The 70,863-nt window shown below is 45.6% G+C and overlaps 2 protein-coding genes across 2 annotated transcripts; both read left to right on the forward strand.

Moving 5' to 3' along the window:
* Window positions 1-1,160: 1,160 nt before the first annotated feature.
* Htr3b (5-hydroxytryptamine receptor 3B) lies at window positions 1,161-28,416 on the forward strand. The gene is made up of 9 exons (XM_070038108.1): window positions 1,161-1,291; window positions 7,638-7,798; window positions 13,588-13,632; window positions 13,929-14,038; window positions 14,851-15,020; window positions 16,066-16,223; window positions 26,405-26,615; window positions 26,746-26,928; window positions 28,144-28,416. The coding sequence occupies exons 1-9, from the start codon at window positions 1,252-1,254 to the stop codon at window positions 28,377-28,379; spliced, it is 1,314 nt and encodes a 437-aa protein (XP_069894209.1). The 5' UTR covers window positions 1,161-1,251; the 3' UTR covers window positions 28,380-28,416.
* Window positions 28,417-43,724: 15,308 nt separating this feature from the next.
* Htr3a (5-hydroxytryptamine receptor 3A) lies at window positions 43,725-56,608 on the forward strand. The gene is made up of 9 exons (XM_070038109.1): window positions 43,725-43,842; window positions 46,245-46,411; window positions 46,504-46,548; window positions 48,799-48,908; window positions 50,738-50,907; window positions 53,179-53,339; window positions 53,673-53,883; window positions 53,994-54,215; window positions 55,838-56,608. Exons 1-9 carry the CDS (start codon window positions 43,776-43,778, stop codon window positions 56,134-56,136), a joined length of 1,452 nt encoding a protein of 483 aa, XP_069894210.1. The 5' UTR covers window positions 43,725-43,775; the 3' UTR covers window positions 56,137-56,608.
* Window positions 56,609-70,863: the final 14,255 nt, after the last annotated feature.

Below are 70,863 nucleotides of genomic sequence, written 5' to 3' on the forward strand. Positions count from 1 at the left end.
AAGGAACTGAGTAATTAGGAGAATAAGAATCCAATACGCGCTTCTCCCAACCCTCATTTTGCTCTGTAAAAGTTTTAGCTCAAATCTGTGCCTCCACAATTCCACTTACAATAAAAAGCAGGCAGATGTTGGAAATGGAATGAAATTCGGGTTTTGTTTCTAGAGGACCTATAGAATCGCCTATGGAAGGTAGAATTATTACACAGAATTATGCATATTTAGCCTTAGTAATAAAGATAGTACCAGTACCTACTCAGAAAACAATAAAACCCTTTTTGTTTTGTATTTGCTGGTACTGGGGCTTGATCTCAGGGCTAGCTCTGTCCTTTAGCTTTTTCACTCCAGGCTGAAACTCTACCATTTGAACCACAAGTCTACTCCTGTGTGTGGAGGGGGGGGAGGCGTTAAATTGGAGATAAGAGTCTTACAGATTTTCCTGCTTGGTCTGAATTTGAATCACAATCCTCAGATTCACAGCCTCCCAAATAGCTAGGATTACAGGCATGAATCCCTGGTGCCTGGTCCAAAAAAATGTTTCTTGAATGATGTTAAACTTCAGTAGTTCTATGTTCAATCATTGGAAGGGGGGGGTGGGTCAGTAAAATTTGAAGAAACACTCCTATTTATAAAAAAAAAATCAATGTTTCTGTTAATTAAAAGTGCTTGGGAATAAACCAAAGGCACCTTTTCCATTGTATTGTTTGTGCTTGCTCTTTATTAGACGATACCAAGTTCCCATTAGCTTTCTGTAATTTGAGAGTCCTAATGACCATTCCCAAATGCTGAAGATGTTACTGCCTGAGCCTGGTTTAAGACGGCTATTTAGATCTCAATTATTAATGAAATTAGTGTCCTGAATGTCAGCAAGAGCATTGCCTTAGGTAAAAGCTGTAAAGGAAATCATATTAGTGTGAAATTTCCTCTCCTTAGGGGCTCCACTTGTATTACATTATTTACTTAGCTATCTCCTGTCAGGGAGATGGAATTGTTGGCCAGCATCTAATCCCAGGGCAGAACCAAGTTAGAGACATTTAAGGAGTTTTGCAATGACATTAATTCCACAACCTTTGTGCGGTGCTGGCCTAATTGCGATGGTTTTTAAGGCCGCACTGGTAAGTAAGGCTAGAACAAACGGACAGACAAACAGAGTGGAGAGGAACTCTGGCATGAAGAGTTGAGCGGCATCGCATCTGGTAGAAGAGCGGTCACTTTTCTTCTTTGGTAGCTGCCGAAGAACAATTGGCAAGTGCGATGTCTCCTCTGTGGCCCTGTGTCCTGGTGTCTGCCACAGGTGAGTTCTTTCAATGATTTTACGAAGCATTGAGTTTTAACACTCAGACGCTAGAGACAGTATACACAATTGTGCTCCGAACGCCTCATGATTGGACGTTTTTACTCTGCATCTATAAAATGCCAGCCTACCAAGCTACACAGAGACCAGCAGCCTAACTGTTCCTCCAACTGCACACAGATGTATACATATATGTATACACACATATATCACAGTGTGAAACTTTTTCAACGTAGCTGAAAATAGGTGTCAGCACATTATAATGGTTTGTTTAAGCTCTGCTTCTCTAGAAACCAAACATTCTGTAGCAACTTATATTATGTTTAGGGTACTTCTTTTCAGATCTTCCTTTAAGTACAGCTAATGTATATTTATTATTTGACATAGACTTGGCTTTATTACAAGCTTTATTAAGAACAGCCCAGAGAAAGAATCATACAGACTTGTCATGACTACAGATAACTGTATGTTATTTTGGTATTATAGACTTTACATCTAATCTGACTTTGTAAGATGGATGTATTTTAATGGCAGGTACTAAAGCCTTGAGAATTTGGAATGTTATCTTAAACAACACTTTACAACTGGGCATGGTGATACATACCTGTAACCCCAGCATTAAGGAGGCTACAGTAGAATTACAGCTTCAAGACCAGACTGTGCTAAATAGCAAAAAAGAAAAATGGGCTTAAATAAAAGGCAAACCAAACCAAATGAAAAGTAAACAAAAATGAAACAACAACACAAAGTAATAAAACATACTTCAGAAAAGTATTTTTTAAAATACTTTATGGTGCTATTAGTGCTACTGATTTGAACCATGTTAGGATATAATTGATGCTTTATAAATCAAGCATTTATGTTTATTCTGGGGTTTTCCAATACTCTACTCTCTCGTGGTTTCTTGGAGCTTATATCTGAATTCTCAAGTTTTAAAATGTAACTGACAGCTGAACAAGTCAGTTGCACACATGAGTAAGGAATCTGGCAGCCAAGAAACTAAAAATTAAAAAGAAAAGAAAAGAAAAATGTTAGAAATGCTTTTGATTGGGTCAAGAAAAAAAATATCCACTTATAATTAATGATAAAAATCTTGTATATTTAAAGGATAAAAGCATACCTTAAAAAATAAAATAGAGGGGCTGGGAAGGTGGCTCAGTGGTAGAGTGCTTGCCTTGCATGCATGAGGCCCTGGGTTCGATTCCTCAGCACCACATAAGCAAAAAGAAAAAAATAAAATAGAGGAAATTCTCTTAAATGCCAGATGGATTCCTTTGCAGAAAATAATTTGCCAATATGAAACTGAGATAAAATAGAATAAATAAATGTAAAGAAGATGAAATTCAGCGGGGCTCCAGAGGCTCACTCCTGTAATCCTAGCTACTCAGGAGGCTGAGATCTGAGGATTATGGTTCAAGGCCAGCCTGGGTAGGAAAGGCCAGGAGACTCTGATCTCCAATTAACCACCAGCAAACTAGAAGTGGCTCAAGTTGTAGAGTGCTCACCTTGAGCGGAAGAGCTCAAGGATAGTGCCTGAGACTACCTTTCTGAGACTACCACTTGACTTTTGCCAGCTCCAGTGATAAATCCTGGCTAACAAATGATGCTGGGCAGGGAAGGTGGCTCAGTGGTAGAGTGCTTGCCTTGCATGCATGCATGAGGTCCTGGGTTCGATTCCTCAGCACCACATAAGCTGAAAAAGCCGGAAATGGCACTGTGGCTCAAGTGGTAGAGCGCTGGCCTTGAGCTGAAGAGCTGAGGAGCAGTGCCCAGGCCCAGATTTCAAGCCCCACGACCGACAAAAAAAAAAAGAAGATGGAATTCTTTCTAGTGTTTTGTGTTTACGGTTTAGTTTTGTTGTTATAGGAGAACAAGTTTTAGTTGTGTCTTTTAACTAGTGCTTTGCCATCACTTATACTAAGGATACTTTATGTGTGTATGTGCATGCACATGCATGCCAGTACTGAATCTTGAACTCAGGGCCTTGCAGTCTCTCTTGGCTTTATCACTCAAGGCTGGTGCTCTACCACTTGAGCCACACCTCCACTTCTAGCTTTTTTTGGGTCAGTTGGGGGACTTGAACTCAAGATCTGAGCAATTTTTGCTCAAGGCTAGCGCTCTACCACTGTGAACCACAGTTCCACTCGGGTATTCTGATAGCTAATTGGAGATAAAAGTCTCACAGATGTTCCTGCTCAGGCTGGCTTTGAACCAATATCCTCATATCTCAGCCTCCTGAGTAGCTAGGATTGTAGTTGTGAGCCACCAGTGCCTGGCCACTGCTGGCTTTTTGCTGGTTAACTGGAAAGTAGAGTCTCATGGATATTTCCATCCTGGCTGGCTTCAAATGCAATCCTCAGATCTCAGCCTACTGCGTAGGTAGGTTCATAGACTGAGGACACTTGTGACAAAGAAATTTACCCTTGGGAACTTTACTGGTTTAATATCCAGATGATCTGGAAATAAAATGCCAAGTTGATCACAGATCCCTGGCTGTTCCTGGTGTGGTGTGGTGTGGTGTGTGTGTGTGTGTGTGTGTGTGTGTGTGTGTGTGTGTGTGTGTGTGTGTGTGTGTGTGTGTGTGTGTGTGCTGGAGTGGAAGGCATCTGCATGAGGGAGAATGGTATCACTGACTACAGTACCCATTAGTCACATGGCCTGGGCAAGCTTAGGTGTTCAGTCTCTATAAATTCACTTTTATTTGGGATAATCATGAAGATCAAAATAGGATTGTAAAATTGTAAGGTGTAACACATGTATAAGACACTAGTAATCTGGAAGCAAACCACAGAAAACAGCCCTGGGAGTGTGGGCTCAAGAATGTACACCTTGACTTGTCACTGTTCCTAATAGTCTCGGAGTCATGCTGAAGAGCTTGGGCTTGGGTCACAAACCAACTGTGTTTGAATTCCACCTCCTTTGTTTGCAAACTAAGCCTTCAGAGAGTACTAACCTCTTAGAGCTCCTGGTTCCCCATCTGCAGTAATCACCCAAAATCGCACACGAAAGGTTGACTTAGCCCTGTGCCTGGCCTATATAGTAAGTATTTAATGGCACCACAAGTAACCAATGGAACATATATCATCTAAATCTCTATGTCCTGTATCCGCTCAGATATATGAACCCATATGTAAAGATGTGTACTAAAAAATCTTTTCATCAAAAAGTACCCCAAGCATTGTGAGATAGAGAGATGGTATATGAAAGAATGATTCATAAAACAAGGAAAATAAAGCCAGGTACCTGTAGCTCACTCCTGTAATCCTAGCTACTCAGGAGGCTGAGATCTAAGAATCATGGTTCAAGTGAGACTCATCTGCAATTAACCAGCAAAGATCCAGAAGTGGTTCAAGTGGTCGAGTACCAGCCTTGAGCAAATAAGCTAGGCAATAGTATTCAAGTCCTAAGTTCAGGCCCCAAGGCCAGCACAAATAAAAGAGCAAAAAAAAAAAAAAAAAAAGTGAACAAAACAAGGGAGGTAAAGTAATATTTCTATAATATTCTCTCTCTCTCTCAAGTGCATGATAGCTCAGTCCCTAATACGATCTATGTCTCAGAAACCACACAAGTGAATTATATGAAGCTGATTATTAGCTTCAGAGAGGTTAGAATTAGAAAGGATTCTTTCCTGGTCTGTTGATAGCTCCCATCAGTGTTGAAACATCACTGAACTCAGAGTCATTTACTGCTCGTGTGAATGTCACATTAGCTTTCAAAGGGCATCGCTTACTGTTAATTAATGGTCACTTAAATCCTTAATCTCTTTCCTGTCATTGATCTTTCTCCTCCGGCAAATTTGCATTTATAGTAGAAATGTAATTTATTATTTCTGCCTATCTTAAACAAGGGACTCTTTTTTCCCTTTTGGTTTATTTAAGTGCACTTCCATTTCTTGATAAATTTTCTCTTTCTAGGACTTGTTTCTCTGTTGTTCCTAAGCCCTCATTTCCAGAACTTCCTCTTCTGACTTAGAAACACTTGGGCACTTTCTAGAAAGTTTGTGTTTATCTACAGGACACCCTATGGATGGTTTCCTAGGAAAGAGAACAGAAAAGAATGTGCAGAAGGGACAGGGAGCACACAACTTACTCCCCAGGCTTATGTTTTTAACTCTGTCTCAGATAGTTGCCTGTATTGCATCACTTACATTTCAGCATTTTCCCAACTGAGACTTGAATTGGGGGCCCCCAAGAGTGGTAAAAACAAAGCTGCCCCAAGCTAAAGTTTCTGGGAAGAACACCAGGACCAGCTTTGCTTCATGCTCTTGACTTCCCTTCTCTGGGGTAGGCAAGTGAGAAATGTTCTCAGGTAGAAAGATTCCCAGCATACTTTCTGGCAATAACAGTTCAGAAAAGCCCTAAAAATGCTGCCTCCCCCTCTGCCCCCAGCTCCCCACCTCAGTCCTGCATGCCTGAATAGCTCTTACCATTTTCAGCATCTTCTTGGGTGAATAATTAGGAAATTAAAATGCTCATTAGATTCCCAGTTCCCGTGGTTATTGAAAGGGAATATTACACTGCCCCGCAATGAAGCAGACATCACACCCTCCTGCCTCATTGTGAGCATTTTGGTCATGCTCACACGGACACGTACTAGAAATTGCTGCCCGTGGTGGCAAGTGACATGACATCATTCATAAAGGAATGGGTATCAACAGGATTGTCTCACGGGGAGAAGCGATCTCATTTACAGTTTCCTGCTGGAGCCTACCAACTTTCCGCAGCTCATCAAAATAGCCATCAAAACCAGCGAGAGCCCAGGCGAATTCAAACGCAGGACACTACAGATAGATTTCATCACATAACCGTGTCAGGTGGTATGCAATTTGCTTCAGTCCAATGCCTTAGCGAGGCTTTGAATTCCCTCAGGGGCCGGTGAAGCTTGTGAACAAAATATCTTTTTGCAATTCAGAGAGAGCCCTGACAAATTTGTCACTTCCAATTGTCGGTGCTCATTTCTCTTGCTTGCTTTTGCTCAGCTTCTTCTGCTTTGGCACCAATCAAAGGCTCCTCTACAAATCAAGATTCCTAGGTCAAGAGGAAATGGTTATTTCTTGGACCCAGACAGAATTTTCCCAAAACAAAGATCTCATTTTCTGACAAGTGCGTTTTATTCAAAGACAGACGATGTGAGAAAAGAGAGTTTTGAGCAGAAAAGCATGAATTGAAATCTTATTAATTCCACCATATAGGAATCCACACAGAGAACTTATTTGGGGGTCCATGCTTTGTCTATGAAAAATGAGAAATTGAGGGGATGGGTAGGGTTGAGAGAGAATAATGGAAAGGGTCACATGGATCAAGATGCATTGTGTTCATAAACTGTTGAAGCCTGTTTGTCTGTTTATACTACTTAAAGATAATTGGAAAAGAAATATTTTTGTATAACTACTTAGAGATAATAATTAAAAAAAGAAATGAGCCGGGCACCAGTGGCTCACGTGTGTAATCCTAGCTACTCAAGAGGCTGAGATCTGAGGATCAAGGTTCAAAGCCAGCCCAGGCAGGAAAGCCTGTGAGACTCTTATCACCAATTAACCACCAGAAAACTGGAAGTGACACTGTGGCTCAAGTGGTAGAGCACTTGCCTTGAGCTGAACTGCTAAGGGACAGTGCCCAGGCCCAGAGGTCAAGCCTCATGACGGACACAAAAAATAAAAAGAGAAAGAAATGAGGTCAATTAAAAAAGTAAAAATAAAAATGAAAAATCAGAACTAAAAATAAAACAAGGAGGGTAGGGCAGGCACTAATGACTATGCCTGTAATCTTAGCACTTCAGGAGGCTGAGCTCTGAGGATCAGGGTTCAAAACTAGCCCTGGCAGGAAAGTCCTTGAGACTCATCTCCAGTTAACTACCTACCAGAACAAGCCAGAAATGGAGCTCTGGCTCAAGTGGTAAGGCACTACCCTTGAACATTTTCAAAAGCTCAGGAACAGTGCCCTGGTCCTGAGTTCAAGCCCAAGACCGGAACAAAACAAAACAAAAAAGCAAGGAGGGAATTAAGTGTGGAAGTGGGCATCTTCCAGAGGGACTGATATAGGAGTGTAAAAATGGATTGTCTCCCAGATGACCAATGTCTGTAAAATGCAATTGCACCTGATTTTGCCTTCTTGGAGATGGAGTTGATTTATCTTTACAATGCAATTTCTCTATTAGTCACTTAAGGCTATCAGTTTCCTTTAAAGAGGCATCGGCATGAGAGCCTACCAGCTAGCTGTGAATTTATGCAGATTGGGGTGAACTGAAGACCATACTCTACTAAGAGCCACAGGAGTCTCCAATAGTCTGAAGTCTCCTAACAGGTGCTTCTTGTTTTCATCTTCACAGTGAGAGCTTTCTTTTTCAGGAATTCTAGCCGCAGCCATACCCGGTTCTAGGGGTTCTGTCCTGTATAATCTCACCACGCAGTTACTACAGCAGTATCACAAGGAAGTGAGACCTGTTCACAACTGGGCGGAGGCCACTACCGTCTACCTGGATCTGTTGGTCCACACTGTATTGGATGTGGTAAGGGCCATGCTGAGCTTTCTCTTTCTGCTGATCTTCTTTTAAATCATCCATGCTTTTCTGTGGGAGCTTTTATTTCTGAACTGAGAGGGAAGTTGTGTGATATTCACTTCAGCAGTTAGCCCGAGGTAAAATATTTATTTGGAAAATTGTAATTTTCAGCCCCCCTACTTATATTGTAAAAAGCAAATAGCAGAGCAATGCAAGTTTCATAGGATGAAGATATTGTATGGATTAAACCATAGATTAAGGTACATATTTTATGTATGTTGCTGAAACCAGAGATGGCAACAGGTATCTTTTTCTATAGTTTACTTTTTTTTTTGGTTAGTCCTGGGGCTAGAACTCAGAGCCTTGGCACTATCCCTGAGCTCTTTTGCTCATGGCTAGTTCTACTACTTTGAGCTGCAGCTCCACTTCCAGCGTGGTAGTTAACTGGGGATAAGAATCTCAGGAACTTTCCTGCCTGGGGTTGGTTTCCAACCATGATCCTCATATCTCAGCCTCCTGAGTAGCTAGGATTACAGGTGTGAGACACCAGAACCTGGCTTACTTTTTTTTTTTTTTTTTTTTTTTTTTTACTTTAACATGATAATAGTACATTTAAGAAGAGATCCAGGTCTGGGAATGTAGCTCAGTGATAGAGTGTTTGTCTAACATTTTGGTTCAATCCCTAGCACTATAAGAGGAAATGGGGAGTGAGAGAGAGACAGAGAGACAGAGACAGAGACAGAGAGACAGAGACAGAGACAGAAAGAGACAGAGACAGAGAGAGAGACGGAGAGAGAGAGACAGACAGACAGAGACAGAGGCAGAGAGACAGGGAGACAGGGAGATGAGAAAGACAGGCTCTATCTGTTTTTTTTTTTGGTCCGGTTATGGGGCCTGAACTCTGGGCCTGGGCGCTGTCCCTCAGCTCTTCAGCTCAAGACTAGCGCTCTACCACTTGAGCCACAGCGCCACTTCCAGCTTTTTTCTTTTTGCTTATGTGGTGCTGAGGAATTGAACCCAGGGTCTCAGGCATGCAAGGCAAGCGCTCTACCACTGAGCCACCTTCCCAGCCCATGACAGGCTCCATCTTAAAAAAAAAAAAAAAAAAAGCATAAAATTCGCTGGGAAGGTGGCTCAGTGATAGAGCGCTTGCCTTGCATGCATGAGGCCCTGGGTTGGGTTCGGTTCCTCAGCACCACATAAGCAGAAAAAGCCAGAAGTGGTGCTGTGGCTTAAGTGGTAGAGCGCTAGCCTTGAGCTGAAGAGCTGAGGGACAGCGCCCAGGCCCAGAGTTCAGGCCCCACGACTGGACCAACAAAAACCCAAAACATAAAAAAAACTGGACATGATGGCTCAAGCTTGTAATCCTAGCTACTTGGGAGACAGAGATTAAGGCATCACGGTTTAAGGCCAGTTCAGGTAAAAAGTTCTCAAGACTCCATTTCACCCTGTTATTATGGGTATGAAAAAGGCACAATAACAAGGTACAATGGTGTACAACTATCATGCCTAGCAAAAAGGGAAGCGCAAGTAGAAAGATCCAAGCCCAGGCCAGCCTCAGCATGAAGAAATGAGTACTCAACCTCCTAAATAAACAAAGCAAAAAGGGACTGGGGACCATGGCTCAAGTGGTAAAGCACCTGCCTACTACTACCAAAAAAAAAAAAAAAAAAAACCAACCAAAAAATAGAAAACAAGAAAAACCGAGCAAGCAAGACCCAACTGACTGGTATCAATTGTCCTTGGAAACTGTGATCCTGATTTCTCTTTTAGAGACTTCTTTTAGTACTTTGTTTTAGATTGGTTCTATAGAAGATCATGTTTTTGTGAAGTAAAGATAGTTTTAGTTCTCTCTCTTCGATGTCTAAATTTCTATTTTTTAAAAATTGTCTTGTTGCTCCAGCCAAGACCTTACTATAATGCTGAATAGAATGTTGCTCTGTAAATATCAAATTAATACATGTGGTTGATAGTGTTAAAATCTTCTGTGTCTTGTTTTGACCTAAAGGCCCTCTAATTCCCTTAAGTGCTATGTTAAAATGCACAATTATGGTTGTAATTTTTCTTTCTGTCTTCTTGTTCTGCCAACTTTTGCATCATACATTTTGAAACTGTTGTTAGGTACAGACACATGTAAGATTCTATGTCTTCTTGATTACCCAGTCCTTCTATCATGAAATCCCCCTCTTCCTCTTTGATAGTATTCTCTCCCTGGAGCTTTTTTAAATATATTTTTTCATGGTATGTTCTTTATTTTCAATCTAGGTCAGTTGGTTTCACTTTTGTTGTTGTTGTTGTTTGCTTGCTTTTTTGTTTTTGGCAGTCATGGGGTTTGAACTAGGGGCTGGACGCTGTCCCTGAGCTTTTTCTGCTCAAGGGGGTTTTCTGGTGGCTAATTGGAGATAAGAATCTCATGGACTTTCTTGCCTGGGCTGGCATCGAACTATGATCTTCAGATCTCAGCTTCCTGAGTAACTAAGATTACAGGCGTGAGCCACTAGCACCAGGCTTTCATTTCGTTTTGTTTTCGATGCTTCAGAACGAACCCGATGCATTCTAAGCATGGGCTCTACTTCTGAGCTATGCCCCAATAACTTATGACATCATTTTCATTTAAAATTATTTTTACACTCTGTATTTTAGTTGAGTCTTGCTTTTTATTCCCTCTTATGTAGCTGAGATTATAGGAATGTGCCACCATGCCCAATTTGGGATTATCCTTATCAATAACTTGACTACTCTAAATACTCTTACTATATTTAGATTGGCTAAGCCTAAACTTAGCCTAAATGGAGGCAGGGACAGTTTTGATCAAAGTGTTCAGATTCTGCACAGACCTGCACATTCTAATGTGAACATGTAACTTGTTGGATCCGTCTGCCAGCCACTGAACTGCTGGGGAGCTGGTGTGTGAGAGGAAGAATTTGTATCTCAGTTTTCCTTGTAGCACCTTGTTTCCAGGATCATGTTTTGCCTCCTGTTTTGTTTATGTAAAGGACTACAGTCTTGTCTTAGCATTTCTGGGTATTATGAGTACCTTAGGGAAATCTGATTATAGAGATAATCTACTCAACAGTGAAGAGCTTCAATTTGTTTCTATTGAGTTTTGTCAATTCCAAATTCCCAGCTACCTTTGTATTCCAGTTCATTGACTAGCGCCTCTCAGCCAGACGTTGAGGCATCTGTTTCTATAGTCTTCGAAACTGGGAAAGATAAATAAGAATGTGGGGGAATTATCTGTATATTTGCTAACCACCAATTTAGATCTAAATAGACTCCCTCTGTTAGGAAGACTAATGAATTCCAATTCTCTGAAATATCCTTTGCTTTTAACAAGCAAGATAGAAGGTATCTACAGAAAAGGAGAGAGAAATACACAGAGAAAAAAAGCTGTGAATAATGTCACCAGAGAACCAATTATGTTCACCAGCTGGCATTGAGAAACTTGTTTCCTTTGACAAAAAAAAAAAAAAAAGAATTTTGTTTTAGTCTAAAACTACTTTTTGACATTGTGTTTTTTAGGGCTGAATGACAAGTCTTAAAATTTTAGGGGGAAAAAAACAAGTCTTAACATTATTGTTGCATGTACTTGACAAAGCAATGGGCAAGAAGAGGAAGAGGAACTGAGGTCCCAGAATGGAAATTGATAAGAATCAACTACACAAAATGATAGTAATAATTAAACATTATAACAGGGATTGTAGCTGGGTACTAGTGGCCCATGCTTATAATTCTAGCTCCTCCCGAGAGGCTGAAATCTGGAGAACTGAGATTTGAAGCCAGCCTGGCAGAAAAAGTCTGGGAGACTCCATTTCTAAAATAATCAGTGAAAAACAGGGCTGGAGGCATGACTCAGGTGTAGAGTGCCAGCTAAGCCAGTATAAGGCCCTGAGTTCAAACCCCAGTATAAACAAAAAAAGACAGAACAAAACAAGAGATCCTTTTCCCAGCCATGGGATTGAATCGATGACAGTTACAAATTGATATGACAGTGATTTAAGATAAAACTAGTAAGGACAATTCATAGCTGTAAAAGAAATACTTCTTGTAAAAGCATAGTTAAGCTGCTATCTTTCTTAGTAATATAAACTACATTTTAAACTTATTTTTTTCCTCTATCAGTGGGGAATCTTCACTGACTGTAATTCAGCCTAGAACGGAGCCTTCTGTGCTTTACTGGGTGAGGTATGATATATTTCATGATTTTTCAGCTGGCAAAATTTAGCAAAGAAGCCTGTTTCCATAAGCCTGAGCTCTCAGCAGAAGACTTTTTTTTTTTTTTTCAACTACCAGGACCCCTGCTGAGCCAATCAGGGCTGTAAGTCCCCTCTGGTCCTCCCTCAAGCTGTTCCTTGGGGAAATATTTGTGAATGCAATCTTTTCCCTTTGCATGCTACTTTAAAACCTGCCTCTCCTAAGTATCTATTTAAAGCCCATAAAAATCTGTAGAACCCATAGATTCCACCACCAGTCTTTGTCAAACCACTGAAGTTGGGTGAATCAAATTTGTTCATCATTTCTTCTTTCTTTTGATGCTTAGCAAGTCATGCTTAGGAACTAACAATTTGTTTTCTTAGTTACAAAAGGAGAAACTTTCTAAAAGTTTATGGTTTCTCTTGGCAGTGATGTGGAGAGCCACTGGGCCTATCTATCTAGTCTGTCTGCATTGCACCATTCTGTACCATCTTCAGAAACTAAACGTCTCCCTACTCCAGGCTCCATATCAATTCTTTAAAGTGGTAGTCTTGACCTTGCACACAAAGAATGCATATTTCTAACGTGTTTAGAGTACTGGGGAAGATAAATTAATTATTTACTCTCCTGCCAGCAACTCCCCAATCATGGTTATTTGTTGAACATTTGGTATAGGCTAAATATTACAGAAATTTAAAAAAAGTTCTCTAAACACTCTGATTTTGAAACAAGTCATCAGGGGAAGAGATAGTTTTTAGCCTTTTCTTTCACGTTTCTTCATCTTGGATTTTCTATCTACTTATTTTAAGAGCATACTTCACAATTACAGACTATCCACAGAAAGAAATGAAAAATATGAGTTCAAAGAGAGCTCCTTAGTACTTTAATATCATCTTTCCCCTAATACCCTGGAAATATCCTAAAAAACCATGTCCCTAGCCAGGGATAGTCATGCATGCCTGCAACCCCAGCACTCAGGAGGCCGAAGCAGGAGAATCACAAGTTTGAGACCAATCTTCAGATCCTCAGGAACATCAGAGTTTCAAAATGTTCTTCACTAGTTTAGGTATGAAAAATAATTGGCATTATTATGAAAAATAATTGGACCCATTTAGGCATGAGGAATCTCATCGATTATATTTTCTAAAATATACTTCAGTTACATTAAACTTAGTCTCTTTTAAAGCAAAAGGTAACTTTAGAGAAGTGGCTGTCATTATCAATTGAGATAATACTCATTGAAGATTATGAGTAGTATCTTAATTTCAAATGAAAGTTTGCTCTTATCTTTTTAGCTTGGTAGCAGTTAAGATGATCATTTTTTTTTAGTTTGATTAATGGCGGTGTAACTAATTAGACTGGAAGAAAGATTAGGGAATCATTCAGAATTTCAAGTGCAGTCAAAGTGCCACTTTGTCACAGATAATATAGGAAAGTTCAAGGTGACAGTGAATGAGAACAGGAGGATGGAAGGGTCTAGGTGATGTTTATAAAATTAGTTATTTGATTAGGTTGGATTTTCTTCCTCTGAATTGTATTTAGTGTTGAATTTGCTTTGATTTTCATTATATTCTATGGTTGTGTATTTTTTTTTTGCTTTGCAGGATGTACAGAATCAAAAACTAAAGACAATAGTGTGGTACCATGAGGTAAATGACTATTTCCTTCTATGCATGCTGGACTCCTGATCCGATGTGTTAAGAAATACAGTCATTCTAAGAAATAAATAGTCTCTTTGCATTTATAGTCCCTTAGATCTGCTGTAGGCTAATTTATTAGACTCCATTCACGATATGGACCTGGTTGGGACTACCATTGTAAGGAATTGGACAGGAAATATTTTTTCCCTAACAGAGAATACCAAGGGACTAATCAATTGAGTTTGTAATTCATATCTCGGTTGACCTGTTGCATTTTGGTAAGTTTCCCTTTTGGCTACTAACAGGTTTGGAATGATGAGTTTTTGTCCTGGAACTCCAGCAAGTTTGATGAGATTAAAGAGATCTCCCTGCCTCTCAGCGCCATCTGGGCTCCCGATATCATCATTAATGAATTGTAAGTGTGCTCCAGTGTATTTCAGATGTTGTTTGTTGATGGTGGTACTAGGGATTAAACTCACTGTGTTCTGGCTAAGCAGGTGCTCTACTAGTTGAGCCATGCCTCCATCCCTCTCTAGTTTTAGCTTATGAGACCAAGTCTTGCTATGTAGCTCAGGCTGGGCTCAAATCTGGCAACCTTCCTACCTTAGCTTCTCCAATGCTAGAACTTCAGGTGCCTCCATGCTTTCTATGAGGTTTTGACCAAATAGTCTACTCAGACCAGTGGTTGATGATTCTCAATTGTGGCTACTTTGAGTTCTCTCAAACTGAAGATTGGAAATAGGTTAGAAGTACCATGAGTTAAAAGGGGACAGGGGTATGGCTCCAGTGGTAGAGCACCTGATCAGCAAGCATAAGGTCCTGAATTCAAACTCCAGGCAGTGAAGAAGAGCCACAAAGGAGAGTTTTATTGATTCTATCATTGAGGAATTCCTGGGACTCATTTCTTGTGGGGAGAGGCAGGTGTCCAGTCCTTGGGAGGTACATTGTACCAACATTATTTAAGATACAGATTTGGTTATTGGTGCTTAAGGTTACTTGTTTGTGCCCACATGCAGCAATAACAAATGAGGTAATCTTTGGCCCTTCACTGTTCAGCCCATCTGTGCCCAGGTACATCATAGTCTGGAGACATGTACATCATATTTGCAGAGATAGGTTAGCCTAAGTCTTATGGTCTCTTCCATCTCATAATAGTGCTGAGCTCTGTGTATGTTTTTAAAGGACTGAAGCCCTCTGTGTAATGAGTTTTCTTCTTCTTCTGAATAGTGTGGACATTGAAAGATCCCCTGACCTTCCCTATGTTTATATAAACTCATCGGGGACTATTAAGAACTCTAAGCCAATCCAAGTGGTCTCTGCATGCAGTTTACAGACCTATGCTTTTCCATTTGATGTCCAGAATTGCAGCTTTACCTTCAACAGCATTCTGCACACAGGTAAACCAGGAGAGAGACACACACTCAGGAGTTAAACCCATAGATAGTTGGCACCTATGCTGGATTGGCACACACAGATGAAATTATATTACAATTTCACATCTCTTGTATTTTTGTATTTAATTGGCTATTTAAAAATCCAAATCTCTTCTTGCAGGCAATAATTTAGCTATAATTCGACCAGGTGCAAAGTCGTTAACTAGCATGGCTGCTGTTAATTTGTAACCACAGTATTATGATCCTACTGCCATTGACAATGTTCTAGAAGTCAGTACAATTTCCCTCATACTGTGCAATAGTGAATTCCAAACCCTAGATTCATAGCTCCCCGAACCCCTCCGCCCCCCGCCAGAGCTGAGGACCAAACTCAGGGCCTTGCATTTTCCAGGCAAGCACTCTTCCACGGGGCTAAATCCCCGACCCCATAGCTTTGTTTTGATGACTAGAAAGATTTGGTTCCTTGCCTTTATTCCCTCATTGAAAGAAAACCAGGGGCTGGGAAGGTAGCTCAGTGGTAAAGTGCTTGCCTTGCATGCATGAGGCCCTGGGTTTGATTCCTCAGCACCACATAAGCAGAAAAAGCCAGAAGTGGTGCTGTGGGCTCAAGTGGTAGAGTGCTAGCCTTGAGCTGAAGAGCTGAGGGATAGCGCCCAGGCCCAGAATTCAGGCCCCATGAATGACCAACAATAAATAAATAAATAAACAAAAAAAATGAAAGAAAGGAAGAAGGAAAGGAAGAAGGAAAGGAAGAAGGAAAGAAAGAAAAAGAAAGAAAGAAAGAAAGGAAGAAAGAAAGAAAGAAAGAAAGAAAGAAAGGAAGAAAGAAAGGAAGAAAGAAAGGAAGGACGGAAGGAAGAAAGAAAGAAAGAAAGAAAGAAAGAAAGAAAGAAAGAAAGAAAGAAAGAAAGAAAGAAAGAAAGAAAGAAAGGAAGAAAGGAAGAAAGAAAGAAAGAAAAAGACTGCATGTGAGGCCAGGAGAATTGGGAGGTAGAAATGCTGGTACCTCTTTCTAGCAGCAAAGTAAATTATTTCTGTTCATTTCCAGTGGAAGATATAGACCTGGGCCTGCTGAGACACAGAGAAGACGTTAAACACGACAAGATGGCGTTTTTTAATGACAGTGAGTGGGAAATTCTAGCAGTGTCCTCAATGTACAACGTCCTACACGTCGCCACCGGGGATTTCGCACAGATTCAGTTTAATGTAGGTGCTTTCTTTTCTCGCCTTTGCCACCACTTGTCTTTAGTCTTTGATATGGGACTGAGGAACCTCCATTCTGTCTTGTGTAGTTATTCGTTACCACCCAAGCTGTTGGCTCTAGACATCAGTCTGAACTCCAGCATTCCAGAGAGCAGAGCTCCCGTGAAAAATCCTGGAATCTTTGCACCGATATCCCACAAATGCATGGGGAGAAAATGAGGTTCAGACACCAGGGACCTTAACCCTCACTTATAGGAGAAATCCTCAAACCTTCCAGTACCTGCAAACATGATTGCTTATAATTGCTATGAAGGGACACACACACACACACACACACACACACACACAGAGCCACCGCTACAGCAATACATTGGAAAGACTGTCTCATCAACATTATTGTCCCGTTCTTTTGTTTTTAATTTCTTTTTTTAATTAATTATCTTTAAGGGGTTGTACGTTGCCTTTTAACAGAGCAGTTTATGAATACAATGCCTCTTGATCAATGTCACCCCTTTCACATTCTCACCCATCCCCCCGACCCACCCCTTCTCTTACTGTTTTCAATTTTGTAGCCTATACATTGCATTTTTTACTGCCTTCTCCCGCTTCTCCTCTTTATTCATCTAGTCCTCTCCTTGACCTTACCCCTTTCTTTCAAGTACCTGTTTCCTGGTGTTTATTTTGTTAGGTTTTGACTTTGTCTCTTTAAGGGATTGCACTATTTTGAGTTCTCCCTTGAATCTATTCTATTTCCATTAATACATTTGTAACCACTTGCATACCACCCAATGTGTTTACTTATAGGTTTATTGGCCAATTCTAGCTATCACATATGAAGGAAACCAGGTAACCTTTAATAGAGAAAATTATGGATTAATTCTGGATCAAGATGCATAAAATATTCTTATTATTAGTCATGCACTGGTGGCTCATGCCTGTAATCTTACTCAGGAGGCTGAGATCTGAGGTCATGGTTCAAAGCTAGCCCGAGCAGGAAAGTCGATGAGACTCTTACATCCAATTAATCAACTAAAAATCTGAAGTAGAACTGTGGCTTAAAGTGATAGACCGCCAGCCTTGGGCAGGAACAGTGCCCAGGCCCTGAACTTCAAGCCCCACAATCAGTTTTTAAAAATGTTTATTTTATTGACATGACTATCTGAAGGGCTAGTTTATACTCACCTGCAGAATTCATGGATACCACTAGTAGCTTCTAAGTCAGAGGGAATAAATGTTAAGAAGGACATGTTGAGACCCCACCTTCCTCTGATGCATCCTGGGAATTCTTTCAGCCACATTGTTCCCAGGAAACTTTGGACATTGAGGGGTGGGTTAGGGGTACATTAGGTGCAAGCCTCTGCTTTGTATTCTAGAAGGAGCTCTCTCCTCTCCTCGGCTTTTCTTGGTAAACCGTCAGACATGAGGTCAGAAACAAGTTTACATAATGGGTAGACTTTCAATGTTGGTATATAGCAGGGCACTCTGCTTTTGTGTACAGAGTTGGCTGGTGGAGCATTCGTGTGTGTGTGTGTGTGTGTGTGTGTGTGTGTGTGTGTGTGTGTGTGTGTGTGTGTGTGTGTGTGTGTGTGTGTAGGTTTTCATGTCAAGTAATGGATCCAATTGAAAAATGGAGTTTGTAGGCAGTTTGGGACTGCATGCAAGAGGCATTCTCCTGAACATATGCCTTTGGAATAAGAAGGTACATTTAGACTAGATGTGGGTGCTGTGGTTACAGTGGCTGTGTTATGATCGAGGCACAGACCTCCTCCATAGGCCAGAAGACATTGCATGCCACTTCCCAGCAAAGCTCTTGTTAAATTAGATCCTCAAACTTGACTAGGGTTCAATCCTAACTAATGTACAGCACTGACTATTAATAGTGAACCACAACTTAACCTTTCTAGCAATGAGGTGAAGTGAGATTGCTTGCATAGAATTCTGCTTTTTTTTTTTTTTTAGTGAAGTGTGCATTGAGGTCCACTTGTCCATTTTTTTCTTGTGTCTATGGTGCTAAGGATAGAAAAGCAGGCCTTGTGCATGCTAGGCAAGGATTCTACCACATCCCAGGCTGTGTCCACCTTTTTTTTTTTTTAAAGTGAGAACAAAGGAAAGCCAAACAAACCAACAATCCAAGAATGCTTTTCTTCTTCTTTTTAATTTCAATGGGTTTCTTGGCTAAGAGTAAACACCTCATTAATTTTAAAGATATCAGCCTGAAAACATTATTAATGCAGCCCCAATAATGGAGAGCATTAAAGGAAATGTGAGAGAGAAGCACGTGAGAGGTGGAACTTAGTCCCCCACCAAGTACTGCAAGAACCCTGCACACGCCATTACCCACACTGCACGGAGGAGACAAGCAGAGGCAGGAGAGGAGCAGGTAAGCAGGTGTGCAAGCACGCAACATACTCACAAGCATGCTTTCCCTTTCCGTCTCTTGCTCCCTCTCCCTCTCCTCCCTCTCCCTCTACTTCTTCTCCCTCTTGGTCTCTAGCCGCTCCTTTTCCCTCCATGTAGCACCCATTATTTATACTTACATGTCCCTTTTATTATTTTATCTTCTCAGCAGCAACTGAGAAGTTTCTATATGACCAACAGAGATGGTAGAAAATGGCTTAACTAAGGGGAGATGTCCCTGAATCTAGGAACCATGGACCAATTCCTTTCCTCTCTTCATTGTTCTGTTCCTCCTTTCTTATGATGTTTACATGGAGGTTTGCTAGAGGCGGGCATCCATTCCATCTCAGGCTCTTGGAACTTTCCCCCATGCTTATGCTCTGAAGGCTGAGATGGGTTACCTAATAAAGCTAACTTCCAAGCTAGGCACCTGTAACTCACACTGAAAAGCCTAACTATTCAAGACACTGCCAAATGAAGATCCTATTTTGCAACCAACCTAGGGAGGATGAATCTGTGAGACTCCTAACCTCCAATTAACTGGCAGAAGTGGAGGTATGGCTCAAGTGGTAGAGCACCACCTTGAACACAAAATCCAATGGAGAGAACAAGCCCCAATACTGGCATACAAATAGAAAGAGACAGAGACAGAGACAAAGAGGAAGGAAGGAAGAAAGAGAGAAAGAAAGAGAGAAAGAAAGAAAGAAAGAAAGAAAGAAAGAAAGAAAGAAAGAAAGAAAGGAAGGAAGGAAGGAAGGAAGGAAGGAAGGAAGGAAGAAAGGAAGAAAGAAAGAAAGAAAGAAAGGAAGAAAAGAAAGAAGGAAGAAAGGAAGGAAAGAAGAAAAGAAAAGCTTGCTTTTGTCTTAATTCTCTGAAACAGAGTAGTTAAGAATCCTGATTACAATCACAGGTTGTATTAGCAGGACTTAGGAGTCATTCTCAGCTTTAGAAAGAAGTAATGTACATAACCATCACAGTTTTCCATCTCTCAATTCTCAGCCTTCATGGTCCTAGGTGCCATGTGCACCATGCCTGGATTAATTGTTCTCTAACTTTGCATCAGACATCCCACTCTGAATTTAGCATCTAAGGCAGCCAGCTGTCCTTCAATTGTCCAGTGATGTGAAATTCAGAGCCCAGTTCCATACCAGTATTGGGCTTGCCAGTGTCCTGACAGCAAAGGGCCATCTCCCTCCTAATCTAATCACCTGCTGTGTCCCAGTCCAGGCTGCCCTGCAGGAGGCTGGGGACAGGTGGGGCAGGCAGGAGAGACAACGATCTATTCTAAATAAACCTCCATCCTATGCCTAACATATACTGCTGCCACTTACACTAAATCAAATGCTCTGGAGGCCCTGTTAGTTTCAGCTAATGCGCAATCACAGCTGCTGGCGCTGGAACACGTATTGTTTATCAGAGGGCATCACTGATGCTTTGGAGTCGGACTACATTCCACAGGGGGCCCAGAGAAGCCTCTTCTCTCTATAAGGATGTTTATGTGCAGCCCGGGACCCAATCCAGCAACCATGGGAGGGAAGGTTTCCTTCAATACATTATTGGAGGTGCTGGTTCCCAGAAACAGCAGGGTGAGCATTCGATTTCTGTATGGCGGTGATTTTTTTTTGAAGAATGAGGGTAAAAGTGGGAGGAGGTAGGGAAAAAAATGTAGAAACTCATGTTGGATGGAAAACGGTGGACACTGTGGGAACTAAATCAGCCCTACCACAGATAGACTCACACTGAGTAAAGTGTTCATTCAGGCAGGAATTGGGGTACCCACAGGGAACTCGTAGAAAAAAATGAAAAGGGGTGTTTTGAAGAGAGAAGGGTGCTTTTCTTATCATCATTTTTTATCCACCATAATTTGCCTTTCCAGATTAGGGTAATTTTGTTGTGATTTCCATTAAGTGCAGTTTATAAAAGGGATAGAAGATCCTTCTAAACACCATCAGAGAGAGACAAAGAGAGAGAGAGACAGAGACAGAGCCAGAGACAGAGAGAGAAAGGAGAGTAAAGCCCTAGAAATCCTTCCAGGGTCACTCAAGTAGTCAGGAAATCATCATTCCTGCTCATCCAATTCAACCTACAGTCCAGATCCAAGGAACCCTTACTCTAGGTTCAAGGATCTTATTTAAATAGTAGCAACTTTCCAAACTGGGAATGTTGGGAGGGGCTTGGGAGAGGGGGAAAATGGGTTTCCATACTAAGCGTGAGTCTGGGTGTCAAAATTCCAACTATGTTTTAAAGACGGTCATGCAAAATTGAGTACTGGTAGGGTCCGCCATCAAGCAGGCAATTAGAGGCCAACCTTGGGGTCTATTCCATCTCCAAGGAGCTCTCCACATACACATTCTGAATTAGATTGATCTCTTTCATTAACACCAATAGGCTCCAAATACCTTTGTGTACTTATTATTACCTGGCTTTAATGGATAATGAAATTGTGGCATAATATTGCTAACACCTGAAGGGTGTCTAATGGAGAACACAAACTGAAACTAAAGTGCTTTTTTTTCTTCTCTTTCTGTGGAATTTAAAGACACCGGCTCCTTTTAGTCCATTAGGAACGATGGGCTCGAGGTAGGGGCAGGTTTGCAAAGGGCAGTGTTTCACTCTGCTGGTGATGCACCAGCTCTCCAGCTTCTGTTGGGTTACTGGTTCTAGAATGATCCATGAGACTGAGGGCATTCAGAATAACTGACCCCAAGGGGCTAGAGCCCACTTGGCTAACTCCACACTCCTACTCCACTGGGACTGAAAGCATTCGTAACAGACTCCAGTGCAATTCAGTCAACATCTTTTCTGCTCTTATCCACGTTAGGCTCAGCGGTCATGCCGAAGTCGTAAGATGAATGAAAAAGGACTGCACTATCTCTCCTGAACATTAAAATCAGCCTAGAGAGCCATGACAGCAACCACAAAATTGAGCATTTGCTTTTTGTCCTTAGGAGTTTATGTATAGCATCCTTAAATTCCCATGAGATATAAGTACTCATCACATTGGCTTTTATTTTGTCGGTAGTGGGGCTTGAACTCTGGGCCCAGGAGCTGTCTCTCAGCTCTTCAGCTCAAGGCTAGCACTCTACCACTTGAGACACAGCGCCACTTCTGGTTTTCTGGTGGTTTATTGGAGATAAGAGTCTCACAGACTTTCCTGCCCAGGCTGGCTTTGAACAATGATCCTTAGATCTCAGCCTCCTGAGTAGCTAGGATTACAGGCGTGAGCCACCAGCACTTGGCCACATCTGCATTTTTATAAATTGATGGGTTGGGATGCAGAGAAATGCCTTTCAGGGTGACTAGTGGACCTTCCACTCAAACCCAATCAGTCTGACTCCAGAAACCACGTACCTAACCCAACTAAACATAATCGAGTATATTCTAGCTCAATCTTTCTGTGCCCACATTGTAAATGCCAGACAAGTCATCTTTATCAGCTTCATGAGGCTATCATAATGAAGTACTCCCAACAGAAATGAATCCTCTTCTAGTTCTGGAGGCTGTTTCTTTAGGTTGTACATGGTTGATAGAGAAATTCTTCTAGCTCATAGTAACATTTCCTTTAACTCCACCTGAGGAAAAAGGGGGGTCTCTTGCTCTGGAAGGTAGCCCTAATGTAGCTACTGCTTGGTTTGGCTTAGGAATAGAAATGTTCTTGCTAAATTGGGGGGAATGGGTGAAGTGGTTTTCAGAGATTTATCCAGCTTTCCAATTTTGTAAACCAGGTGGATATAGAAAAGTTTGTTTGGGAAACTTATTGTCCACCCAGATACTTTAGTCTTTCCCTTCTGTCTTCAGTTGCTGCAAGTTGACATCTAATATGGAATTGCTCCTGACAGGACAATTAACACCATTTGAAAGGCTTGATGCAGTATAAAAAATGGAAGGCCCCTTTTCAAATATCAAGTATTTCTCTCCTGTTTCCCTTTTCTCTTTTTTATTAGCCTACAACATACGTGTAATGCATTTTGATTGTATCTACTCCATCTATATGATTCTTTCTTAGCTTTCCTTCCTTCTCCCCACTTCTTTTTCTCTTCTCTCTTCCCTCCCTCCCTCCCTCCCTCCCTTCTTTCTTTCTTTCTTTCTTTCCTTCCTTCCTTCCTCCCTCTCTTCCTCTCTTCCTCTCTTTCTTTCTTTCTCTCTCTCTCTTTCTTTCTCCCTCTTTCTTTCTTTCTCCCTCTTTCTTTCTTTCTTTCTTTCTTTCTTTCTTTCTTTCTTTCTTTCTTTCTTTCTTTCTTTCTTTCTTTCTTTCTTTCTTTCTTTCTTTCCCAGTAACAGATATCTAAATTGTACCAACAGAGCATGAAACTACATACAGGTCTCTTCCAAATTCAGAACGCTATATGACTGTAACAGGTCACATGCCCATGAAGCCAGCTGCCTCTCTCAATATCTTAGCTCTTCCCATACATCTCCCCCAACATCCTGAGGATCGATGATCTGATAAAACTATACTGTCTTGGAAACGGGAGAGTCTGAGGAGCTACTCTGTCCATCTTTGGTTCTGGTCTTGATTTTTATTTAATGTCTACATCAGCCTCTGTCTGGAGAGGAATCATTTCTGCTTGTGCTAATTATATAGGAACTTTTACTTAAAGAGCACAACACTCATCTCAGTTTTACTCAGGATGTTAGGCAAGATTACAGGTAAACTGCTTTTTAAGAAAAGAGTGGAGAATCAAAGCACTAAGAGGTTAATTTAGACTCAGACCTACAGGATCTTAGAATTGAGGTGCACTGGAACTCCACCCTCTTCTGTAATGAGTCTGGATGCTTTCTACTTAACCCACCTGCCTACTGTACCTTGTGGGTGGTATTCCTTGTCTTTCCTTCCCTTCATATAATAATAATAATCTGCCATGAAGTCTCCAGGGGGTTCTCTCATTTCTACCCTCTGGAAAATCAGGCTTGGTCAGCATACTTCCTATCTTCATAGGCCAGACCACCAATAGCTCAGCATGGAGCATGACATAAAACTCCCATGGTCTCTGACCATCTGACCCCCTTTCTCCTGCCCCCCACCTCATCCCACCCACCCTGGTCATATTCATTGATGGGCTTTTGAGAGGTGCAGGTTGATGACAGCTAATTTTGTTGCGTTTTCCTGTTGACTGCACTTTGGTAGAATGTCTTTTAAGCAAATTATTGTAAAGCAAGTGAGTGTTGTTCTGGTGTAGATATTTGCAGCCAATTATGTTTAATGTGAAAGACAACAGCCAGACTACAATCCGCCAAATGGCTCTGGCCTGCCAAGCTCCACCAAGTTGGGATGTGCTCCCAGATCTCATGGGTGGCAAGGTTTCATTCTCTCCAGGAATGTGGTGTCCAGACTCCTCACCCACCCACCCACCACCACAACCACCACCTTCTGCTCCCTCACGAGCCTCTCCATCACATCTCTGGCCTTGGTTCATTTCTTTGATTCTCTTTCAGAGCGGGAGACACAGATGTGGGAGGAAAGCCTGGAGTCCACTCAAAGGTCCTAATGAATCAAGGGTTATAGCTATGTCTCAGTGGTAAAGAATACTAGAAATCACGATATAGGGGGACACAACCCACTTCGGCCACTTAGCTTATTTGAGAGAACTGAGTTGTTTTTTTCATCTATAAAGTGGAGGATATTACTAGCTGATGTTGGCAGTGAGGATTAAATAAATCACAACCTAATTATAAAAGCATCCAGCATATTGTCGAATACATATAAACCATCCTATTGTTTGGATGTTTGTTTTGTGTGTGTTTTGTTTTTTATAAAAAAGGAGATGGTGGCCATTATTTCTGCACAAATCCAAAAGCAAAGAGTCCATTTGTCTGACAAAGCTTTATTGAATACCCACTGTCAGTGACTCACACCTGTAATACTAGCTACTCAGGAGGCAGAGATCTGAGGATTGTGGTTCAAAGCCAGCCTGTCTGGAAAGCCCATAAGACTTTTATCTCCAAATAAATATCAGAAATCCAGATGTGGCACTGTGGCTCAAGTGGTAGAGTGCTAGTCTTGAGCAAAAAAGCTCAAGGGCAGTGCCCAGACCTTGAGTTCAAGCCCTATGATCCCCCTCCTTCCCCCCCAAAAAAGATCTGACATGGGACCCCTTTCGGATTAACACCTTCTCAGACATGTGATGAGATGTGACTTTAGAGCCTAGTGGAGAGAGAAGTCTTGCCATTCCTTAGTTTTAATTTTAGGAGGGATGACAATATAGTTTGTCTTCCAGGATAGCCTGAAACTTGCTCTGTAATGCTGTGTAACCCAGGTTACCCTTCTGCCCTAGTCTCTCTGGTGTGGAGATTATAGGAGTGCACCATCTCCCATGACTAGAATATGTCTTCCTTCCTTCCTTCCTTCCTTCCTTCTTTCTTTCTTTCTTTCTTTCTTTCTTTCTTTCTTTCTTTCTTTCTTTCTTTCTTTCTTTCTTTCTTTCTTTCTTTCTTTCTTTCTTTCTTTCTTTCTTTCTTTCTGCCAGTCCTGGGGCTTGAACTCAGGGCCTGGGCACTGTTTCTGAGCCACAGCGCCACTTCCAGCTTTTTCTGTTTATACGGTACTGAGGAACCAAACTCAGGGCTTCATGCATGGTAGACAAGCACTCTACCATTAAGCCACATTCCTAGCCCTGAATATGTGTTTCTTGAAGACACTCCCCATTACTCTCCCAGAGAAGCTAGGTAAGAAAAGTGGCAACAGCAACAATGATTTTATGACTTGAATTCCAATATTGAACAGCCACTCAGTGGCTCATTATGGTGCCCATAGTGCAGCCTGAGTTGGATGGCTTCCGTTTACCCTACTGTAGACATCTACCTCCCCTTCTCTTCCCTGCTCTTTGCTCCTGGAGACTGAACTGGGGCTGCAGAAATGAGATCCTTGGTCATGCTTAGCTAAGGAGAGATAGGAAATGGAGTAGTGCAAGGAAATTGGAGGGAGGGAGGGGACTGAGGAGTTACTTATTTCTTCATTTCCCTCCCCTGGAGTCACTGCCAGGCTGGCTGTGTCCCTAGGAGAAAGCTCCCATCTCTCTGCATAGATTCCTCTCCCACTATGTCTAGGCACTACTCCGAGCACTTGGTTCCTTCAGGCCTAAGGATGGCATCAGCTCACTCAGTTCCAAGAAGCCCTGGGACACTCTCTTTATTCTTATGATCTTTTATAGCCAGCCCATACCTTGCAAATAGACTTGTGATATTACTAGGAAGTTTCCAAATTTCCTAGTAATATTAACTCCTTCCCAGACTCTGATAACTCCCCAGGTTTAGCTAAGAAGCTCCCATTCCAAGTAAGGAGATAGAATGAACTGAAAATAAGAAATGATGTTGCATAATAAATAGTATTTTAAGAGAAGGAAGATTTTGATTTTAAGATAGTTTCTCATCAGCTATATGAATTTGGATAAGTAATCCAACCTTTTTGAATCTGTATTTTCTTATGGTAAAACAGAAATAATAATATCTAGGCCTCAAAGTTGTGAGGATTGAATTCAATAAACATACAAAACAGCCTCATGTTTTTGCACGCAGCAAGTGGTAAATAAATGCCAAAAGCTTTCTTTTATTGCTGTCAATATTAAAATTATTAAGATTCACGTGGCTAATGCTTAATATTACTATAACTAAAGTTTAACATGGAGCCTTTGTAAACCACAAAATGGCCCCAAAAGTAATTCTAAGATAAACAACAGACTTTTTGCCTTAGGCAAGAATGTTAAGATTTAATGGAATTTAATGGCTATGGGTTTAACTGAACACTAGTCCATCATCTTAGATTCAGTGGATTTCTTGTCCCTGGCCAGGTAGTGATTCGCAGATGCCCTCTAACCTATGTCGTCAGCCTGCTGATTCCCAGCATCTTCCTGATGCTTGTGGACCTGGGCAGTTTCTACCTGCCACCCAATTGCCGTGCCAGGATTGTGTTCAAGACCAATGTGTTGGTGGGCTACACTGTCTTCAGGGTCAACATGTCTGACGAGGTGCCAAGGAGCGCAGGGAGCATCTCTCTAATTGGTAAGCAGCTCCAGTGTCACCTAACTCTTCTTACCTTCCCCCTATCGACAATCTGATGCCACCCTTCAGGTTGGAGAAAGGAAAGAGATTCCAGCTAACTCCCTCTTCTCTGCTCTGGCATCTTCTCTAGGTATCTTCTTCACAGTCTGCATGGCCCTCTTGGTGCTCAGCTTGTCTAAATCCATCATGTTGATCAGATTCCTCCTCAGTGAGCGGAGCAGCGGGCAGAAACAACCCCTTCGGTGCCTTCAGGGGTGTGTTGATGTGGATGGCTCTAGAATAGACCCTGGGGCCCAGCGTGCTGGGGTAACAGGTTGGTGAGAAGCCTTGAGATCTTGGTCTTAACTTCTTTATCACTGCTGGAGTCAGTGTAGACTGGGGAAGCAGGAGGGCAAAGGTTGGAATATGTGTAGAATCTAAAAGACCCGCTTCATAGTGCTTGTGTTATACTTATTGCTGGGGACAGAAGGCTACCTTCTGATAGAGGTCATTTTAGCTTGAAGGTCAAATCCTCACTCATCTTCAGCTTGTTTGATTTTCCAGTTTTATCCAATTATCTAATGTCACTGAACTGTTAACTTACAGAATAGCAGAGTTCTGGCATGAAAGTTGTTTCTTTCTCCCTCTCTCTCTGTCTCTTACTCTCTGAGTAAGAAAAGACTCCTTGAGTTTAATCATGACTGTCGATTAAACTCATTCCCACAGAGAGAGAGAGAGAGAGACAGACAGACAGACAGACAGACAGACAGACAGACAGACAGAAACAGAGAGATAGTATATAGATTTTAGTTACAGTTATGAAAAGAAGTGTAAGACTCATCCCAGGCCCCTGAAGCTCCAGTGCCAGTTCCATTCAGCAGACACCATGGTGATGGATAAAAGGTTTGCCCATATAGTGATATTTCACATTTCATATTTTAATATCAACATGGGAGGCGAGGAATGAGTTTAATCGACAGTCATGATTAAACTCAAGGCGTCTTTTCCATCCTCTGCTTGTAAGGGGTTCAATTGCACAGGCCTGACTCTGGAAGTTTTGGTGACGGATCAAAGGGCACATTCCAAGGGGCAGGTAACAGGATATCAGGGAGCAGTAAGGTAAGTATACACAGGCATTCATCATAACTTTTGTCAGGATTACTGCAGCAAGTCAAACACTCAGGATCCTGTGTCTTTATTCAGACGCAAGGTAAGATAATCATACAACCAGCACTTTCCCACTAGCATTAGGCATTCTCCATGTATACCATCCATTCATGCTTTTTGCACCAGGTCGTGATTCCCACAGGACACGAGGATTTCCCATACTCCAACTGAACCAATGTGGACCAACCTCTACCTCAGAAAAATGTCCTAAATGGCTTGAGCCAATAGACAAGTCTGTTATATTCTCTGAGAGCTCCCAGCCTACTGCCCAGTATTTTGCCCCACAACATTCCTTGAAAGATAAGACCATCATCAATTTTAAGAAAAAGTTCAGGTCTTGGTAGCACCTGATTCATCTAGAATGTTTTCCCCTATCATGCAGCATTCCCAATCTATCAAGACCACTGGGTCCAGTCAGGGACCCTAAAGGAAATCTGGTTCCAGCTTCGATCCATCAACAACCATCTCCAAACTCAGGAGCAGGTGGACCAACAGAAGGTGGCGTGGTTGGCGCTCCTGTATCGCTTTGACCAACTGCTCTTCCGAAGCTACCTGGCCATCCTGGGACTGTACACCATTACTCTGTGCTGTCTTTGGGCACAGTGGAGTGGCTGGTGAACACTGAAATCATGGTGGGAGACAAGAATCTACACATATCCAGTCCCTGCTGTCTCTTTACCTTGTGTCCAGGGTAGTCATCAGGAGGCTGTTGTGAAGAAGGACATGGCAGGCTGTAAGAAAGTTCTCAGTCTTAATTTTCTTCCAGCAGAGACTCCAAAGAACTCCAAAGCTGTTTGTTAAGAACTTTTTCCAGCACTAAAATTGTGTTGGAAAAAAAAATCTGCTCCCCTCCTCTTCTCCATCCCCCTGAAGAAAAAGAATTAAAATTCAAACAGCCTTTACCTGCTCCTCCCTCTCTCATTAGCTCCCGGTTAGTGCTCAGTGCCAATTGTCCATGAAATTCCACTGCTGCTGTTAACGAAATGAGGGCCATAAGAAGTTTGCGAATAGGAAATGTCCGTGCAAAGCTCCAACTGTTTCCTCTCCCCACTTCCTACTTTCTGCCACTTGCCTTCTCTGCCTCCATGCGCTTGGTTAGCCTCTAAAAACATATTTTTTTTTAGAAGGTCTTGCTATGTTGCCCAGGTAGGCCTTGGAATTCACCATGCAGCTCAGACTGGCCTTGAACCTGAATCTTTCTGGCTCCTTTTCCCCAAGAAGTGGGAATACATGAATATACCACCATGCTTAGTATCTATTCTGGCTTTCTCCACTTTCTCCTCAGGTTAACAGAGGAGAAAAGGAAAGGCTTACAGTGAACTCATTGCTATGGGTTACTCTCCCCTTCCTAGATGCATGCTGGAGAAAACACCAGACGAGAGAGTCAGAAAACTTGATTCTGGCTCTGGTTCCACCACTAGTTGCCCAGGGAAACTTGAACTTCTCACGCTTCATTAATTTAGGTGAAATTGAGGCTGTGCCTATTTACTCTATCCATATCACAGAGTTATAAAATGAAGTGATGTGCTTCGTATTTGGGCATGTAAATCACATATCACAAAATAAATATTGCTATTAACAGATGGATTCCAGGCTTGAGTCTCTGAGGGGGGATGTGATTTCCAGCTACCTCTATCGGAACATGGTTATGGGCTCTGGTTCTCAGCCACTAGTATCTTTCTTATTGTAAGGATCCAAAGGCCAAGGTTTGAAGACATCAAACCCCATCCCTTGCAGAGAGCCTTGAACAGTGTGGGATCCCAGAGCAACTTCCTGTCCTACTTCCACAAAGTTCACCTTGCTCCCTGCCCAGATATTATCACCCAAGAAACAGTCATTCTTAGACACAATAGATCCTCACAGCCTAGTAGTGCACTCACTCAATCTAGTGCCCAGTGGCTCCCATCTCAACTGGCGGGCCAAAACACATCCTGAGTCTCACAGTCAAGTTAGGTCGCAAGTAAAACAGTAGAATTCATGGCTCTACCTGCTTTCTCCAGTGCCCTCTGTCATGAAAGGAACAGGGCTTACTAGCAGCCCTTATTTGACCCAGCAGCTTTAGCTCAGCCCCTCCAAATGTTCATTCCTTTCCTGATTCCTGCTTCATAGAGAAAGGAAACTGAGGAACAGCAGAAATGGGATTTCCCCCAGCTGTGACAACTCTTACCATCTGTGGTTCCCCAGGATCTAAGGTGGATTTCACTAAGAAATAGCAGCTCCCAGCCAGGCTCTGGTAGCTCACACTTACAATCCTAGCAACCCAGGAAGCTGAGATCTGAAGATCGTGGTCCGATCCCAGCCCAGGTGGCAAAGAGTCCTTGAGACACTTATCTCCAATTAACCCCCAGAAAACCCGAAGGGGTGCTGTGGCTCAAAGTGGTAGAGCATTAGCCTTGAACAAAAAAGCTCAGGGATCATGGCCGAGCCCTGAGTTTGAACCCTACAACCAATAAAAAAAAGAAAGAAATGACAGCTTTACTTCTCAGGACTGAGGTGTGGAACATGGCTGGAATATGGAGGTGGTTAACATTGGTCCCATGATAGCCAGGTGGTCTTTAATCCAGTTTAAGATCTCAAGATCTCAACACTGCTATCATGAGCTCCTATTGCCTCTGCACTTCTTATTTTGTACCAGTACTGGGGCTTTAACTCAATGCCTCTTACTCTCACTTGGCTTTTACACTCAAAGCAGGCACTCTGCCATTTAAACCACACCTCCACTCACAGTCCTTTGCTGGTTAATTGGAGATCAAAGTCTTTCTGCCAGGATTGGTTCTGAACCATGATCCTCAGCATTCAGCCTCCTGAGTAGCTAGGATTGCAGGTGTGAGCCACCCCCCTCCCCCAGGCTCTGCACCTTTTTAGATTACAAATCAACAAATGACAGAAGGTCTCCCTTTTCCTTTCCTTCCAACACCACCTACAGTCAATCAAAGGAGAGGAGCCATGGCGGCAAAGGAAGCCGAACTTCTTACCCTTTTTGTTGACAGTCATATCCTGTAGTCCAGGTTGGCTTAGGACTAGCAATCCTCCTACCTCAGTCTCCAGTGTTGCTGGGACTACACAGACACACAACATACCTGACTTAACTCTTAAGTCTCTACACCCTGCAAGTCTCCTGTGGTCTGATTAGGAGCCTGGAAACTAAGAACCAGGAAACTAAAGAAAAGTAGCCATGGAGAAGGGGGTTCTGGGTGAGAGATGATCAGCCCAGGGCACCCCAGTTCCTGTATTTCCATCTTGGAAGGATGAGTCTTCCTGCCACCACCCCAACCAGAGCTCATCATCTCCCTATGCTATCAGCCCGTTCCCCAGTTCAGACTCCCTCTCAGCTGCCAGCCGCTCAGCCCTGAGTTATTTACCTGCAGAGACAGTGAGGGAGCGCTTCATAATTAGCTGAGTCCCAGCGTGGAGGCTTTTTATGAGCAGCCACGCCCCCCACACTCTCTGGTGTCCATAATTGAAATGACCCACACCAGTGATTAGATTAAGGGGCTGAAGAAGCTCAGCATGCCATCCTCCCCAGCTCCAGGCCTGTCGGGGAGGTGATGTAGTTAAGTTTGTGCTTCATTTGGCAGAGGCCATAAAGCGGGAATTGCAAGAGGCTTTCTGCAGAGACTGGAAGGCACTGCTGGGCAATGATGGGTAGACTCCGTGTCAGGTGACAGACTCCAAGCTTGAGAGAGATGGAGCCCTTTGCTCCCTGCACCTTCTCTTCCTCTCCTCCAGCCTAGGGCTGAGCTCCAAAGACCTGGGGCCCAGCTGAGCCTAGCAAGCTCATCAGCTGGCCTGGGGGTCACTGGGGCTCAGCCTGCATGTGCACAGCCAGCCCTCCATCAGACCACATTCCCTGTCCCCTGTTTGTCCTCTTCAGCAAACTCCAGGCTGAGAGCAAAGGAATCCAAGGGCTCTTGGCTATTCCGTTCTCCTTCCTCAGTACCCAGTGGTGCCTTCTGAGCTTCCTGTTTGTCTGATTGCCCTGGCCCATCCTTACCTGATGGGGTCTTTTGTAATTTAGCCAGGTGGCTACGTTTAGCTAAGTTTCCTCTTGGTCCTTCCCCTTCTACTATCTAACCATACTGCCTGAAGGGCCCCTCACTGCTGTGCTGTTTCTCCAAAAGCATCTTCTGGACACTTCTGTACTCAATGAAGAACTTTTTACTGGCCCCGATTTCTACATAGGTTGAGTTAGCCCACCACTGAGCACAAACTTGCACCAGGGGTCAGGAGGTACAGAAACGGCAGCACAATGCCACAAGGAGCGCACCTTGCTACCAAGGCAGCTGGGCCCCGGCCACCTGCCAATCACTGCACTCCACTCCGTAATCTCCCCCCCCCCCATAATCAGAGCAGTCAAGTAGTGCAGCTGGGCCGCTGAATTATAGGCTATGGGCAGATGGCAGAGACGGCTCTGTTGTGCCGTCCAAGGAGAGAGAGAACTGAGGGTGAATCAACATCCCCCCCTCCTTTCCTGCAGCACATGACATCAGACACCCTTTGTCCAAGCGCCATTCCCTGCCCTGCTCTGGACAAACTTTTAGGACCCCCTAAGTCATGGCCATTGTATCTCCAGGGACCTTCTGCCCAGAGGGGCTCAGTCACAAGTCTCTGACCTGGAGGCTGGAACTTCCTTTCACAGACTGGCCTCTGATGGATGCACCCTGCTTGTTCTCCCCAGTTCTGGGACGATCAGGTGGAGTGAGGACGAGTAGCCATTCTCCCTGTATCTCCCACATCTGGTACCAAAGCTGACAGGAGCCGAGCACAGAGATCTAGCAGAAGAAACATCCACCCCAGCTTTCCTGAAGGGCAGCCAGCCAGCCATGGACGAAGGGCCCAGTTGCTATCGAAACACTGAATTCTGAGGAGTGGAAGAGAGAGAGACACCCAGGGGACAGGGCAAGCTGTGTTACGGCCACCGTTCCTGACTCCCAGAGGTGTCTGTGTACCCGGCAGAGGCGCCAGGACTCAGAACTGACATCCCATCCTTCGACCCGGGCTGTAGCCTGCCCTGTTGTCCCCGCCACTGTGTCTCAGCTCTGGTTCCTGGAGGGATGAAAGCTCTCTTCATCTCCTAGACCCATTATGTGATATTTCAAACACCCATTAGGTTTTATGGGGCTTTTTTTTTTTTTTTTTTTTAGTCTAGAGCTACAGGAGATAGTTCTGGGGCTGCACTCCAGGCTTAGGTGTCTCGTGCAGCCTGAGGATCAACCCCACCTTCCCTGTCCCATTGCCTTTCTGCTACCTTGCCAACATTCTCCCTGCTCCCCTGTGTTTTTGGAGGTCTGGCTGAGTTGGTTTTACAGGCCTAGAGTCCCTGGATATCTGCTGCCTTGGGAATATATGTACACGAGTGCATACATGCATGCGTGCATGTGTGTATGTGTGTGTGTGTGTGTGTGTGTGTGTGTGTGTGTGTGTGTGTGTGTGTGTGTGTGTGTGTACAGGTGAGGTTGGGAAAAGGAGACTATACTTGTGATAATGATAAAGGTGGTCATGATCATGTTTGCTACACAAACCTGCTACCTACAGGACACACACGACCTGTCATGAATAATTATCATCATGTCTCAGTCCTTGTGATAATTTCTTTTTTTTGCTCAAGGTTAGCACTCTAACACTTGAGCCATACCTCCACTTCCAGCTTTTAGTGATTAGTTGAAGATAAAGAGTCTCAGGCAAGCCAGGTACCAGTGGCTCATGCCTATAATCCTAGCTACTCAGGAGGTGGAGATCTGAGGATCATGGTTCAAAGCCAGCCTGGGCAAGAAAGTCCATGAGACTCTTATCTCCAATTAACCACCAGAAAACCAGAAGTGGCACTGTGGCTCAAGTGGTAGAGTGCTCAAAAAAAAAAAACAAAAACAACCCCAACAACTAAGAATCTCAGGCAGTGGATACTATGTATACAACGTACGGGTGAAGATGGGAGGGAAAAACTGGGAGAGACCTAGGGAAGGACATGATCCGAAAAGAAATGTACTCATTACCTGACTTACCCCTTATATACATCACCTTTAGAATAAAAAATTTTAATTCTTTTAAGAAAATAAAAGAATCTCAGGGGCTTTTTTGTCTAGCCGGCCTTGAACTGTGATCCTCAAATCTCAGCCTCCTGAGTAGTTAGGATTACAGTATAAGCTACCAGTGCCCAGCATAATAATCTTGTATGAGGATAAATTCACAAGCACAAACACAGATTAAGAAGCTTGCCTATCATCATACAACGAGAAGGTGAAAGAGTTGGGTCTGACCTCAGGATTGTCTGCTTTAACATCTAGTAGTTTTAATAAATACCTTCCTCTGAGAGGACCGAGGTGGTGTCCCTTCTACCTCCAGGTTGCTGCAGAGGTTTTGAATGAGCTTCTGTGGAATACAAGGTGCAAACAGGAGCGTTTATCAGTCCAGTACTGGGCTTCCCTCGAGGTCATCCCCTGCTGGGAAAGAGGCCCCTGCCCAGTTTTAACATGCACACACCTACCTTAGATATGACCCCTAAGGACTCCAGGGCTCCTCTGCTCAGACTGCAGGGAAGCCAAGGAGGGAAGAGCAGGGAGAGGATTGAGAGGTGAGCTGGGTTGCTACAGATCAAGCTGGCCTGAGCATGCTGTCAGGCCAGCCTGGCAAAGACTGGCATTCTGGAGTCCTTGACAAGCTGGCTGATCTGTGAAAGCAGGACGGCTGGCTGGTGAGCAGGCAGAGAAGAAAAGATGGAAGTTTAGAAGGGGATTATGTGCTAGCTCTGGGCAACTCTTCAAGGCAGATAAAGAGAAATGACAGAGAGAGAATCATCCAGCCCTAAATTCAAATCCCAGCTCTACTATTTAAGGGCTTCAAGACCCTGGATGTGTTATATAACTTCTCAGAGCTTCAGGTTATTCAACTGTAAAATAAGGCTGTCAAGGGGAAAAAATTAAAATGGTATAGCATCGATTCGGGGTACTAATGCAGCTGAACCTAATGTAGGCTTTACCCCATGAGAGCTGACCTTTGAAACACTGCTAACCTCTGCTGACCTTCTGCATAATAGACCCCCCCTCCCCTCAGACTACCCAGACTGAGACTACCTTTCTGAGACTACCACTTGACTTTTGCCAGCTACGGTGATAAATCCTGTCTAACAAATGATGCTGGGCTGGGAAGGTGGTTCAGTGGTAGAGTGCTTGCCTTGCTTGCAAGAGGCCCTGGGTTCAATTCCACAGCACTGCATAAGCCAAAGAAGCTGGAAATGGCACTGTGGCTCAAATGGTAGAGCGCTTGCCTTGAGCTGAAGAGGTGAGGGACAACACCCAGGCCCAGAGTTCAGGCCCCACGACTGACAAAAAAAAAAAAGAGGCCATTTCTATCTCTTTCATGATTTAAAACTATAAACACAGCCATTGGTTTGTAAATTAAAAAAAAAATCCAAACGCTATGCATATTTTCAAGATGTCTGAAAGCTGTGGTTTCCCAGACTGTAACTCTAATTAGTCCCTGATAAATGCTATTCTCTTTGTTCTCAACTAGGTTGAGTTTATTCCAGGTCAAAGAGGATAATGCTGCCAGCATGTAAAATGAAGACTCTGGGGACACAATGAAAGACATATAATGGTTAGCCAAACATTCACCTTTCTTCCCTTTCCAGTGCTCTGCCAGCCCCTGCCAGCTAGAGAACGTTGGGCGATGAACTGATTACCCTTTAAAATAATTACAGGAATGGTAACAAGATGGAGGACAGCTTCGATGTGCTGAGCATCTTCTGTGTGACAGGACAGCACTAAGACTCTTACCCAGATAATCTTACGGCGTCCTTCCCAACACTTGAGACCCGTTCCCTGCTTCCCTCCTCCCAAGCTCCGCAGAGATTGACTGGCGTGTTCCAGGCCACATAAATAGAAAATGGCATAAGTGATGCTAGAACAAACTGAAGCAGGCCAGGCAAGGCTTATTTGGGTAACGAGGACCCCAGATCTCAGCGGCTTATGACAGCATGCTGTGGACATCTGGTGGCATCCTTCCTGCCCCAGTTCACAGGTTTCCTGTGAGAGTAGAGGGCTCACCAAAGTGCGGGTGAATGTAACCAGCTGTCCCTACCGATTGTCCCTTTTCCTAAAGATATTCCTTCCTTCCTTCATTCATGAGCCCAATGAATATTTGTTGAGCAGCTGCTATGAGACCAGCCCTCTTCTAGATTCTAAGCCGTCAACCATTCACAAAACGGGCAAAATAAAACCCCTGCCTGTGGAGCTTCTATTCTAGAGGAGGGAGAGAGATAATAAATGAGAAAAGACCCAACCATATATAGTTGTTGGATGGTGACAAGTGCTGAGGAAAGGGAATATAGAGGAAGATGGGGGAGGGGAAGGGTCTCATCCAGAGGGGGTCAGAGGAGGTCACAATGAGATGGTGATGATTGAGGAAGATAATGGTGGCTGCTGGAGTCACATTCAAGCAGGTTCCTTGTCCTTCTTCTCAAGCTCCACCCTTGGGTCATTTGAACCAGCTGCTCAGGAATAATCCTCTTTGGGTTGTATTGCTTATTTAATTCTCTTAGAGTGCCAACTACCCTAATTACTAGGCCATTGATTTATTTATTCATTCACCTCTAGATCACTATGCCATATCTCATTTAGGCAGGTTGGATAGGCCCAACTTCCCTGTGAGGAAAATGAAGTTTGACACTATAGCCCATTGATGATGTTCATGTGTTGGTGAAACTTAATTACCACCCCCACCACACACCCATGATAGCATTAGGAAGTGGGACCTTTGGAAAGTGATTAGGTCATGAGATCAAATCCTCACACACTGCTGCTTAGGGTTGTGAACCAATCCTTGTCACCTTCAGAGGTCCCTAAATATCTGAGAGCCACGATTACCTCATGGCTACCTCAGAGAGCTATGAGTTCAGACAGAACAGTCATGAGAGCCCATTGTGCAAACCACCGTGTTGTATTTTAGTGGATGCTTTTCTTGCCCATTTGCTTCTTTCTGGAAAAGCTTGAGAATGACCATTGTTTCCGATCCTTCTTGGAGATCAGATATGGGACTCATTTCTCCAGGACAAAAGGAAATGACTCAAATGGTACCAAGTGCAATTAAAGTTGGATATTAGCAGGAACTTTGTTTTGGAATCCCAAAGTGGGTTTGAAGGTCTCTATCTTTGAAAATCTCTCAGAAAATACTAATAATAAATACATTAAGCCTCTATTCTTCCCCGAAGTAGGGGATAGATTTGATGAGCTCTCAAGGCTCTCTAGAAATTAGAATTTCAAGTAAGAGAGAAATGGAGAAATGAAGTCAGGCTACCTTCTACATCACCCCCCGCCCCGCCCCGCCACACCTCCCCTCGCCCCCCCCCCCCGCCTCCTCCCCAGGCCCTGTTCTGGAATGGCCAGATGGTTGAAGAGCTACACCTAAGGAGGAAGATGCTCTCTGTGGTTCCTTTCTCCCTGGACTTCATTCTCTTCAGTTAGAGAGAAGTTTAACCCAAATGGCCTTTTGTTCTGGGGTGACCAAATGGCCTAAGGACCCATTTAAATCCTGGCCTTTCTTTCCATCTTGATAATTTTAGATGTGCTTGCCCAAATAGCCTTCTACCATGGAGAGGACTTTGGGGTTGTTTACAGCACAGAAAGAAGTCTACTTTCTGAAAAATGAAAGGGCCAGAATGTGATGAGGATTTGAGGAAAGGGGAAAGGTGGGGGAGCATCACCGTACAGAAAGGAGATGCTGAGAAATCTCTTTCTTGGATATCTGTTAGAACTGGAGTGAAGCCTCCATCCTTCTGTGCCAGAAAGAAAGGGAAAGGGAAAAAAGAAGCCCAGGAACTTGCCTGCTCTGCCATTTTTTCAAAGCCATGTTTTTCTGGATTCTTTATAGCTTGCAGGAAAGGTTATGGCCATCCCTATGAAAACAAATCTAAATCTAAATCTCCAAGGTGTAGCACCACCAGCATCTCCAGGAAGTAGGGGAGGGAAGGAACTAAGAATCCCACCTAGTCTTTTTGGCTGCACTTTCCTTTGGAACTCTTCTCAGACTGTTACCACCATCACCATACTGGCCTAAACATGGACAAGGTCTTTCCTACACCTCTTCTAGTTCCTTCTCTTCCTCCTCCTTCTCCTCCTCCTGGCATCCCAGTAGTTACACATTTTAAGGGAAGAGACAAGGAAGGAAGTAAAAGAAGTATGGAATGACCACAGTCTGAACTTGTAAAGATTAGAGAGTGTCAGTTCTAGTAGGCCTGTCCTATTCTTCTCAAGGCCCTGAAATAGAGTCCCAAAGGAAGTGCACACCTTCATAAGACCTTTGGTTTCTAAATTCCAATGTTTTACTTGTAAAAGAGGTGACAACCTAAATACCTGCTAGGAGCAATTTCTCAACCATCATGACCTTAATATTGGGGTCAATATTAAGAAAGAGGATAAAAAAATCATTATGGCACTACTGTTAAGATCTTCAAAGCTGTCTGGCTGGAGGTCTAGAAAAGGCCTCATTGCCAGGTGACAGGAGACAAGAAGTAATCTAATCCTTCAATGAAGCCTGACCTCATGCACCCAGCCTTAACATAACAATCATATACCTCCAAAACTCTAGCATCATTTCTCTACCATGGGGAGGGACTGCAGAAACCACCAAGTCACATGTACCATGAAGACTTAGGGCTGACACATGCCTAACAACAGGCTTCCAAAGACCAGGATGGCAGAGACAGCCCAGCGCTTCTGAACCTATGATGTTCTGGGAAGATACCAAGCTTCATGTCCATTTACTTGTCATAGGTTCTTATGATATTCTCCAATAAAAATACCTTTAGTAAGCAGGCTCATGTGGAACCAATGCAAATGAACCTGGCTTTCAACTAGAACAATCAAGGTAGGACTACGGACCCCATCCATGGCCAAGAAAAAGGAGGGAAGGAGAGGTGGCAAAGCCAGAGTCCACTTAGCCTGGATCTAAAGCCAAGAGCATGTTTCAATTATACTCAGTGCAACCAGCTATGAAAGCCCAAGCTTTCCAGTCCTGTCTGACCCAGGACCACACCCACCTCTCATTAGCTATTTAACTTTGCACAGGTTGTATAACATCTCTTTGCTTCAATTCCTTCACCTGCATTATGAGAATAAAATCATAACATCTTCAGAAAAAGCAAAGGGTAAATAAGTTAGCTAAAAAAAGAGCACATCCCAGGCACTGTAATCCTAGTTATTCAGGAGGCTGATCTCTGAGGATTGAAGTTCAAAGCCAACCCGGGCAGGAAAGCATGTGAGACTCTTATCTCCAAATAACCACCAGAAAATGGAAAGTGGAGCTACGGCTTGAAGTGCTAGAAAGTTAGCTTTGAGCAAAAAAACTCAGTGACTGAGTCTGGGCCCTGAGTTAAAGCTCCATGACTGACAAAATAGAAGGAGGAGGAAGAAGAAGAGGAAGAGAAAGGGGAGGAGGAGGAGGAAGGAGAGGAGGAAGAGGAGGACAACGACAATAACAATGATGAAGAGGAGGAGGAGAAGGAAGAGAGCACAGGGCCTGGCACATGGTAGATCCTCAGTAAATGGTGACTACTGCTGGTAGAATGGTGCAGAATTGACCACCTCAAGGACCCAGGACTTGGGTGACACGAAGATCAGAGCAATACACAATGAGACACCAAGGAAAGAAGTGAGAGAGAGAGAGAGAGATAGCTCTTTATGTTGAGAACGTTACTACATTACTACGTATGTCTCTCTCCTCCCTCTTAAGGCAGGGGAAGTGGGAAAATTATCAGCCATTTCCTATCCTGCTGGCGTCTCCCCTCTCTACATGTAGACATTCCCTGAACCATTCAACCTCCATGCTCAACATGGGAGGTCCTTGGCATTGGGACATCTGTCTATTCTCCAAATCTGACCACCCCCCCCCCCCGGGACACACTGAGCAAGTATCACCTCGAGGTGATGTAGAGGGGAAGTCTATCTTGTACTTAGCCCTGTGATGACAGACCAGAAACTTCTCTTGCTCAGCCTTTCCCTGGCAGGTGGTCCCTGGTGGGACCAGATGTTACTAGGGGTTGCAGAGTTTTTCTAAGTTTATAGGTTTAAAAAGGTCAGGCTCTTTGGTGGTAAAAAGTTTTACAGACCTGTAAAAATTTACTGCAGAAGATGGGAAACTTGGCTATGATGGAAAAGTCTGGAGCCGGGAATCGAGGAGCGCAGCTCCATCGGTAACTAGTTGTGAGAATAAAGGTAGGTCCAAGAGGCTTTCCTAACTGTGCCTTTTCACCTGGAAAGTAGCAGCAGAACCCCAGTGCCAATGGCTCACCCCTGTAATCCTAGCCACTCCCGAGGCTGAGATCTGAGGTTCATGGTTCAGAGCTAGCGTGGGCAGGAAAGTCTGTGAGACTCTTATCTCCAATGAACCAGCAAAAAGTCAAGCATGGAGCTGTGACTCTAGCAGTAGAGCTCTAAGTTGGAGTGAAAAAGCCAAGGGGCAGAGAGCTCAGGCTCTAAGTTCAAGCCCCCAATACGGCATAATAAAAGGGGAGAGTGGGAACACTATGAAGGTGCCACATGCGTAAACTTCACCCCTCCATGAATGGGATCCAGTCCTCTTTACTGGGTGTAGGGAGTATTGGATACAAATGCTCAATACCAGAGCTTTTCATTACCCAGACTGGCTTGCTGCCATATGCGTGCGTGTCTGCTTCCACTCTCTGGGTGGAGCCCGGCCGTCTGCAGGCAGAGTTGGGGAATCAAATTAGCCAGGCCTCTGCTGTTTCCTCATCCCCACGGGCCAAGCGAGTTCATCAAGCCCTCACACTCATTCTGATCTTGTTTAAAAGGGGCAAAAGTGACTCCACAGTTTCATCTGAGGCAATTTACACCCCGCCACTGGTCACAATTCCAACACCACCCCCACCCACACTGTCTCCTGTGTCATCAGATCCATTAATAGGAAGTTTCTTCAGGGGAAACTTGATTGTCGCTCTGTCAGACAGGCAATGCATCTCCATCGGAGGCTGTGGCCTGCCCGGCTCCCTCTAATCCTGTTACCTAAGGAGCTAATTCCCTAATGCACACACTGCATGCAAGACATCCTCTTTCCTCCTAACCCAATTGGACCACCCCAGAGGATTTCAGGAGTTAATGCAGTAATGAAGACTTGGGGGCCCATGGGACAAGGTCTCTAGTCATTGTCACTGTCTCTTCTTAATGGGTCCTAACACGTGCGCATGGCAGGCAGTCCACTCTGGTGTGGACAGTCCAATCTGCAGCATGATGTAGTAGGGAGGGGCTATCCACACACTGACCCCTGGGTTCATAGGTCAACCACCTCCAGATACTTTGCTCTCCTTTTCCTCCTTTCATCTCTTTTTCCTCTCTCTTTCCTCTTTTGCTTTGTCCTTCTGTCTTTCTTTTCATCCTCAGTCTCCACCTATCTTTTTTTCTGTCTCTTCCTTTTCTTCTTGCTCTCTCTCTTTTTTTAACTCCTCCTTTGTTTTCTCTGGATCTGTTAGCTTCTCACATATAGTTTTATCTTCTGCTTGTCCTTGCCCCTTTCCTCTCCTGGTGGAGCAAGTACATCCTCAAGCCCAGCAAAAGCCCAGCAAAAACGTCTTGTGTTCTGGTGCACCTCCATTATGGCCATGCCACTTAGAAAGCAGCTGCAGAGGGATGGGGGAGTTTTTCCTCTTGTTCGTGTACATTGTGAAATCTACATACCGCATGATACCACTCACTGATGAGGACTTGTCTATGGCCATACACCAAGGCCATACCCCTTTAGCAATAACAGACCCATTTGGGATTACCATTACAGTCTGTATCATTGAATAACAGACCACTCTTCTCCCATTCCCCAGACACTGTTGAGTATCCAGAAGCTGAGATTTCCAGTTAGCATCCAAAGGTGAATTGGGTAAAAGAAACCCGAATCCTTGTTGTGAAGACTTCAAGCCAGTGAAGCATTCTTAGGTTCCAATTGCCCAGCATCTCAAAATGAGTGACTTTCTAGCAGGTCCATCAGGTACCATCAACCGCGTTGGTCACATTCATCAAAATGAATGGGATGAAGCTCCTTTCACTTCTAAGTCAGTTCTCCAAGCTTCTTCCTGATTTTATTTCTCCAACTGGGTTAACTTGGAGCAAGAGAGGAGGGCTCACAGACGCAGAGGCACAAGGAACCCAAAGAGTACAAAGTGGAGCACTTGGAAAGAATGGCTCGGGAATGGGAGAAGAGTTGTCTGACCAACCCTAACACCTTGGTCATCCAAAAGGAATCCTTGGGGCTGATTTTCCTTGTGTTTACGAACTGTGAAATGACAATGTACATGACCTAAGAGAAGGGTTGCCCAGCCTCCAGCTGGACCCAGCCTTGTAGAGCCAAGCTCTGCCTGGTGATCTTATAAAGGACACCATCAAGGTACCGTGCTATACTCAGACATCGTAATGCACACCAGTAAGGAGAGGCCTTGCTCCGGCCAAAGTTGTTGGTTTGCTTTTAACGTAATCACAGGGCCCTGAACTTACAATTCAGAAAATTCTTCCTTTCTATACTCTATACTCTACTTAAATTGAACTGGAAAAGGAACTTGAAAAGAATGAATGTGTTTTATTGTTGAAAAGCTCTCCATGATTGATACATATCTAGCTTACATTCCACATAGTTGAGGTAGAAAAGTTCACATTTAGCCACATAGCATATTAGGGTAGGCCTCCTTCAACTAGAAATCCACAGCAGTTTTTTCTTTAGACAACTTTTTGGGAACACAGTAAAGTATCCGAGGGATAGATACTTGGCAATTTCACTTCCAGAGAGGAAAGAAACACTTATTTCAAAGACAGTCACATTTAAAGGATGGTATTAAAAATGCTTATGAAATGCTATAATGCAGAAAAGGGTGAGGAATACAAAATTATATGTAATATGTTTACCTAGTTGTGCACATATTAGGGAATGAAATTATACACCAAAAATATTAATAATGATTGTCTCTTGGCTGTAAGCCCATGGATATGGATGATTTTAGTTGTTTGTTTTTTTGTAAATTTCTATAATGAACAGGTATGGCTGTTATAGTTTCACTTTCAGTATTTACCTAACAATCATGTATATAAATACATTATATAAATGCATTACAATGAATTCAGGGCCTGGGCACTGTCCTTCAGCTTTTGTACTCCAAGATAGTACTCTACCACTTGAGCCACAGCTCCACTTCTATTTTTTTTTTTGTTCTTCTTGGTTTTTTTGTTTTTTTGTTTTGTTTTTGCTGGTTAATTGGAGATGTGAGTCTCATGGACTTTCCTTTCCAGGCTGGCTTTGAACACCAATCCTCAGATCTTAGCCTCCTGAGTAGCTAGATTTATAGTGGTAAGCCACAGGCCTCTGGCTAGAATATATTTTTATTATATGTTTCACTACTTACATATGAATATTCGCATGAAGACAAAGATGTAGGCCAGGTACCTTCCCTCTGTCTAGAGAGATGCCAGTCATCTATGTGGCTAGGGGTATTCTCTCACTTGGGGAAGCCAAAGAATGACTTCCCACTCCTAAGCATCCTACCAAGCCAGCTCAGAGACACTGAAACAGCACTAGGACAGGACATGAATGCCAGTGGGAGTCTGGTGTACCTCCCAGCAGTTACCCGGCTCCCGGATCCTGCAATCCCCATCTCCAAGTGATTTAGGGAAATAGGGCCAAGCCACCTGGCTCAATGGGTGGACTGAGTGAGCTCCTACTACATGACAGCAGCCAGAGGGCTCCCTCTCCCCCTCTGCCTCCCTCCCTGAAACCTGATCCAGCTGAAGGGCTGCTTGCAGGAAAACTTGGCAGCTCCCCAACTCTAGTGTGTGTGTGTGTGTGTGTGTGTATGGGGGGGATGTATGTGTGTGTGCCAGGCTACAGCCTCAGAAGGTGAGGCAGAAGCTGGAGAGGCAGGCTGGCTGGGACAGGAGGTTGACAAGAGGGTGAGCAAACTGTCTCTTGGTGGGACTCTGCCCTCTGCCTCGGCCTCTGCTCTCAGGCTCTCCCACGTGTGGGGCATTGGCCATGATGTCCTGGATCCAACAGGCGCTGTTGGTTTCGCTCCTCCCCACGCTGCTGGCACAGGGAAAAGGTAAGGGGGGATCGGGAAACATGAAAGCCGGGGTGAGGGGGAGAGAGGCTCAATCTTCAGAGGGGAGAGGGAAGGAGAAGTGGGAACTGTGTGGCTTCAGGAAGGCCAAGTTGTGAGCATTTTGACCAGTTGTGGCCAAGCCAGAGCCTGGGATAAGAGGCTCACTGAGGAGGGAGCCCAGAGGTTGCTGGTGAAATACTTAGTTGCTAGGAGAGGGATCCCCTGCTCTGACTCTGCCCCCAAACTCATCAAACGGCAGCTGCGAAGAACCTTTGAGCTCTTTGATGTAGCTTTTCCTGATATAACTGTAGCCCAGAGCAGAGGAGTGATTCACTCAAGATCACACAGCTTGTCAGCCGCAGAGAAGGAACTAGAATGAATACAGGACCCTTCCCTCATTGTTGGTCTTCGGTACCTTTCTTCTTCCAGGTTCTTTCCAGGGCTAAGCCCCAGTGATAGCCAAACTTCTCTGTTCTCCCTTCTCCCTCTTCTCCCAACTCTCTTGAAAGCAAGGCATTAAAAGTCACAAAGGGAGCTCTTCTCTTGGGCTGCCAACCATGTTGATTCTCTCATGTGAAGGCTTCCTGTCCGGCTGAGCTGGGTTGGATGGAGCATCACTGAGCCATAGTGAGGAGGAAGCCAGCCAGGGGAGGACAGATGTGAAGGGCTATGGGGGTGGGGGCATGATTTTATTCCACTCCTCCACCACAAAGCTGTCATCAGGGAAGTGGGATGGTTGAAGGAAAGGCAAAGCTGCAAATGATGAGTGATCTGGGGCTGTGTGTGTGTGTGTGTGTGTGTGTGTGTGTGTGTGTGTGTGTGTGTGTGTGTGTGTGTGTGTGCGTGTGCGTGCGTGCAAGTGCACATGTATACCTGTATGTGTATATGAGTGTCTGGGCTTTTCTCTGTCTTCCCAGCCCTGGCTTTGCTTTGCTCTGAAACTAACTGGGGTGAATCAGCTTCACTCTTCAACTGAGTCAGTCTCAGTCAGTTGGACCTGCACAGGGACATAGGATCTGGCTTGACTCCCAGTTCCCCCATTCACAAGGCCTAGTGCTCACTCTCTTGTGTCTTGGGGAGAGGGGTCTTTTGTGTATAAAATGAGCCGTCATGTTAGCTGTGCCGGCAGGCTGTTCTGAGATAGGAATGAAGATGATGGTGAGGGACGTTATGTTGAAGGAGACTCACAGCACTGTCTCTTGGCTTCCCTCTCTCCCAGCTGGTGTCTGCTTCTGGGGGAGTGAGGAAGCATAGCAGGGGTGGGCAAGCAAGACACAGGAGGGAGACCTGCAGGACTGACCATTGCCAAGCGGACCAGTGAGGGCAGGCTGAATGGAGGGATGTTGTGGCGTTGGAAGCCAAGACCTGCTGGCCCACCTCCTCTTTACAGCTGTCTCTGGCCTCTGGCTGTGTTCCTTCCTACCCTCACATGTCCACCTCCATGTTTACTACCCCCTTCTAGAAGTGTTCTCACGACTCCTCAGAGGGAAACAGGGTTTCTGTGAAATCTCCATGGTCTAGGCCCAGGGTCTAGGCATTTGTCCCTGGAACATCCTGGCCTCAGAGCAATTTGATTCTCTCTTGTCTCAACTTCCTGCCTAGTCCTGCCCACCTCGCCACTCTAGAGAAAGAACCTGGTCAATGCCCCCTGGGCCATGTGTGGCTTTGGTGGGAGAGAGAAGGAATACATGTTCCTTTTTATGGGATTTCTATCTTCCTTCTTTCTTCCCCAGTTTCAGGCTGGGGTGAAGGAAGAGACAATGAGCTGTGTCCATGTTGTGATCTGACCTTGGTTAAGGAAAACCTGGCACAGACCGGTGGACCTGTACACTTGTAGACATTCTCCCCCAGAGTCCTCTTCCCTGTCAATCACATACAGCCTCACCCACCCACTGCCCTCTAACTGCCCAGTCCCAGGAGGCTTACCTCCCTTCCAACTTTCTGGGGCCTCTCTGGTAAATGAGTACACAGGACTCTCAGGAGACTATCCTTCAGGATTTCAGCAGGAATCTCTATAAACTATTGTCATGTTGGGAATTTTAGTCTGTGGTGGGGGGAAATTATGTAAGGTAGGAATGCACTCTTTTACATCACTTGAAAAATGACACAGAGCAAGATGCATTGCCCACATCAACTGCTTTGTTAATTGGTGGAGGGGGGGGAGTGGAATTCCATACATAACCTAAAGTTAAGGTAAGTAAGGGAAGGAATGGGGTGGGAGGGCTCAGTGAGGTTGTTGAAAGGGGGTGACATTGATCAAGAGGCGTTGTATTCATAAACTGCTCTGGTGAATGGCAACTCCTTTGTACCACTACTTCAAGACAAGACATAAACATTTAAAAGCAAAACGAGTCTAGACAGAACCAGGGAAGGTTTTCACATCGAGCTCTTCTGCTTTCCAGCCAGACGGAAGGGGGTTCCCCAGACCCACAACAACACCCTGCCTGCTTTGCTGAGGCTGTCCGATCACCTCCTGGCCCACTACAAGAAGGGGGTGCGGCCTGTGAGGGACTGGAGGAAGCCCACCACCATCTCCATTGACGTCATCATCTATGCGATCCTCAGTGTGGTGAGCTGGCCCCCAGAGTGAAGCCGTTCCTTGGAGGGATGGGGGTGGGGCACGTGCAGATCCACCTGTCTGAGCTTCCTTTCCTTTCACAGGATGAGAAGAATCAGGTCCTGACCACTTACATCTGGTACCGTCAGGTGAGCTGGCCGGCCCCTCTCCTACTGCACTTCCTGGTATGGGAACTTCTCTCAGGGAGAAACTTCTCCATCTGAACACATTAGGGATCTCCAGGGTATTGGTGAGGGAAGGTGGGAAGGAGAGACTCAGGGTGAGACCCCAGGCAAAAGTCTGGAATCTTCTCACTGGTAAAGGAGAAAAAAAACCCTCAATCTCCCTCTGATGTGTTCTTCGTAGCATCCCAGACAAGTGCCGCCCAACGTTGCTAGAAGGATTGTCTCCTAACTGGGAACTCACCCAAGGTAGCAACTTCACTGTCAAGCCAACAGCTCTAACTGCTAGAAAGTTCTTTCCTCTAGGAAGCCAATTTGGGCAGCCATTCAATGGAGTGATTGAAATAGACAGGTCCATCCCCTTATCCCTCACAGCTTGGCTTTGTCTCCATTTGTCCAGCTTCTGATGTGCATGGGTCAGGCAGCCTTGTCCAAACTCTGGTCCTGAGTTGGCAGGAGAGGGAGGTAAACAGGAGTTTGCTGCCTACCAGCAGTTTTTGCTGTGGCAGCCATTAGGGTTATGGGGGAGAAGTCGGAGTAGAGGGAGCATGAAAGTAGTTGAAGAGGGGGCGCGAGGTGAGGACAACTCCTGGGACCAACCCCCCAAAGCTGTGCAGACATAGCTGGCATGTGTGGGTCTCTGTGAAACTCTTTCCTCTGTCATAGGCATTACCAGCTTATAGGACAGGGGGTGGGGTCAAGGAAGCAGCTAGAATCATGATCCTTGAGATACAGCCCCATTTCTGCATCAAAGATGGAACCTCCAGTCCAGAGCATGCCCCATGTCACAGTGAAGGACCAAACAAGAGCAGGCCTAGAGTTCCTTTCTCTAGAATGCTCCAGAGTCTCCTGGTCACTTGTCTGCCCAACTGATTTCAGTCAGCAGTGGAGGAAGGTCAATCTATCGTGTGCCAGTAACTGTGCTAAGGGACTGAAATTATAGACACAAACTAGACTCAGGCCCTGCCTACAATGAGCTCACCAACTAGGGAGAGGAGCAGTCTCATGGACATCTTGGAAATGCAAGATGACATCTCATCCAGCATGACCAGGATGAGATGCTGACCAGAGGAGCACAGAGGAGACAGCCAGGGTTTCAGAAGGTGTCCTTGGCTAGGTCTAGAAGACTGAGCAAATTATACCTGGCCTGATGTGCTAGCATATACAAGGCCCTGGGATCTGTCCCCAGTGCAGGTGATTAAGGTGGAAGGTTAGAGAGCTAAGTAGGGGAACTTTCTTGGCCATGAGATTTAACTTTACCCTAAAGGCAATGGAATACCATTGAAGAATTTTCCACAAGGGAGCCATAGTGTCCAATTTATACTTTAGGCCTGCCATTTTGGGTAGGAGAGAAGAGAACACATTGGTCAAAAGTTAGCAATATGCCAGGCACTGGTGACTCACGCCTGTAATCCTAGCTACTCAGGAGGCTGAAATCTGAGGATCAGGGTTCAAAGCCAGCCTGGGCAGGAAAGTCTGTGAGACTCGTATTTCTAATACACCACTAGAAAACCAGAAGTGGTGCTGTGGCTCAAGCGATAGAGCACTCAGCTTGAGCTGAAGAGCACAGGGACAGCACCCAAGCCCAGGGTTCAAGACCCACGACCGACAAAAAAAAAAAAAAAGTTAGCCATAACCGCCAGGCACGGGTGGCTCACACCTGTAATCCTAGCTACTCAGGTGGCTGAGATATGAGGATCATGGTTTGAAACTAACCCCAGGCAGGAAAGTCCCTGAGACTCATCTTCAGTAAACCACCGGAAAACTGGACGTGGTGCTGTGACTCAAGCGGTAGAGCACTCGCCTTGAGCGAAAGAGCGCAGGGACAGTGTCCAGGCCCAGAGTTCAAGCCCCATGACTTGACAAAAATAAAAAAAGTTAGCAATAATCATCTCTATCCTGTGAGCTTGGGTGTTAAGGGATCCCCATTTATATGTATGCAATCAAGACTCAGAGGAAGTTATCTATCCCAAATCCCCCATATGGTGGTCAGGGGTGTTGGAACACTGGCACTGACTGTGTCTTGAAGAAAGGCTGTATTTGCGTGCAGGGAGTGTGAGTGTGGGGTGGGGGTGGGTACTCTCAGTGACTGTGGGATGATGTGAGCCCCATCGACACCCAGATTTTTCTGAGAGGATGCCTGCCTTCCTGTGAGGGGTAAAAACTTGCAGCGATGAGATGGAAGAGTGGCCCATGATTGTGTCTGTTTCTCCCTAGTTCTGGACTGATGAGTTTCTCCAGTGGAATCCCGAGGACTTTGACAACATCACCAAGTTGTCCATCCCTACAGACAGCATCTGGGTCCCGGACATTCTCATCAATGAGTTGTGAGTACTGTTACCAGAGGCTGGGAGAGTGGGGAGGGGGTAAAGTAAGTTAGGTGCTGGGAGACAAGACCTCCTACTTCAGCATTTGACACGTCCCATCCAAACTTGCAGACGGTAGGTCCAAGTGCACTTGAACTCAAGTTCGTTGTCTTATTTCCTTCCCTTCCCTTTTTATTTTTTTTTTAAAAAAAACACACAACAAACCAACTCCTTTTGTTCTGTGCCTAATGTTGAAACTCTATACTGATTAGTCCAAGGACCCCTGCCATGGGGAAAGAAGCCAGTGAATGAGTTCACACTGCGTTCTAATAGCCTAATGCGGACAGCTGCATTTTTAAAGGGGACACTTATGTCTTTGAAAGGGATGGAACACATGGATGGCAGCCACTGTCCCTGACCACAGGGGAGATTCTGAGCCAAGGAACTCGTTCAAATCTCCCAAGCCACACACGTGCCTACCAGGCCCCAGATTGCACCTCCACCAGGAAGTAGGGTGTTAAGCCTTTCTTCTCAGCCACCAGACATGGGCCTCGGCCAGCAGGCCTCCTCATCCTGTAGGCTCACTCAGGGTCCACCAATTGGACTTCTCTGTTCCAAGGCAAGGCAAATGGGGGTGGGGAGAAAGAAGGGAAAAAATGACAAGGGACTCCACCGAGCACACACTGCACGGGTCCACTCCCAAGAAAGGCAGTTGACACTGGCCAGACTCTTCAGTGCCCTGCAGAGCGCAGGGTCTTGGAAATCCATTTCTGGCTGGAAGTGCACTTCCAATGGTGATGGAGCTTGAATCTGGACTTCTCTCATCTCTCAGCTTTAATTTGAACTTCTCATTTCTGGCATGTCGAACTTCATGCCACTATGATTGCTGGTAGAACCTAGGGGTCCAGGACCAGTAAGAAGACCAGGAGATTCTCCAATTTTTTTCCTTCCTTCCTCCCCTCCCCTCCTTTTCCCTCCTTTCCCCTTCCCTCCTCTCTCTTCCTTTCCTTTCCTTTCCCTTCCCTCCTTTTTTTCTTTTCTTGGTCCAAGACTAAGATTCAAACTTGGTACCTGACACTTTCACTCATTGGCTGGTGCTGCTGTACCAACTAAACCACACCTCCAACCCTCAAATGTTGGGTTCATTTCTTTCTTTCTTTCTTTCTTTCTTTCTTTCTTTCTTTCTTTCTTTCTTTCTTTCTTTCTTTCTTTCTTTCTTTCTCTCCTTCCTTCCTTCCTTCCTTCCTTCCTTCCTTCCTTCCTTCCTTCCTTCCTTCCTTCCTTCCTTTTCCTTTTTCTTTTTGGTCCGTGATCAGGACTCTAACTCAGTGTCTGAAGCTGGCTTTTGCTCATTGGCTGGCACTCTAAACCCAAGCAGCCATGCCTCAACCTCTACATTCCCCAGTTCTTATCCATAATTTCTCCAGTCACCTCTTAAAGTAATGGTTTCATTTTCGAGACTTCTAGGAATGGGAAGCAAAGAGAAATCAGAGACCAGATGAAACACAAGGTTCTGTTCTCCTACCGAGACTGGCTGTTCCCACAGTTCCAATGGCTCTGGGAGCAGAGTTCCGCCCTGTCCAGGGGTAGCCGGTAACATGGGGTCAGCTAGGCAAGCTTTCTATAGCTGGTAGCATGGAGGCCCATGGATTCTTTCACTCCTTTTTGTGGCTAGGTTGAGTGAGGGAGCAGCATCGCTTATTGACAACGGTGGGCCAGGAAGCCTAGGGAAACAGACCAGACTAAACTGTCCTGTACCTTCCCTTAATTCCTTTCCCTGCTGGGCTCTCAGAGATCATCAGACTCTCAGGGCTGGGTCCCCAAATTACTGTCCCCTCTTCCCTGGCCAGCGTGGACATGGGGAAGTCTCCAAGTATTCCGTACGTGTATGTCCAGCACAAGGGGGAGGTGCAGAACTACAAGCCCTTCCAGGTGGTGACCGCCTGTAGCCTCAACATCTACAACTTCCCCTTCGACGTACAGAACTGCTCCCTGACCTTCACCAGCTGGCTGCACACCAGTGAGTATTCGGATTTGGAGGGGTGGGGCAGAGTTGGGGGTTCCAGAGACACCCAAACCTTTCTCTAAGTAGCTTATTCAACTCACTAGTTACATTCTTTTCCTCCCTCCCTCCCTTCTCTTCTCCTTTTCCCTTCCTTTCTTCCTTCCTTCTTTCCTTCCTCTTCCTTCCTTCCTTCCTTCCTTCCTTCCTTTCTTTCTGCTTTCCCTTTTCTCTCTTCCTTTTTGTCATCCTTTCTTTTTTTCTTCTTCCTTCCTTTCCTTATTTTTCCTTACTTTCTTTTTCTTTTCTTTTCTTTCTTTCTTCCTTCCTTCCTTTCTTTCTTTTTTCTTTCTTTCTTTCTTAGAGTTTTCCTTTCTTTCTTCATTTCTGTCCCTTTCTTTCTTCTTTCTTCCTTTCTTTCTGCCTCCCTTTCTCTTCCTTGCTTTCTGCCTTCCTTCCTTTCTCTTTCTTTCACCTTCCTTTCTTTTTTAAATTTCATGATCTTAGTTTTTATAATCAAACATAGTTTAATCACCATATTTATATCACAGTAAGAAAGACTTTAGATTATTAAAAGGTGGCAATATAATCTTCCAAATAGTTCCTGATAAAATCCTAGTGATTTTGCCATCCAAAGTTCAGTACTAAATACTAATTATTTCCCCTAAAATTTAGTGCTAAGTTATAGATTGCATTTGTTTCAGGAAAAAGTAAGACACAAACACATTTTAGCGGTTCTTTGACATGACATATACCATCTCAATCAATGAGTTAATATTAATAGGTTAATATTCAACAGTATGTGGCCCAATCTGACCTCACACTTCTGATCCTCCTGCCTTAGCCTCCTGAGTTCTGTGAATCCAGGCATGTGTCACTATGCCTGACTCTGGTACTTATTTTCTTAATGTCACAGGGCTTCTGTTTCTTCTTCCTCCAAGCAAGGCCAACATTGCTTCCCTTACTGCTTCCCTCAGTTGTGAGAATTTAGTGACATAGTGTGAATCAACCACAAGATGCGAAGGAAGGGACAATTCTTTGCCAAGATGCCACAATCATCTGCACTCAACGTCCCTCAGACCCACCCACTTCTCTTCATCATCTCCCCCACCCCCCAACTCCACCCATTCTCCAGCCAAGCCTCCTTCACTTCCTGCCCAGGAGTTTGCATTGGCCTCCAATCTGGTCTCCTCCATTCATTCTTGTCTCCCTCTAGTTCAGTCTCCCTCTAGGTCAGCAGTCTGCAAACTCGTGTTAAAATGCAAATCCAATTGTGTCACTTAATCCCTCCGTGACTTCCCAGCAGTCTTGGGACACAGTCCAAATCCTTGACCTGACCCCGCCTGCAGGGCAGCGCCTCAGCTTTGTCTGTGCCCCCAAACTCCGGGCCAGCCTAACTGCCTTCCTGGAGGCTCAGGAGACCCAGTCACTCCTGCTTTTTTCTTTATTTCATGCTGTTTCCTCGCCTAGGCTACCTACCCCACCCCGACCCCTCCTGCTGCTCATCTGCTCCTCCACCTGACTAGCTAACCCTTTTCTCACCTTTTAATCTTCGTTTTTTTTTTTTTTTAAGGATAACATTTCTCTGTTTATGATTTCCAGGAACAAAAACAAATTCAAGTTCACAAAAACGGAACAGAAATTGTTTTTATTACATACAAAACCAAGCACACCATCATTATAATAACAAATAAGCATGCTGAATATCTTCAGGTCATGTTAAATAGTGCCCTGAATATATAAATAAAAAATACTGCTTTTCTATCACCAGTATCACCAGTACCACCAGTAGTTTCAAAATTTCAATGTAACTACTCAAGTTAATAGCATCAAAGAAAGAGGAAACTATGGTCTTTTGTTTTTTTTTTGTCTTCTTTTTTATTTACTCCCCCCCCCCCCCTCTTTCTCTCTCCTTTTGGTCAGTCATGAGGCTTGAACTCTGGGCCTGGGCACTGTCTCTGAGCTCTTCATCTCAAGGCCAGTGCTCTACCACTTGAACCACAGCACCACTTCCAGTTTTCTATGTGGTTTATTGGAGATGAGAGTCTCACGGACTTTCCTGCCCAGGCTGGCTTTGAACCACGATCCTCAGATCTCAGCCTCCTGAGTAGCTAGGGTTACAGGTGTGAGCCACCAGCTCCTTCTTTCTTTTTATGGTGTACTGAGGTTTGAATTCAGGGCCTTACCTTGTTCGGCTCACCTCATGCTCCATCTTCACAGGGCCACATTCTCAGGGCCCTGAAGTCCAAGGCTGGCTTTATTTATTTATTTAATTTTGGTCTTTCACAGTCCAAGACATCAACATCTCTCTGTGGCGCTTGCCTGACAAAGTGAAGTCTGACAAGAGCATCTTCATGAATCAGGGCGAGTGGGAGTTGTTGGCGGTACTGACCCAGTTTCGGGAGTTCACTATGGAGAGCAGCGACTGTTATGCAGAAATGAAGTTCTACGTGAGTAGCGGTGGTGTGTGTGTGGGTGTGGGGGGATATTAAAGTGGTGCCCATTGTTACTAGTCCTTCCCACCATCCATGGGGGATTTAGGGAGGCCCATATAGCTTCCCCCACGAACATCAGGGTGTCACACTGGCCCTGGATCTTCAGTGAATTAGATGGGGGAACCTACTTGTTCTGTATAGCTGTAAGCTCTGCCCATTTCCTTCCCTGGGTAATCTAGACCAGAAGTTCCACAAAGAGAGGGGATGTGGGTTGGGGTAGTAGTTCCTGGGTTAGAGCCTGTGTGTGCTGAATTTGGGGCTCTTCAAACTCCTCTCTCCTGGCCACAGTTGGTCATCCGCCGGCGGCCCCTCTTCTATGCCGTCAGCCTTTTGCTGCCCAGTATCTTCCTTATGATCATGGACATCGTGGGCTTCTACCTGCCCCCGGACAGTGGTGAGAGGGTCTCCTTCAAAATCACCCTCCTCCTGGGCTACTCAGTCTTCCTGATCATTGTGTCCGACACCCTGCCGGCCACCGCCATTGGCACACCCCTCATTGGTAAGGCCTCTGCTAGGGGACGAAGCCCAGTCTGGCGGAAGGCTTTGCCCCCTCCCATTTCCTGTATGTGTGTCTTTTTCCCCTCCCCCTCCCACCCCGGGGGTGCACAGGTGTCTACTTTGTGGTGTGCATGGCTCTGCTGGTGATAAGCTTGGCCGAGACCATCCTCATTGTGCGGCTGGTACATAAGCAAGATCTGCAGCAGCCGGTGCCTGCCTGGCTGCGGCGTCTGGTCCTGGAGAGAGGCACCTGGCTGATGTGCCTGGGAGGGTGGCCCACCTCCCACAGGCCCCCAGCTGCCTCCCAGACCCCCAAGACCGATGACTGCTCAGGTGAGAGAGGGAAAGAAAGAGTCCCATGCAGAGGGTGTGGTATGCTGAAGATCCTGGGCAGGGCCTGGGAATTTCATTCAGTCCTACGTTTGGTGTCCATGCCTGTCCATACTGGGAGTAGGTAGACTTGGCCAGACATCTCATCCCAGATCCTTGCTCCACTTTCACATGCTCATCAGCTCATCAGTGATGGCAGGAGCCTGCAGGCTGAGCCTTGTCAGGGGCTAAGCCCTCTAGGCTGGACATGGCCTCTGAGATTGACCTGTAGTAAGGACATGAGGATGCTCTTCTCCATGCTGCAGATGGGTAAATACTGCAGGTGGGATTGCTAAAACTCTCTCATTGTAAACAGCTTAAAGATGAGGTCCCTCGGACTTTCAAACATCTCTGAGACAGAGACAGGCGTTCAAAGTCACAGTAAGTGTAGAGTTCATGCCTCTTCTTCCTGAGGAATTGTTAAAGATGTTTTCATTGGTGTTGTTGGAGTTTGGTTGATTGGTTCATTCATTGAGCCCTTTGTGCTAGGCGTGTGAATTATCACATGTAATAGGACTCATCTCCTGTGTGTGTGTGTGTGTGTGTGTGTGTGTGTGTGTGTGTGGCAAGGGCATTCTCTTTTAACTTTTCACTCAAGGCTGGTGCTCTACCACTTGAGCCACTTCTGTCTTTTTGCTTATGAATTGGAGATAAGAGTCTCATGGACTTTTCTGCCCAGGCTGGCTTTAAACCATGATCCACAGATCTCAACCTCCTGAGTAACTAAGATTAGAGGCATGAGTCACTGGCACCCAGCTATAGCCTCCTATTTCAAATGAGGAAACAGAAGCATAAATATCTTGCCCTAGATCCCAGAGCCAAGAACTGGAGGAATGGTGATTTGAACCCAGGCCCATCAAACTCTAGGCTCATGTCTTGAATTACTCTTTCCCACTCCACTTTTTTTTTGTTCTTCCTGGCTATGTCCAGATATCTTACAGTGTTCTGGTCCATCTTGCTATCTTTCTGTCTCATGAGTTGGTGAACTAACATACCATCCTAGTGTTCTACTTCACTTGGTGGAGGTCAGCATCTTTGAAGATGCTATATTTTCTGGGTCCAGAAGGACAGAAACTCCTGGAGAGGAGGAGACTGGAGAGGAGCTATCTGCTTAAGGCAGAGAATGTAACGGAGAACAGAGGATTTGGCTTCAGTGATCTTGTCATTACATGATGTTTCTGCCGCAGGAATCTCTTAACCTCTCTGAACGTCAGCACTATCACAGGAAAGTGGAGGGGGGGGGAGGTGGGAATTATTCCTACTTGGCCTTTCTCATGGGGCTGTTGAAAGGCTCAAATGAAATAATGGATACCAGGCTGTTAAGGAAAACCATGGGACAGATAAACATGAATTTCATGATTGTGATGACTTGTGGAAAAGGTGGGGAGTGTGATTATGGAGGGGTGGGCAGAAGTCTTCGATGGAGTTTGAGGTGGATGGTAGGTATGAAATTCGATCGTTATTCACTTTGCGTCATTTATGTCTGAAATGAGTCAGAATAAAACTTGGTTATAGAAACAGGAGAAGTAATGTTCAGGTCGCCCCACTAGTCTCCCTGCCTTACCAACGCTCTGTTCTTCTTCCAGTTGTGGGAAACCACTGCAACCATTTGGAGGGACCCCAAGACTTGGAGAAGAGCGTGAGAGGCAGAGGCAGCCCCCCTCCACCTCCACGGGAAGCCTCCCTGGCTGTGCGAGGGCTGTTGCAGGAGCTATCCTCCATCCGGCACTTCCTAGAAAAACGGGAGGAGATCCGGGAGATGGCCAGAGATTGGCTGTATGTGGGGTCCGTGCTGGACAAGCTGCTCTTCCGCATCTACCTGCTGGCAGTGCTGGCCTATAGCATCACCTTGGTCACTCTCTGGTCGATCTGGCATTATTCCTGAGCGGGCACGGTCCATCAGGGAGTAGGGCTAGGATAAAGGATTTATGTGTAGGTCCTTCGGTGCCCGGGAGGTGTCAGGAATATTCCCAAGATACAGATACAATCTTATCCATTCCCAATGCCAGTTCAGCTAAGCCATCCCAAATCAGAATCTGAGTCCTTCTCCCCAGCAATGTAGCGCTCAAAGATCCTTACGTCTTCTGCCAACTGCCTGTGATGACTTTCAAACCTGCTTAGCTTAGATCAGAAAAAACCCCAAGCATCCCCTAACTTCACCTCATTGATTTACTAAGCATCAAGTCTCAGTTTCTCCATTGGCACTTCCCTGAATAAGATACTCGGAATTCTGCTCATTTCCACCAGCTTTGTTTTTAGATGAAAAACAAACTTAACCTTCTCTTGCCAGGTACCTGATCAATCTAACCCCTCAAATTCTCTTTCTGAGAATCATCCTGACATTCATGTCCTGACATTCATGCTCCATCAGCTGAAGGGGCATGGTTGGGGTAATAAAGTGCAATGAAGCCTTAAGCTCTCTTGTTGTCTGTTTGCCAGTACCTCTGAGGAAGGAATAGAGAGAGAGGAAAAAATACTTTAAAGTTCCAGTTCAAAATAAGGTTTGGAACCAGTGGCTTATACCTATAGTTTTAGCTACTCAGGAGGCTGAGATCTGAGGATCACAGTTTGAAGCCAACCCAGGCCAGAAAATCAATTAACCAGCAAAAAGCTGAAAGCGGAACTGTGGTTCAAGTGGTAGAGTGCTAGCACTGGGCAAAAAAGTTCAGGGACAGCGCCCACATCCTGAACTCAAGCCCCAGAACAGGTATCCACAAAGACAGAAGGAAGGATAGAGAGGGGGAGGAGAGGAAGGAAGGGAGGGAGGGGGGAGAGGGAGAAAGGGAGGGAGGGAAGAAGGGAGGGATTACCTGTAGTTTCCATTGGTTGGTCTAGGAAACTGAGAGGTGAATTGGTAGCCATCATGAGAGAGAAACAATAGCAGGTGGGTTATTGGTGTGGGGGCCAGAACCATGATCATTAATAGCTCATGATGTCTACCTGAAACTGGAAGCAAGCTCTCTCCCTGTACAAGTGCCCTGCAATGCAGAAAAGAAGTTCAGCACCATGGCCAGCACCCATTGGTTTGGGGCTTGGAAAACAGCCTAGTCTTGGATTCACCCATCTCTGCTAGAAAGCAGGACTCTGAGGGAAGTAAGTTGGAATAACAATTTTTAAAAAATCTTCTGTTCTAGACACTAGAGTTTAAGATGTGTTGAGGAACACTTGGACTCCGACTTCATCCACCTACCATGCATTCCGAAATGAGGAAATCTAGATCCCATTAAAGACGATCTGATTTGGTGTCTATAATGTATAGATAGGGCTTACCCTTCTCTCTGTCTTAGACTGCTGGTCAGTCAGAGGAAAGCATGGCAGAAGAAGATTAAATGTTGCCAGTCTAGTGGGACAGGATGCTCCCCCGCCTCCAAGAAATAGCTGGGGGTGATTTCTAACACTTTCATATATAAATTGTTCCAAGCCAGGCAATCCCAGAACAATGAAACATGATACAAGTCCCCTAACCCCAAATGCTGTGCTTTTATTTCCTACGACATCCAGGGGGCTGGCTATAGGCTGCACTGATTCTTTGTGTCTGGAGGAGCTCAGAGGCTAAGGGAGAGCAGTCATCTGGCTTAGCTGACGACACACTGGGAAATGAGGTTTCGTCTGCCACCTCTACCCCACACAAAGGAACACTGGAGATTTTGGATTTCTCTTTATTTTGTTGCAGAATGGGGATCTGGGTCTTTTAGCAAACAGCAGTGGGTTGTGGTGGTGAAGATTGGTCCCCACTGACAACTGTTGTCTTTGGCTACAGTCAGATGGGGCCAAAGATGGGGGCTGATCACCTCTCCTCTCTCAGGATGGCCCCTGCAGCCCATAGGTTATAACTGGGCCTCAGGTCCCACCTCCTGGGACTTGAATGGGCCAATCATGTTATTAGGGGGTCTCCATGTCATTGGCCACAGGGATAGAGGGTGGGCAGCCTGGCACTGTGAATGCACCACTGGCCAGTAAGTGCCTGGCTATTGACAAAGTGTTCAACCAGAGAGCTAGTAAGACACTAATCAACCTATCGATTTCCCATCTCCCCCTCCTCACCCTTCACCCATAATCAATGGGGCAACAGAGCCCTGCATTGAGGTAGCCAATTAACCACCGTGAGAATGAACCACCACCACGTGTAACATCTTCTGCTTCACTAGTCCCATACAATCAGCCCATCGATTGGGCATCTGGGCCGTGATGCCCAGAGATGGGAAACTGAGGCCAGACCCAGAGACTCTTCCGGTAAACCAACTCTTGTCTGGAAAAACTGATTTTAATCTTCTCTTAATCAGAATATGCACACTCAGAATTGCCTTTCCATGTAGTATCCCCCCCAGAACCTGCTTCCTTCCCACCTCTAGCCCCTTTGACCCATCCATGCTGCGAGGCAGGAAAGGACTTTATAAATACAGGTTTCTGACATCTCAGTTCACTTTCCCATCATCCCCCTCCTCCGCCTTTACATCTACTTCCCCACCCATCCTTCTTCATAGTTATTTAACTGGATTTCCATCAGAGATGTTGGAAGTATCCAGCCTGGTCCAGCCCTACTATAAGGTCACAGCTGGTCCTGTTTTGGAGACCCATCTGCCCCTGCCCTCCAGGAGAGACATTGCCGCCTTTTTCCTTCCCCCTTGAAATCTGGCCATCTTGTGCTCAAAACATCAACAGGATGCAGAACACGCCGCCATTTTCAGGAGAGCCCAGGCAAGGAGACTGAATGGAATTTTTTCCCCCCAGATAACAGAAAGGAGGAAAACTTTCCTGGCTGGGTGAAGATGTGGGGGCGGGGGGGGGGGGAGGGAGTGTGGTTCAGATTGCAATCCAGATTCTCCTCCCTCTCCTCCCTCCCCCCTCCCAGCCTCTAAATCAATACATTTTGAATCTAATCTAATAACAGAGATTTAACGAGGGGATAATGCCTGTGGAGCCGCCAGGCGCTTTGTCTCTTCTTTCATGAGGCAGCTGGGGCCCATTATCCGGGGACAATGCCCTATGCTAATCACTCCCCCCTTCCTCCCTCCAAGTGTTGGAGGGGTGAGGGTAGTGAGCTAGGGAGGGCAGTTCCTTCCTTGATTGGAGGGGAGGGGAGAAGTAGAAGGGGGGTAAGGGGGAAGTACAACAGGGTCCAGCCGTACAACACAACTGCCCTGATTTGACATGTACAGGCTGGACTTCTTTCCTGGGCACTGGGTATCCTAACCAGCTACCTCTAGCTCCAGCAATACTCACAAAGAGCCCATAATTAATTATCAGCTGTAATACCCATGCTGAGAGTTGGATCCCCCCCCCTTTTTTTTCTAACTTGGTCCTCTATAATTTAAGCTATCCCATTAAAGCCTGTGATTGGCCATTCCTGAATGTCAGGGCTAGAGAATGAAACCCCAGTTGTTAGGATCCAAAACGACCCCTCCTCAAAACTGAAGCCTACTCTACACACTATTTTTATTCTAGCTGGAGATTTGGGAGTTAGACGGTAGGAAAAACTTCCTGGCAATATTTATTCCTAACATTAATTAGATCATGAGTCTGGACGGGAAGGAATAGAATGTCATTTCCTAGAAATCTTTCAAAAGACAGAACTTGCTGGACGCAGTGGTACCGATCTGTAATGTCAGCTACCCACGAGGGAGACATAGGGAGCATCATGATTCAAGGTTAGCCTGGACGGAAAGTTAGCAAGAACCCATCTCAACCAGTAAACTAAGCATGGCAGCACACACCTGTTAATCCTGCTACTTACATGGGAGGCATGAGTAGGAGGATCTGTCCAAGATTAGTCTGGGGAAAAAAAACCCCAAACAAACATGAGCCCCTATTCCAAATAAATAACTAAAGCCAAAAGAGCTACACAGGTGTGACTCAAATGGTGGAGCAAGGCTCTGAGTTCAAACACCAGTACTGCCACACACACACAAAATAAGTAAATAAAAATAGAGGCATTTATATCTTTAGCTAGGGAGAAAAAAATGGAGATAAAAAGATAAGTAGGATTAGAGGGCTGGGAAGGTGGCTCAGTGGTAGAGTGCTTGCCTAGCATGCATGAAGCCCTGGTCTTAATTCCTCAGTACCACTACACAGAAAAAGCCAGAAGTGGCGCTGTAGCTCAAGTGGTAGAGTACTAGCCTTGAGCCAAAGAAGCTCAGGGACAGTGCCCAGGCCTGGAGTTTAAGCCCCATTTAGCTAGAGCAGACCGGGAGGAGAAATGTGCCTCAGCTTCCTACCACAGAGCTCTCATGATCCAGAGAGGCAAGCTTACACACCTGAGGTCCGGTCACCCCCATGCCTTTCTGAAACCCATTTGTTGGGATTAATGAGTGCCATGGGGGGCTGCAAGTGTGTAATCAGGCTCCATTGCAGGCCAGCTGCGACCCCTCTGGCCAGCCTGTCTTCCCGGTTCCTCCATCTGTTCATCTGTAAAGTGGGGCTTGTGCTAGCGTGGGGCTCAGAGGTGTTGGGGTCAGCACGCTGTCCATCCATGTGGAAAAGTCCGCAGAAGAGACAACTAGAGGCATATCAGCTCGGCTCTCATTCTGAACAAGTGAGGACTGCTCCTAGTTGGTGGTGGATGGGAGACCTTACTCCTCCTCTGCCCATTTTAGGGAAGTGTGGGGCAAAATGAACTGAGAACTCACCAGAGGGTCAAAGGGGATGAAAGTCCCTCCCACCAGGAGGGAACTCTCCCCCCCTCCCTCCCGCTCTGTCTTTCTCTCTCATGGCTGTGCCTTTGTCTCAATCCTGCACACTTTTTTTTAAATGTTGCAAATCGTTCTCTCCTAAAAACCTCAGTTTAAGTTCCTGCTCTAGAACAGAATGATTTATGCAAGCATATTTTGGGGATCCAGCTTGATCCCATGTGGTCTTTCCTATGCATCGCCACCTCCTGAGTTCTGTGTCTGCACACAGAATCACGCCTTTGGCAGACATGTCGTAAGTATGACAGGGCTGTGGGACCTTGGTAATCCACTTGCACATAGCCAGGACAACACCTGCTCAAAATTCTATCCTACAGGTCTCTAAAGGGATGTCAGTCTTAAACCAAGAGCAATCCCAACCTTGCTTTCTGGATTCTGCCCACAAGGTGGCAGCAAAGTCTGGAAGTTCTACCCAAAGGGTCTGCACGACACATTTTCCGGCCCCCCTTTTCCTATTGCTTCTTCCAAATAAAGACCCATCCTCTCTCTCCTGCAGCTCATGAGGCCTCGGATCTTTCCTGTGATTTCCATTACTCACGAAGCCAAGGTCTAAACATTGCTATTGCCAACGTGTTTAACAGAGTGTGTTTTCCTGGGGTTATTATGACTAACCGCTAACTGAACACACACATGTGATGATGTCGCACATTTTTCCACGGCTAAGTTCAAAATGATCCACGTTATGGTTCAGGCATACGCCTCCCCCTGAAGTTCACGTGTGAAAGGCTTGGTCTCCAGGGCAGCAGTGTTCAGAGGTGAGGGATCTGGGAAGTGATTGGATTCTGAGGGCTCTGCTCCCATCAATGAGGTTAATTCATGAATGGGTTCATAATTTAATAGGGCAATAGGGAGGTGACAGGAACTTCAGGAGGTGGAGCTTATTCAGAGATAGTAGGCCACTGGTGTCATGCCCTTGAAGGGGAAGTTCTGTCCCCAGAACTTCCGGTATCTCTCTTTCTTCATTTCCCAGCCACCATGATCTGAGAAGCTCCCAGCCCTGATGCTCTGCCTCACCATAGGCCTAAATGCAATGGCGTCCCTGACCCTGGACAGAAAACCTCAGAACCATGAGCTGAAAACAGATTCTCTCGGACTTACAGTTAACTTTCTCATATATTTTGCCACAGTGACAGAAAGCCGCCTCACACAGACCAGCCAGACTCTGCTTCTGAGCCTAGAAGGCATATCTGTTTCCCTGCCTGCACTCCTTTGCTTGTGGGCGCTTTCCTGTCTCTGGAGCCAGAAATGAATTACTTGAAGCAAGCTTTCCTCACTCTCCATCTCCCTCTCCCTCTCCCTTCCTTCCCTCTCCCGTCCCTCCCTCTCTCTCCCTCTTCTCTCCTCCCTTCCATGCCCCCTCTCTCATACTCTTTCCCTCTCCCCTCTCCTCTCCCTCTCCTCCCTCTTTTCTCTTCTCCCTTTCTCCCTTTTTCCCTCTCTCTCCTGCTCCTCCCGTCCCCTTCTCTCCTTTGCTCTCTCCCTCTGGTGCCTCACCCCATCGTCTTCTCTGACCCCTGTGACACCCTCTTCCCTTTATTCAGCCTTTGAGATCCTGAGCAAGTCCACAACCTCTCAGTGCCTTAGTTTCCTCTCCTGTAATAACAGGCACGGGCCTCATGGGACTGCTGTGAGCCACCGCAGGTCAAGGGTCTTGACACAAAGCGCATGGTGGATAGGTTTCAACTCTGGCTTTACTCTTGCTCTTCTATGGAAGCGCAGCCAGAGCTGAGCTGTGGCGGGGTCTATCATGGGTAAGTGATGGAGCTGGTGTGTGTGTGTGTGGGCAGGGGAGGGGGGGAGGAGTATGCATGCTAAAATCCTGAGCTCCTGGGGGTTTTACTCAATGGTAAAAGAGCCACTGGGCTCTGCCAGAGGCAGAGAGAGGTTCACTACTTTGTGGGATGCTAGAGTGTTCCACTGAAGCTCCTTGTCTGTGAGGATGACCATAAAATGCGTCATGCTGGAGGGGGAGTCACTTCACCTCCCAGGACTGGATCCTCAAATCCAGATTCTCAGCCCTGTCCTCCCTCCCTCCACCTCCCCTGCTCTTCCCCCCTCACCAGCATCAAGGCAGCTAAGGCTGGAGGAGGGGAGGGGAGGCCTCAGCTTTCCCTTTGTCCAATGTGAGGTCATGCTTCCTCCTGAGGCTCATCTCAGAGGTCAGGAGGATTTCCTGTGGGGTCACAGGTCAAACGCCGCATGTCTGAGCAGAGCTCCAAGACCCAGGCTGCCCTGTGCCCTCTTCTCCTCCAGGAAGAAGGAGGCAGGAAGCCGTCCTAGTAGGCAGGCTGAGGGGGCACCCCACCCCCATGGAAGGACTGGGTTCTAGAACCTCCCATCTTCAGCCAGGAGCTTATATGTGGGGTAGGGAGCCAGCTGGGGACAGCAAAGGGGGGCAAATCCCATGTGGTTGAACATGGACTGTAGCCTGACTGGACTGACAAGGGATCCATCCCTAGCTACGCCGTGACCTCAGTCTTATTTTTCATTCATAGCGCTTTTTGTGCACACAGAATCTCTGGGCGTCCCTGCAGAGGCAAGAGCAAATGCAATGCTTTTTGCCAAGCAGGGAAATGGGGTGAGTTCACCCTGAAGTCCCTGATCATTTCTTGGGGGTTCCCTAGAATTTAGGAGTAGAACAGAATCTCTGTGGGGCCAGACAGTAGCTAAGCAGCCATCACTTCCAGGGTCTTGATGTCAGAGGTGATGAGAAAGAAGGGTAGGGTAAGAAATTCCCCTCTGAAGTTCTCTTGCATTGTAGACTGGGTTGGGGGACCCCCAGGCCAGGCTTGCAGCTGGGGCCCTGAGTTTCACGGCCGGGCCGAGGGGGGGTGCGGGGGGGGGGGGAGAGGGCCTGCACTGCACAGTCCTGGGAATGCCGCTTACAGGGGCAAGAGTGCGAACTGATCCCCGGAGTTGTGCTATTCCTGCGCCTTTCAGTCTTCAGCCTATGGGATCCACCTCGGGCTTGAGCTCCTGGCAGGGTCTCAGGGCCTCCCTCTCTGTGTATCCACCACACTCACCATGCTTCCCTTCCATGGCCTCCTCTGTGGAATTCTAGCCATTGGTTTCTGAGTGGGTCTTTCCCACCCTTCTCTCATTCTCCCTCCTGCCTTCCTAGCACAGTGCAGGCAGTATGGAGGGGAGGGCCCTCGAGGTGGGTCATGCTGGCAGAAGATGCAGCTGTTCAGAGCTGGAGATGCACGTGCACCCTTTCACTAGACACCGCGTTACCATAGCATTGTGAATGGAAGCAAGTGGGACAGACTTGGGCAATGATTCGAACTCCATTTTCTTCCTTCCTTCCTTCCTTCCTTCCTTCCTTCCTTCCTTCCTTCCTTCCTTCCTTCCTTCCTTCCCCTTTCCGTTTCTCTACCTCCTCCTCTTCCTCCTCCTCCTCTCCACCTCCTCCCCCTCCTCCTCCTCCTCCCCCTCCTCCTCCTCCTCCTCCTCCCCCTCCTCCTCCTCCTCCTCCTCCTCCTCCTCCTCCTCCTCCTCCTCCTCCTCCTCCTCCTCCTCCTCCTCTTTCACTGTTCTGGAGTCTTGCACTTGCTAGGCAGGCATTCTACCACTCGAGGCATACTTCTACCCCTTTTTTTCTTTTATTCTTCAAATAAGGTCTCTGTTTCTGTCTTTGTTAGCCTGGACTGTGATCCTCCTATTTACATTTCTCGTGTAGCTGGGATGATAGGCATCTACCACTGTGCCCAGCTTTTCATCATTGGAGGGTCTCACATACATTTTTGCCCCAGGCTGGCCTCCAATTGTGATCCTCCCAAGCTCCTAACTACAGGCATGTGTCCCAGTTTCCAGCCAATGGTTTCTTTTCTGAGAACACTTATAAACCTGGCCTGAACCTTTCTAATAGGCGTCTCCCTCTCATTCTCTTTTTTCTTCCAGTGCTGAATATTTTAAAGGCTATTTTGACTCTCTGTTGTAATAAGAAGCTGGCAATTAACTATTATAAGGCCGTTTTACAATCGTATGGAAGCCCCTTTTATCCACTTTGTCTTAAATGGTTATATCTTTTATCCCTAGTTTTCAGGAATATAAAACTTTACAGCATTTCCTGCAAACCTTCATACTTTGCCTTTCAGTTTATTGCTCCCTCTGCAGATATATCTTTCACATAAATAAGGCTTTCATCTGTACAGTACAGGCCAGGGAAGGCTGTGTGCCCAGACTTTCATCAGAGCATCTTGGCTCCGGGGGGGACAGAAGTCCTGTGGAGAAATCCCCAGAGGCAGTGCCTTGGCTACCATGTGCCTGGCCTGAAGCTTGGGTTCCAGGCCCATATGGCCTAGATTGTCATGTCTTCTCTCTTCCAAGCGTAGGGGAAATGACTCCGAAGGTGACTAGGGAGAGGCAGCAATAGGCTTAGACAGCAATAGGCTTAGGCAGAGTTCCCCAGGGCAGGCCAGGCCTAGGGCAAAGCCTGAGCCAAGTGCAAGGGCCATCCAGTGTCCTGGGCTTCCTAGGACACAGCAGCCTCAGGAGCGTGCGGGTGTGGATCACCTAATGCATGTCCTGTGGGCTAAGAAAGCTCACTCAGATCCTCAGGCGCTCACGGACCTGCATTCTGGAAGCTTTTCTGGAAGGAGGGACTCCAGCACTGTGTCTAACCTGGTTCTCCTTCCTCTCCAGATCTCACTAGGAACTGGAAAAAGCTCAATGATGCCTATTGTTTAATTAATGGGATTGTACTCACATCACTGTCCTGGTTTGGTTTCGTTTGTTTTGTTTAGCTTGCCTGTCTGCCTGCCTGACTGCCTCCCTCCCTCCCTCCCTCCCTCCCTCCCTCCCTTCCTTCCTTCTTTCCTCCCTCCCTCCCTCCCTCCCTCCCTCCCTTCCTTCCTTCCTTCCTTTCTTCCTTCTTTCCTGCCTCCCTCCCTCCCTCTCTCCCTCCCTCCCTCCCTCCCTCCCTCCCTTCCTTCCTTCCTTCCTTCTTTCCTTCCTTCCTCCTCCTCCTCCTCCTCCTCCTCCTCCTCCTCCTCCTCTTCCTCCCGTTCCTCCTCCTCCTCTTCCTCCTCCTCCTCCTCCCCCCTCCCCTCTCTCTTTCTTTCTTCCTCCCAAGTCTGGCTTTCTATTACCTGAATCACTGCTCCATTTCTGGCTTTTTGTTGGTTAATTGGCGCTGATTCTCACAGATCTGTCTGCTCCAGCTGGCTTTGAACCGCGATCCTCAGATCTTAGCCTCCTATGTCACTAAAGTTGCAGGCGTGTTCTACCAGCCCCCGTGCATGGTGTCCCCGCTTTGATAATGGTGCTATGATCGTGTGAGATGTGAACCTCAGGGGAAGTTTGGGGAGCCATATGTGGAAATTCTCTGTATTGTTTTGTCAATATTTCTGTAAGCTGGAGGGAGAGGCGTGGCTCAAATGGTAGAGCACCAGCCTCAAGCAAGAAAGCCAAACAAGAATGGGAGAACCTATGTTCAAGTCTCAGTACTGGAGGAAAAAGCTGGAGGTCTAAAATTAGTTCCAACCCAGAATCCCTCACCACCACACAGAGAGGAATTCTTTTTTTTTTTTTTTATTGTGAAAATACTGTACAGAGGGGTTACAATTACTTGGGCAAGATAATGAGTACATTTCTTATCAAGCATTGTTGCCTCCTCCCTTGTTTCCCCTTCCCATCCCTTCCCATCCTCCCCCCCCCCCCGCCCCCCACAAAAGGAATTCTTTCTGGCAGTTTCCTTGACTCTGATGCTTCTCCATCTCTCTCCCCGCCGGTCCTTCTGTATGTCTTGCTGCCATCTTTCCTTTCTGCCCTCTCAGCACCTTTCCCTTCTTTACATTTGGTGGTCATTTTTGTGGGGTTGAATCCAGGGCCTTGTACATGCCAGGAAAGCCATCTTCAACCCGCCTTTCCCTTTCTCACACACACACACACACACACACAATCGCTTTCTTCTCAGATTTAACCTTCCCACAAGTAAACATTTACACCCATCACCACGTTTTGCTCCTTCAGCTTCCTGAATAGCCCCCAGCTCTTCAGAGCCTCCTCCCCAGGGCCTCCTCTCCAACACCTGGGGCACATCATCCTCAGCCACACCCCCGTTCCCCATCATCCACATGATTCTACAAGCCCTTTGTTGGGCTTCCCACCTTGGCAGGGCCACAGTGAGCTCATTCTTACCCTCCAGCAGCTCCTGCTACCTCTATCCCTCTCTACACTGTCTGGGTTCCAAAGGAAGAGATAGGTATTCCAGCCCCCCCCATCCCCCCCCCCCCCCCGTGTTGGGTGCAAAGCTCATTTCCTTCCTGTGCCACAGTAATTATCTTCCCCCTCACCTCCTGCACTATAAACCTGAAGGGACCAGAGATCCTAGCCACCATGATTTCTTGTGATAAACCCCATGGAGACTCTATGCCATCTACTGGGGGAAAAAGCAGCGGTGGCGGGGGGTAGGGGGGATCTAACTTCCTCGTATCCTGGTTTCTATCTGCCCACCAGTGACCTCAGTGGTTCAAGTACATCCCAAAGCAAAGTCTTCATAGTGGCTTCTGCATCTACTGGACAGAACATGGCTTCTTTCTCTTCTATGAACATATTGATGAAAGTATGGTCTGTGCAAGGGAGGATTACAATGGTGTAAACTCCTTTGAACAACAAACTTACAGCTTAATGCTAGGAAGCAGGAATATATATTGTGTAGGGATAGGAGGAGGCCAAGGGGTGAGAAGGTAGACAAACAGAGAAAGGAAGGGTGGGTAAATACAGTCATATTATTCTGTGTGTGTGTGTGTGTGTGTGTGTGTGTGTGTGTGTGTGTGTGTGTGTGTGTGTGTGTGAAACAGAACTAGGGAAATCGAGGGCAAAGGTGGAACTGAGGGATATGGGAAAGATAAAGAGTTTTTAAAAGGTAATGAGTTAGATTGAAGCTCTTGGAGTGGCTGGGTGTGGAGGAGAGGGGAGGGAAGGGTAAATGGAATGGGAACACGTTTCTATTTTATTTTGTTTGTTTGTTTTTTTTTGTCGGTCGTGGGGCTTGAACTCTGGGCCTGGGCGCTGTCCCTCAGCTCTTCAGCTCAAGGCTAGCGCTCTACCACTTGAGCTACAGCGCCACTTCCCACGTTTCTATTTTAATATCTGCAAGGAGCACCTTTTGAAGAAGAGCAAGGATAGATATCAAGCTACCTGTGTCTCAGCCTTCTTGGTCCTGTAGGGTATGTTAATGCACTCTATGTCTTCCAGTGGACTAGAAAATAGACTGAGGTCAGAACAGGGACTATAGTCTCCTCCTGCCATACTGATAACTCATGCATAATGGCACCTCCCGCCTTCTAATTGGAATGAAGTCAATGCACACACTTTAAGAGCTCACAGGCCCTGTGCAATAGAACAGTTGTGCAATTCTACCCTTCCTCCTCAATATTTGATTGTTTGTACCCAGTGGGACAAGGGAACTGGAATGTTGGTAAGTTTACAAGCATCAATTATTGGTTAGTGGCAGGGGGTGGGAGTTGAGTTATGCAGCACAGGTACTTCCTGCAGCTCCAAGGCCTCTACAAAGGCAATGATTTGACTGGCCATTGGACATGAACACAGCTGGGAATCTGTGTATACAAAAATAACAATAGCTGCCAGGTGCTGATGGCCCACACCTGTGATTCTAGCTACTCAGGTGGCTGAGATCTGAGGACTATTGTTTGAAGGCCAGGCTGGGCAGGAAAGGCCAGGAGATTCTTATCTCTAGTTAATCACCAAATGTCAGAAGTGGAGCTATGGCTCAAGTGGTAGAGCACCAGCCTTGAGTATAAAAAGCTAAAGGACAGCAAGCACCCAGGCCCTGAGTACAAACCTCCAAGCTCCAGTACTGGTGCATGTGCACACATGCATGCACACACACACACACACACACACACACACACACGCACGCACGCACGCACACACACCACCACCACTACAAATGCAAAAAGGACACAGAATAGCTGTAAATCTAGGGAGAACATACCATGAGAAAGAAGTTGTAGTGGTTTTAGATTAGGGGGCCCAGGGAAGGCCTCTTTGAGAAGGTATTTGACTAAAATACCCGCAGGAAGTACAGGAGGCGTGATCAGTCTCCAAGTCTGGTACTTAGTAAAATACTCCCTATTTGTTGCCCAATAGAAGAATGCATGGATGGACAGCATTGGTGCTTCTAGTTCCATTTTACCTGCACAGGAAAGAACAGAGATTCTTGGGCCCCATTCAGAGACCCAGTTCCCAGGGAGTAGGAGGCTGTGCTTGGTCCACCAGGAGGCCGTCCAGTCTTAGGTTTGCTCCAGAGTCGCCACAGGGAGTCCAAAGAGAAATGAGCCTCTCAAGTCCTACAGCATCCATCTGAAGAAAACGGCACTGAGTGCTAGAGACTTGCAAACTTGCTGGGTACATGGTGGGCTGCCTTGGGAGCAACAAATGAGCCTGTGCAGATGGTGAAGAGATAAACGACGCCATCTTTTTACTGTAGCGGTACAGTCGTAATTTTCCCAAGACATTTATTAGGTGGCGTCTCCCTTCTGCAAGACTGTGTTGTGGCTGGCGCATAGAGCGGCTGCCGGCCAGGTGGAGGAACAAACCCGGGTGCTAATGGCCATAGTGGACACCCCGATCTCTTTTCTTTCCTTCTGTAGTCGCTCTTGATAATTTATAGTCCGGTTTGATGTGTGAATGGCCGTGTCTCTCTAGTCATGGGTATTCTCTGTAAGTATTCCCTGCTATGGAACTCCATCAAATAATTATCTCCCCCTTTTTTTTATTTATTCTCCTTTTTTTCTCTCCTGATCTGCATCACTATAAAATATTCCCATGGCCTCTTCTGGGTAGAAAGCCTCGTTCGTGATTGTAAAGTGTATTTATATACAGTATTATATCCTCAATGGGTGACTGTTTATTCCAGCACTTGTCTGATTTGAAAGGACTCTGGGCCAGTGATGGATTCCTACCACTTCTCATTGGGAGCAGAAGAGCTGGGTCGGGGGGAGGGGGGGGGAGGGGGAAGGAGTTGCAGGTCGTTGGCTTAACTCCAGTGGACTAGCCCAGCCAGGTGTGATGCTTCAGGTCCAGCTACACCTCAAAATACCCTGACCTCCAAGAAAGCAGCCCACCTTCCAGAGCCTCTGGGTTCTCTCCCTAGCTTTTGCTACAAGAAATCTTGATTCAACTTGAGTCAGCTTTGCAGAATACAGAGCACATGAAAGTGCATTAGGAAACTAAAGGACCTATTCCCATGGTTCTCAGGCTCAGTGACATGCTTGATCTAGTACCTTATATATATATATATATATATATATATATATATATATATATATATATATATATATATATATATATATATAGTCAGGACAAGGGCACTATCCCTAAGCTTTTTTGCTCAAGGCTAACACTCTATTACTTTTAGTTTTCTGGTGGTTAATTGGAGATTAGAATCTCACAGTTAGCCAGGCACTGGTGGCTCTCACCTATAATCCTAGCTACTCAGGAGGCTGAGATCTGAGGAACGAGGTTCAAAGACAGCCCGGGCAGGAAACTCTGAGACTCTTATCTGCAATAAACCACTAGAAAACTGGAAGTGGCACTGTGGCTCAAGTGGTAGAGCACTTGCCTTGAGCTGAAGAGCGCAGGGATAGCCCCCAAACCCAGAGTTCACACCCCACAACCAAAAAAAAAAAAGAATCTGTTGGCTTCCTGCCTGGGTTGGCCTTGAGCCCCAATCCTCAGATCTTAGCCTCATGAGTAGCTAGGATTACAGGTATGAACCACCAGTGCCTGCCCCTTCCAGCTGTTTTATATGACACTGTCTCTCTAACTAGACTGACAGCTTCTGGTGGGCAGGCTCTTGACCTTCTACCTTTCTTGATTTTCCCAAAGCCTTTAGCACAAAGTTGACTGACCACAGTAAATAAACAATGTCCTGCCAGGTGTCAGTGGCTCATTCTTAT

This window comes from Dipodomys merriami, unplaced genomic scaffold (assembly GCF_024711535.1).
Source record: "Dipodomys merriami isolate MVZ:Mamm:240054 unplaced genomic scaffold, mDipMer1.0.p SCAF_29, whole genome shotgun sequence".
In the NCBI taxonomy this organism is placed as follows: Eukaryota; Metazoa; Chordata; class Mammalia; order Rodentia; family Heteromyidae; genus Dipodomys; species Dipodomys merriami.

Excerpts from the sequence above, each read along its gene's own strand:
- Htr3b (XM_070038108.1), top strand. The coding sequence starts at position 1,252 with ATGTCTCCTCTGTGGCCCTGTGTCCTGGTGTCTGCCACAG. Across the intron at positions 16,224-26,404 it reads TCGCACAGATTCAGTTTAAT|GTAGTGATTCGCAGATGCCC; the intron begins GTAGGTGCTTTC and ends GTCCCTGGCCAG. Across the intron at positions 26,929-28,143 it reads CCAGCGTGCTGGGGTAACAG|CATTCCCAATCTATCAAGAC; the intron begins GTTGGTGAGAAG and ends CCTATCATGCAG.
- Htr3a (XM_070038109.1), top strand. The coding sequence starts at position 43,776 with ATGATGTCCTGGATCCAACAGGCGCTGTTGGTTTCGCTCCTCCCCACG. Across the intron at positions 46,412-46,503 it reads TCTATGCGATCCTCAGTGTG|GATGAGAAGAATCAGGTCCT; the intron begins GTGAGCTGGCCC and ends TTCCTTTCACAG. Across the intron at positions 48,909-50,737 it reads GACATTCTCATCAATGAGTT|CGTGGACATGGGGAAGTCTC; the intron begins GTGAGTACTGTT and ends TTCCCTGGCCAG.